Source organism: Phascolarctos cinereus, unplaced genomic scaffold (assembly GCF_003287225.1).
Source record: "Phascolarctos cinereus isolate Bilbo 61053 unplaced genomic scaffold, phaCin_HiC Scaffold_5;HRSCAF=322, whole genome shotgun sequence".
Lineage (NCBI taxonomy): Eukaryota > Metazoa > Chordata > Mammalia > Diprotodontia > Phascolarctidae > Phascolarctos > Phascolarctos cinereus.
The window spans coordinates 398,660,968-398,733,056 of NW_027555958.1; the positions used below are offsets into that span (position 1 = coordinate 398,660,968).

General features: G+C 35.1%; 1 pseudogene; it reads left to right on the forward strand.

The window, feature by feature from the left end:
- The first annotated feature begins 32,619 nt into the window (after positions 1 to 32,619).
- On the forward strand, positions 32,620 to 32,979 carry LOC110206745 (LYR motif-containing protein 1 pseudogene; annotated as a pseudogene).
- The last annotated feature ends 39,110 nt before the right edge of the window (positions 32,980 to 72,089 follow it).

Below are 72,089 nucleotides of genomic sequence, written 5' to 3' on the forward strand. Positions count from 1 at the left end.
GTAAGAGCTGTAACTAGCATGGGGTAATGAGAACTTTTCTCTAGGATGCTGAATCAAGAGAAAGTGGTTACAGTATTTGTATTGCTTTACCACAAGTAGAAACAACAATGTTTAGCACCTAGCTAGTGAGAATAATTCATTAAAACAGGAAACTATTAGATGATTGTCTGTGGTACACTCTCCCACTGCTCTATGCTGTCCCTTTACAGGCACTTCATCCTACTTCCATCACTCCCTCATTTCACACTGATATACCAGCATTTCTGTCTCCTCCACACTCAACTGAAAGTGTGCTTCACACTACTGGTCCTATGGATGCCTTGTGGTACTTTTCCAGGAACAAAAATTTCTGGTCACAGTTTTGCCTGTCATGCTGGGATCAACCTGCAGTGCAGGTGACCTTGGGGATGTGCATGCTTTGACCATGGAATCCTTCAACACTAATAGTTGCAAATACAAGGATCTAAGACATCTCTAAAGGCCTCATGATGGAAAATGCTATCCACATTCAAAGAAAGAATTATGGAGTTTGAATGCAGATAGAAGCACAGTATTTGCTAGGTTTTTTTTCTTCTATGGGTTTTGTTTCCTCTTTCTGGCAGTTCCTCTTATTGGTTCTAATTCCTACTTACAATATCAGTAATGTGAAAATATGCTTCATAGGAATGTATATGTATAGCCTATATCAGATTCCACTCTGTCTTGGGGAGGAAGGTGGAGAGGGAGGGGGAGAAAAATTTAAAACTCAAAAGCTTATGGAAGTCATTGTTGATAAATCAAAATAAACTAATTAAAAATATAAAAATTACCTCCAAAGAATTACACAGACATGCAGTCTGTAAAAATATTGAAAGTGCAATTCAGAAGATAAGATAACAAAATCATGTGATGAAGTAAAAAGTATCCTGGAAAAAAACCTAATAGCTGCAAAAAGAAAATGTGAAAGAAGATGATCTAGCTGTACCAGATCTCAAACCCTATTATAAAGCAGTAATTATCAAAATCTGCTACTGGATGAGAAATAGAGTTCTGGATCAATGGAATAGATTATGTACAATTTACATTGTGGTAAATCATCATAGTAATAATCTAGTATACGATAAACTCAAAGATTCAGCATTTGGAACAAAAAAACTCATTATTTGACAAAAACTGCTGGGAAAACTGGAAAACAGTATGGTAGAAACTAAGTATAGAGTATATAGGCCAACATCTCACACCACATACAAAGATAAGGTCAAAACGAGTACATGATTTACACATAAGCAAATTAAGAAAGCATGGAATACTTTATCTGTCACATTTAGGAATTTTACCTATCAAATAGAGGAAGAATTTAGGACCAAAGAAGATATAGAGAGCATTACAAAATATAAAATAGATCATTTTGCTTATATAAAATTAAAAAGGTTTTGCACAAACAGAACTAATGCAACCAAAACTATGCAGAAAGCAGACAACTGGGGAAACAATCTTTACAGCAAGTATATCTTATAAAGGCCTCATTTCTCAAATATATAGAGAACTAGGTCATATTTATAAATATACAAGACATTCCTCAATTGATAAATGGTCAAAGGATATGAACAGGCAGTTTTCAAAGAAATCAAAACTATGTATAATTCATATTTTTAAAAATGCTCTAAATCACTACTGATTAGGGAAATGCAAATTGAAACAATTCTGAGGTATCACCTCACACCTATCAGATTGGGTAATATATTTTAAAAAAAGGAAAATGATAAGTGTTGGAGAAAATGTGGGAAAACTGGGACACTAAAGTGCTGTTGGTGGAGTTGTGAAATAATACAAACATTCTGGAGAGCAACTTGGAACTACGCCCAAAGGCCTATACAATTGTGCATACCCTTTGATCCAACAATACCACTGGTAGGTCTATATCCCAAAGACATACAAAAAAAGGAAAAGGACCTTTTTGTGCAAAAGTATTTATAGCAGCTCTTTTTCTGTTTGCTAAATTAAAAGTCAATAGGATATCCATCAATTGGGGATTGGTTAAACAAGCTGTGGTATATGATTGTAGGGGAATATTATTGTGCTGTAAGAAATGGTAAACAGATTGATTTCAGAAAAACCTGGATAGACTTAATGAACTGATACATAGTGAAATGAACAGAACCAGGAGAATGCTGTACACAATAACTGCAATATTGCTCGATGAAGAATTTTAAATAACTTATTCTCAGCAATACAATGACCCAAAACAATCACAAAGAACTAATGATGAAGCATACTATCTGCCTCCAGATGAAAAAAAAAAGATACTGGTTGAATACAGACTGAAGTTTGCTATTTTTCACTTTCTTCTTTCACTTTTTTTTCTTTTATTTGAGTCTTCTTGTACCAAATGACTATTATTGAAATGTTTTACATAATTGCACTTATATATCCTATATCTGATTGCTTACTATGTTTAGGGAGAGGGGAAGGCAAAAGGGATAGAATTTGGAACTCAAAACCTTAAATAAAAATGTTTTTTTTTAAAAGCTTCTTCTGTACTTATTGACATAATCATATGATTTCTGTTAGCTTTTTTATTCATATAGTCAATTATGCTGACAGTTTTCCTAATATTGAACCACCCTGAATTTCTGCTATAAATCTCACTTGGTCATAGTGTATTATCCTTGTGATAAATGGCTGTAATTTCTTTGCTAATATTTTATTTAAAAATTTGTGCATCAACATTCATTAGGAAATTAATCTGAAATATTCTTTCTCTTTTTTAGCTTTTCTGGTTTAGGTATCAACACCATATTTGTATCATAAAAAGAATTTGGTAGGTCTCTTTTGTCTATTTTCCCAAATAGTTTATATAGTATTGGGATTAATTGTTCTTTAAATGTTTAGTAGAATTCACTTGTAAATCCATCAGTTCTGGGGATTTATTTTTAGGGAGTTCATTAACAGCTTGTTCAATTTTTTTTTCTAAAATGGGATTATTAAAATATTCTATTTTTTCTTCTGTTAATCTGTAAACTTTTATTTTTGGAAATAATTGTCCATTTCACCAAGAATGTCAAATTTAGTGGCATACAGTTTCCACTTAATTGGTGGTGAATTCACACTTTTCATTTTTGATACTAGTAATTTGGTTTTCTTCTTTCATTTTTTTAAATCAAATTAAAAAAGGTTTACCTATTTTTTTTTTCACAAAACCAGCTCTTAGTTTTATTTGTTAGTTCAATTGCTTTCTTTATCAATTTTATTATTCTTTCCTTTGATTTTCAGAACATCTAATTTGGTATTCAATTGGAGATTTTTAATTTGTTCTTTATCTAGCTTTTTTAGTTGCATGTCCAATTCATTGATGTCTTTTTCTATTTTATTCATGGAGGCATTTAAAGGTACAAAATTTCTTGTAAGAACTGCTTTGGTTGCATACAAGAAGTTTTGGTATGTTATCTCATTATTATTGTTCTTTGATGAAATTATTGATTGTTTCTATGATTTGTTGTTTGACCCACTCATTCTTTAGGCTTAGATTACTTAGTTTCCAATGAATTTTTAGCTTATCTTTTCATGACTATTACTGTAATTTTATTTTATCATGATCTGAAAAAGGATGCGTTTAATATTTCTGCCTCTCTACATTTGACTGTGAGGTTTTTATGTCTTAATACATGGTCAATTTTTTGCAGGTGCCATATACCACAGAGAAAATAGCATATTCCTTTCTATCACCATTCAATTTTCTCAAGAGGAGTATCATATCTAACTTTTGTAAAATTCTATTCATCTTAACTTCTTTTTATTTATTTTGTGGTTAGATTTACCTCTGAAATGGGGAGGTTGAAGTCTCCCACTAATATAATTTTGCTGTCTATTTCTTCCTGTGACTCATTTAACTTCTTTAAGAATATGGATGGTGTTCCACTTGGTGCATAGATGTTTAGTATTAATATTACTTCATTGCCTATGGTACCTTTTAGCAAGATGTAGTTTCCTTCCTTATCTCTTTTAATTAGATCAATTTTGTTTTGGCTGCCTGAGAAGTCAATTGCTACCCCTGCTATTACTTTTTTTTTGTCATCTGAAGAATAATATATGATCCAGCCTTTTACCTTTACTCTTTGCATAGCTCTCTGCTTCAAATTTATTTCCTATAAACAGCATATTATAGGATTATAGTGTCTTTTTTTGTTTGTGTGTTTGTTTTTGTTTTTAGGCGATTGGGGTTAAGCTACTTGCCCAGGGTCATACAGCTAGTGAGTGTCAAGTGTTTGGTCTGAGGCTGGATTTGAAGTCAGGTCCTCCTGATTTCAAGGCCGGTGCTCTATCCACTGAGCCACCTAGCTGTCCCTAGGATTATAGTTTTTAATCCACTCTGCTATCCACTTCCATTTTATAAGATAGTTCATCCTATTTGCATTCACATTTATAATTACTATGCATTTCCTTCCATCCTGTTTCCCCCACCATGTTTGTACTTTTCTCTCTCATTTCACCTGTGCCTCCTCACCAGTGTTTTCCTTCTGACTACCACCTCCTTTCTACCTGTTCCCTCCTTTTCTTTCCTCTTTTACCTTCTACTTCCTTTAGTGTAAGATAAATGTCTATTTATCATTTAGCCTCTTTTAAAATCTTTTAAAACCATCTTTTAACCAAATTTGATGAGAATAAGGTTCAAACCCCTTCCATTCTTTCCCTCTACTGTAATAGGTCTTTTAAGCCTCTTCGTGTGATGTAATTTACCCTATTCTGCCTTTCCCTTTCTTCTTTTCCTGGTATAATCCTTTCATTTCACACCTTAATTTTCTATATCATCACTTCAAAGTCAACTTACATCCATACCCTCTGTCTATTTATACTCCTTCCAACTGCCCTAATAGAGATACAGTTCTCAAGAGTTATAAGTATCATCTTCTCATGTAGGGATATAAACAGTTTAATCTTATGGAATAATATCTTTTTTTTTCCTTTCCTGTTTATCTTGTTATGCTTCTCTTGAGCCTTGCACTTGAAGATTGGATTTTCTTTTCAGCTCTGGTCTTTTCATCAGAAAAGTGTGAAAATGCTTCATTTCATTGAATATCCATCTTTTTTCCCTGAAAGATTTTGCTCAATTTTTCTGGGTAGTTGATTCTTGGTTGTTATTCAAGTTTCTTTGTCTTCTGGAATATTATATTCCCAGGCCTTCTGATTCTTTAATATAGAAGCTGCTAAGTCCTGTTTAATTCTTACTGTCTCTTCTTGATATTTTTTTTTTCCTGGGTGCTTTCAGTATTTTATAATTCTGGAATTTGGCTGGAACTTTCCTTGGAGTTTTCATTTTGGGATTTCTTTCAGGTTGTGATTGGTGGATTCTTTTGATGACTATTCTACCCTCTGGATCTAGCACATCAGGGCAATTTTCCTTGATCATTTCTTGAACAATGCTGTTCATGTTCTTTTTTTTGATCATGGCCTTTGAGAAGTCCAATAATTTTTAAATTATTTCTCCTGGATCTATTTTTCCAGTTCAGTCATTTTTTAATAAGCTATTTTACATTTTCTGCTATTTTTTTCATTTCAGTTTTGTTTGACAGATTCCTGATGTCTCAAAGAGTTATTAGTTTCCACTTTCCCAGTTCTAATTTTTGAGAAATTATTTTCTTCAATTAACTTTTGTACTTCCTTTTCCATTTGGCCAATTGTGCTTTTAAATGACTTGCTTTTCTTCATTGGATTTTTTTTTCCATTTGACCAACTAAATTTTCAGAGATTTTTTTCTTCAGTCAGTTTTTGTGTTTCCTTTTCCAAGCTGTTGACTCTTTTTTTCATAATGCTTCTGCCTAATTCCTCTTTTCTTAATGTTTCTTCTACCTTTCTTACTTGATTTTTAAAATACTTTTTGAGTTCTTCCAAAGGACTTTTTGTGGTTGAGGCCAATTCCTATTCCCCTTTGAGCTTTCATATGTAGGCTTGACATTGTTATCTTCTTCTGAGTTTCTGTTTGATTTTCCCTGTTGTCAGAGTAGCTTTCTATTGTTCAGGCTCTTTTCTTTCTCTTACTCATTTTCAGCCTATTTTGTGACTTTTAAAGTTGAACTCTCCTCCTGCAGTACAGTGGGCACTGTGCTAACCTTCCTATGCTAGAGGCCTGAGGCTTGGTCATTGTCTTTCCACAGTGGGGCTTCAGGGGATGGTGGCTTGCCCATTGTGCTGGGGGTTGTCTGGCCTAGTCGTATCTGTTGTGCCAGGTTTCCAGAGCTCACAATTTGCTTGCTGCAATGGGGCTGGAGGCCTCACAGCTTGCCTACTGTGCCTCTAGTCTGCTGAGCCAGGACTAAAGGGCCTTTTTTGCTGATCTGTGCTTCAGCTAAGAGCTCCCCCCTGGGTTGCCCTGACACTGTCTGTCCTGGGCTGTGCTCTCGTTTTACCCAAATGAGACAGACACTTCCTGAAGTCTTTCTAAGTTATCTTAAGTTGGACAATTGTTTCACTATATCTTTTTGTAGATTCTTTCACTCCAGAATCCCTTAAGAGGCTTAATTTAATTTTGTATCAGAATGAAACTGGGGAGAGCTCAGGCATGTTCTTGGATTCTTTCTGCTATTTTGGGTCTGCCCTCTCTTGTCATCTTTCAAAATCCAGCTTAGTTTGACATTTTTTTTTCATGACTGCTCCAATCCACATACTTCATAGAGCTGAGGAAACCCTGGGACCATGGCACAAAGTGTAAGTATTAAAGTGTGTAATGGAGTACTTTTTATTTATTTATTTTTCTTCTTGAGGATAAACTGAAATTCAATGGGAGTTAACAGTAGGATGTGGTAGAAAAACAAACAAATGCAATCACAGATTTCATTAAGAAACGTCTGGCTCCCAGGAATAAAGTGATATTTTTGCTTTTATCTGTTCTGGTGAGACTACATCTAGATTATTGTATTCAGTTCTAGGTTTCACAAATTAGGAAGGACTTTGATTAGCTGAGGAGTGTTCAGAGTTAAGTAACCAGAATATTTGATGATCTTGAGGCCATACTTTATAAAATATTTGTTGAAACAAAAAGAGAGTTTAACCAGGAGAAGATTAAAAGGGAACGTGATAAGCATATTCAAATATTTGGGAGAGTCATTAGTTTTTTTTTCCCTCACAGAGGGGAGAAACTAGAGAAATTGGTAGAAACTGTGGAGAGCCAGATTTGGATTTTATGTTAGGAAAAAAGAAAACACAATTTCCTAACAATCAGGACTATCCCAAAGTGAAATGAATTGTACTGGGCAATGATGGGTTCCCAGTCACTGCAGAAATTGAAACAGAGACTAAATGGGTACTTCATTGTGGTGGGGATCGGGTCTTATATTGGAGAATTCATTTCAGATATGGTTTAGAAGGGAAGACCACTGAGATTCCTTCTGACTTTGAAGTTCTGTTCTTCTGCACTCTATGATTCTTTTTATTTCTGAATTTCTTTCACACTGGATTTTTAGTATTCACTAAGTCTTTGGTTATAACCCGTTTTGTTCCCTAATTATTTTATTTATATCTTTTCTCTTTGCCATATTTCTTGAGGAAAAGCACTTTGTGTTATTCTTTTGTTAAATATATCATTAATCCAGTGCTGGGCCCATAGTAGCTCCTTAAAACACTTTTTCAATGATTAAATTCATGTGAAAGGACATTATAGTGTTTCAACAGATATAAAGAAAAGCATCAATGGCTCATAGACTAAAAGGAGTTCACAAAATTAAAAAAAAGAAACTACCTTTTCAGTTCACTTAAATGTCACAATTATTAAGCATCTACAATGTGTGAAGCATTGTATTAAATGCTCAAAATACAATTTCAAAAAGGAAATAGTACCATAAGAAACTTTACTTTCTTCTTAGTGAAACATTTACATTCTGCCTGAGGATCAAGTGTTCTTCTTAGTATTCAACATGGTTTTATTTCCTTGCTATGTGACTGCTTTATATTCTACAACAAAGTTTTGTTTACTTATAAGAAAGATTTTTAAAAATAATATTCAATTTTCTTCATGTATTTTCATCATTTAACATTATTGGCAATACTTCATCAGGTTTTAAGTGGATACCATTGTATAGAAGGCCTAGCTCTGAACTTAGCTGGAGAAAAACTTGTCTCAAAGACACTCTTAAGAAACTCACTAGGTTTGTGACTATCGGCAAGGAACTTAACCTCTCTGAGATTCAGTATATTCATCTGTGAAATGGAGATAATAGCACTTATGTCATAGGATTGTTGAAAGGATCAAATAAGTTAATAGATAGATGGTAAATAGGTAGATATATAGATACAGATATTTGCAAAACAGAAAATGACATATAAACATCAGCTTTTTATTATGAAAAAGCTTTATTCTATGCTGAATGAAAACTCATAGAAATAGGTAAGCTATTTATTAGGTATGCAATAATGTTCTCCACTCTCCAAGATAATGAGTCAACTCTAAAATTTATTTTTGTCAGTGTAGTTGATATAATACACTGCAACAATCTCTACCATCCATTACAGATTATTCACCAACTGGCCTAAAGTAGCAATTAGAAGTCGATTAGAAATGTCCAGGAACAATAATAGTTAAAGATCAATTAGGAACCCATGCTGCTAAGAAGATTAAATATTTGCTAAAATAACAACAGCCTTGCAGCTAATGGTTCAAACTTCATTACTTGAATACATTTTTGAACTGCTATTTTCTGCCTCACTTCACTGTAATTGCAAAATGTAATAGTGGCAGTAAATGCTTCAGACTAAAGTGCATAAAATACACAAAGCTTTTAGGTCATAATGACAATGGTTTAGATGTTGTAAACAGATTCCTGCTCCCTACTTCTCCTCCCTATGCCCAATACCTAGTATAAGTTTCTATAGGCATCTCTCACTGTAATAAAGACTTAAAATTATATTAATCAGACTAAACTTTATTAGATTTAATTGATAAAAAGGAAGCTTTATAGTGGAAAAGAAACACATTTATGTTTAACCAGAGTATATAAGCTGCTCTCATATTTTCCCCTTTGGAATTTTGTGACATTTAATGGAACATACTGGAGCCAATTAAACATTTACATAGAATGTGCAAACTCATATTCAGAAATGGAAGGAAAAGAAATACATAATCACTTGAAAATTCAGTTAATTGCTAATTGATGTAAATGAAATTCACATAAATTGAAAAGGTATGGAATAGGAATAAAAACAAACAAAACACTATTTAAATATCAGAAACGACATTACTCTGTTCTATGGTTTGGTTTGGTTTGTTTTTTCAGTAATGAATAATTTAATATGCAAAATTCTACGAAACTCCTGAAAGTACCTTACAAGATATGTGGTTCTTAAAATTATCATTGATGTTATTATATTTCCCTTTTTTATTGTAAATAATACTGCAATATTAGTAGTATATGTAATATGAAACATCATCTTGTATATTATCCTGAGCATAAGTAGAAAGAGCATGCAGTGAGGACCATTCAGCTATCATTTCCTTCTGGAATCATCAATTGTAGTCAGAGCTGCTGGACTTATTCAAAGGTAGAATAAACAATAACCTCTATAATGTCATTTAAGAATAAATAAACCCCCTCATAGATGACAACTGGGTAGGAAACAGTAGGCCTGTTGGAAAGTGAAAATAATTAATGAGATGATTCAGGTCTATCAGTGAGCATAAAGACTAATGAGTACTCAAAGGATAATTGGTTAATGGATAACTAAGCAAAGTTCACCACCTCTTGCTATTTCTGTCATAGATGGGAGGTAAAAGCAGAACTCTTAAAACAGGGAAACAGTGATGAATGGGAAATTTTGGGTAAAGACTAAAAGCAAAACATGGAGATGCTTCTCTGGAGAACAAAAGGAAGATGTGTCATTGCACTAATATGTAACAAATGTAAACCAACCCACATGGGTCATTCCTAGGACTATTCACAGATATATGTATCCCCTGCATGTTATAATTAACTATATGGTTTGAGGAGTATTCACTTCCAATCATTTTTGACTGAGGGTCTTGTGCTGTGTAATGATAAATAGTCTCTTAATTGGCTGCTGACCAAGAAGAGCTAATGACTAAGGGGTTATACAACAGAAAGCCCTCAAAGTTCTCTTTTTTTTTTCCCTAGTTGTCATCTGGTCCAAAACTCCAGGTAGGGAGAAATCTTGGCTGCCCTGTCACTCATCTCACATACATGTAGTTGGTAATTAGAGTATTTATATTTTATCCTAGAAATAATAGGCATCCTCTGGAATTTATTGGATAGTGCACTGGGTAGACTTGTACTTAAAAAAAAGAAATCCACATGGATATCTACATGGAGGATGGATTTCAAAACAGGAGAGACTTGATCAAGGGAGATCTATTAGTTAGCTTTTGCAATAGTCCAGACAAAGAAGTAATAAGTACCTGAATCTGGGTGGGAGTAAATGCAGCTATATGAGTGGAGTGAAGGGGGTGTATGTGAGAGATAATTGTAAAGCTAGAAATCACAATATTTTGCATTTGATTAGATATGTGGCTGAGTGAGAGTGAAGAGTCAAGGATGTTGTTTTTCAGTCATTTCAGTCCTGTCTGTCTCTTTGTGATCCTGTTTGGGGTTTTCTTGGCAAAGAAAGTGGAGTGGTTTGCCATTTCCTTCTCCAAGTCATTTTACAGATGAGGAAATGATACAAAGAACATTAAATGACTTGCCCAGGGTCACACTGTTAGTCAGTGTCTGAATCCAGATTTGAACTCAGGAAGATGAGTCCTCCTGACTTCAGGCCTGGCTCTTTCCACAGCATCATTTAGCTGTGCTGGTGTCAAAGATAACATATTAAAGTTAGATAATTTTATTTTGGAAATGTTGGGTTTCAGATGCCTCTGGAATGTCCAGATGAAAAAGTTCAACAGGAAGTTGGAAATGTAGGACTGTAGCTCAGGTGAGAGACTAAGCCTGGATGTAGTTTTGGCAGTCATTTAAATAGAGATCATAACTAATGCTATGGGAATTGTTCAAGTCACAAAGTAAGAGAATGTGGAGACCCAGAACAAAATCTTGCGAGACAACTGTAGTTAGTAGAATTGGGAAGACCGAAGTTCAAATCTGGCCTCAGACACTTATTACTATGTGACCCTGGGTAAATCATTTAACTTCTGTTGACCTTAATTTCTTTAAATGTAAAATCAGGATAATAATAGTATCTACATCCCAGGAATGTTGTGAGGATCTAATGAATTAAGAATTGTAAAGCATTTAGCACAGTCCACAGACTAGCACATGGCAATCATATAGGGCAGATAAATGAATAAATTACACAGGGGTTACCAGGTGATATCAAATACAACTTAAATGCAAATCTTCAAGAAAGATACAGCATTTACTTAATTTCACTGTAGAGCAAGTGTGGGCAAACTTTTAGGAGAAAAGTTCCGGTATTGGCCCCTTTCATTCTGAAACATACTATTTGAGAAAAATTCAACAGTGATCATAGAATCTTAAAGAGAAAGTGTTCATGAGGTCTTGGAAGAAATCTAATAGATGTCATGGAGCTGGAGATGGAGGGTATGTCTGAGTTCTAGCCTCATGTTTTCCTTCACTTCCGTAAAATAGACATTTATTCACTAGTACGAGAAGACTATATTGACTTCCCCTACCCCAAACCCATCTAGAATCCAGCAGTGCTTCTTCTATTTTCTATTGGATAAAATATAAACTTGTGTTTGTCTTCTGTAGCCCTTTGCAACCTGATCCCAACCTATCTTTCAATCACATCATCATATAAAACTTCCTTTCTTATGATGTATGATCTATCATTTGCTGTTGCTCACAGATAGTAAATACATTCTATTCTTTTGAACTGCCTGCCCTGCCTGCACTTCCAATCTCTGGAATTCTCTTCTCCCTCAACTCTGCCTCATAGAGTCCCTCACTTTTTTTTAAGACTAAAGTCGTGTTACCTCCTATATAAAGTTTTTTTTCTGATTCTACCAAATACTAGTGCCCTCCTTACCTAAACTATCCTGTGTTTATGCCATATTCAATATGCAGTTATAGATGTATATATTTTCTTACCCTATAGAATACAAGCTTCTTGAAGGCAGGGATAGTTGCATTTTTATCTTTGTACCCAGTGTGTCTAGCACAATGCTTAACAAAAAGAACACAATAAATGCTAAATGATAGATTGATAAATCAGTTCTTAGGACTTCACATGCAGGATAATTCAGAGCCCAAGATGTACTCTAGTGCTTTAATTTTTTGAGCAGCTTTCTGTGTCAAGCTATGGATTTTCTGCTTGCTCATCTCACCCACTGTCTTGGGTAATTCCAGAATTCTTCTGGACATTTATGGAAGTGTCACTATTTCTTGGATATCTTCACCTGCTAGAAACATCTCCCAACAAAATAGCAGCCCTTTAGGTTGATAGCCCTTGGTCCCTTTTTAGCTCCTTGGTATGCCAAACTCCTAGCAAGCCATAGTCAGACAGTTTAGATAGTGATACAATTAAACACTTTAAAATCTGAACTTTAAAGTGAACTTTCCTTTCAAGATTTTGGCTCATTGATTCAAGTCTCTTATTTTACTTCTTTCTAGAAAATTATTTTCCACACTGCCATACTCTGATCATCACTCCAAGTTCTTCAGAATTACTGTGTTTGAAGGCTTCTACTTAGCCAAAATGCAAATGACCTGTATATATGGGGGTTCTTTTCAATCTCCAGCATTATCCTGCATTATATATTAATCATCCTAAAGAAAGGGCCAGATGGAGCTGTAACCTTCACCTTACATGCACTTTTCCATATTCCTGACTTGATTGGGTAGTTCCAACAGGAAAAAAAAATTACTACTACTACTATTACTACTGCTACTGCTGCTGCTACTGCTGCTGCTGTGGCTACTACTACAAACTTCCTTATGGTAGGAACTAAAAAATTAAATTAATAATAAATCATTTCAAAATGACAGTTAAAGAAGTGCCCTTATTTTAAGTGGTTCTGAAAATACATGCACATAGGAATATACTGAGCATGTAATTTTATTGGTTTAGGAAACTCTTGGGTGAGGAAACATTGTCTACCATTTTAGTTCTGTGCCTTTTCCACAGATTACAGTCTTAAAGAATTGTTTAAAGCACTGAGATGTTAAGTTACATGTGAAGAGTCACACAGCCAATATTTGTCAGAGGTGAGAACTGCATAAGGCATTTGAGGCTATATCCATGATTTCATATTGCCTCCCATATGCTGTACCTTTTTTTTTTTTGCTTGGCAATGGGGTTAAGTGAATTGCCCAGGGTCACACAGCTAGTAATTGTCAAGTATCTGAGGCTGGATTTGAACTCAGGTCCTCCTGACTCCAGGGCTGGTGCTACCTAGCTGACCTTGTACATTTTTTTTTAAAGAAATTTCAATGTACCAATTCCTTCCTGGCAATAAAAATTTCTGTAAATTTTTGTAAATGTAACATAAAAGCAAAGGTCAATTTGATTAGCTTTTCAGTGACCATATTTTTAACCAACAAGAATTTATTAACCATCTAATATGTACCTAACTCTATAAATTAGTCTATGTAAGAAATTACAAAGATATACATTAAAGTTTTAAAATAATTTTATTGATATCTTTTTAAAAATTACCTACATTTTCTACTTCATTCCTCCTCTCACAGTTTCCAGAAAGCTATTCCAAATAATAATTTATTGAAAAATTTTAAACGAAAATAAAAGTTCTGCAAAGCTCACCAATTTATTGAAAGTTTGACATGATAAGGCTGCTAGATGGTGTAATTGATACAGTGATTGACTGGGAATCAGGAAAACCTGAGTATAAAACCAATCTCTTAAATGAACTCTATAGCTCTGGGCAAGTCACTTAACCTCATCTGCTTCAGTTTCCTCATCCACAGAATGGGTATAATTATGGCACTTAACTCTCAGGATTGTTGTAAGGAAAAAATGTGGTAGTAATCAAAAAGCTTTTTAAAATCCTAAAGTGATATATAAATACTAGCTATTATTATACTATCCTATGTTCCACAACCATCATAGTGGTCATAGTGATTTCAAAACAACAACAGTAACAGTAAAAGTATTTTCATTTCAAATCAAATCATCTGCTAAAATGAATAACATTCTTTCATTCATAATAAAATTATGATATCAAAATTACCTCACATTGAGGGAATTGCTGAAAAAGGAAAATTTTCTATGCCTGGGAAAACAACATTTTCACTAGAACTGTGATTTTTTTTCATTATTTACTTCAGATATGCATTTATTTAAATTATTATAAACATTGTTAAATATTAATATGATTAGACAAATTTTAAAATTATTTGGATGTAAGCAAATTAAATCCAACCCACAAAACATAATAACATTTCTATATCATTCTAAATTTCCATCAGAATTATTTGACCATTCCAACCCATTCATTTTTCCTCTTATTATAATAGTCATAATTAGAATGTATTCTGTTCTGGTTTGACTTTATTAAACTACTTATTTCTATGTTATTTTAGAAAGATCTAGTTTCTATATCTCATTTTGTTACTCATTTTTGTCAATCTTAAATTCTTTGTAGCAATGTGACAAATTGAGAAAGCTACTAGATTTGAAGTCAGACTCCTCAGGCTCAGTCACCAGCTCTGTGACCTGGAGAAAGTCACATAACCTCTTAGAGTCTCCACTGATTAACTATAAAGTGAGGGATTTGAACTATATGACCTGTAAGGGACCTTCCAGATACAAGTGTATGCATGATATTGCCTAGTAGAATGGGCAGATGAGAACAACTTGTTCCAACTGCCATGAATATGGCTGAAACAGGTACTGTGGAACACTTAAAGCTTGGTCAGACATTGAAGACACTAAGGTCACCAATGCATCCTGGGTCACCATCAGTCATCTTGACTTTTATCTTGCCACTGGACATTAATGACTCTGCAAGAGAGAAGGAAGCTGATGACTGTGTGACTCTGCCTCACTTAACTCCAATTCACTGTGAGTGAAAACATCACCCTGTGATGACATTGGTCTTCAAAACAAGGGACAAGTGAAGAAAAACAATCCTTTCATATTCTCTTAAATTGCCATAATTTGTTTAATGTTGACATATTGCTAAAAAAAATGATTGTTTTCAGAGTTTTTTTTAAATTGTTTTTTACTTTTACATTCTAAGTAATGCTACTATGAACAGCTTTGAAATGATAGCTGTAAATACACATATGTATATAATATATATTCTTGCATATATATTATATAGGTTTGTTCAACTTTTCAGGTTATATGATTCAATTCAAATTGATTTGAGTGAAATAGATTTTAAAGTTTTTTGATACTGATTTTTTTTCATTAGGCAACGGGGTTAAGTGACTTGCCCAGGGTCACACAGCTAGTAAGTGTCAAGTATCTGAGGCCAGATTTGAACTCAGGTCCTCCTGGCTCCAGGGCTGGTTCTTTATCCACTGTGCCACCTATCTGCCCTGATATTTATATTAAAGAAAAAAATTAGGTAGGATGAATTGTTTTCTTTAATGGGACATTTATTCTTTAAAACAGTCCAAAATAGTCCAAAGTCAATGAAAAGATATAGAAATCATAAAACTCACACAATTTAGCTTACAATATAAATATAAAAATAAATATTAATACATGTCAATGTCATATTAGAATTTTAGCATGATTTCCTTGATATCATTCATTCCACAATGTTATTAGGAATTTTTTAATCAGTATAGTAAGTGTACAGGATAAGCATGCATATATATCCCTGGCCAAACTAGATGAAGGCTGTTCCTTCTGAACACTTTGATCCTGCCTTTAGGCTTTGCTATACTTCTAATCATTATTTCTTCCTCCCATTTCAGCATATGTGGAAGTTAATAAATTTCTTCTTCATACACTTTGAACTCTTACAGATTAAAAGCTGTTGCTTATTGGGAGGAAGAACCAGAACATCAATTGGGGAGAAACACTCCAACAGCTATTTTTTTATTAGTTGCAAGTATAGATCAGCCTGGTATTAAAAAACATGGAATAACTTCACTTATTTTCCCCCCTAAACTTAAATAAATGAGACAAATATTACTCTGGAGTTTTCTTTGGTAGCAGAGGCTGTTATACAAAAGCATAACAACCATAACTATCTCTGTGTAGAAGATTATTTTCAACCATATTCCTTATGAAAAATGTCATACTTAAGAAAATACACATAGAAACTATGAATCCATTTTATATATTCATAACAAGCCTAGTACATTCTAATCAAATACATTTTCTTGCTTTTTAATTAAACTTCTTTAGGCTGAACAAATTCTATTCCACAGTCTGTAAAACCAACAATATTGTCTCATTGCCACAGCTTTTTTACATGAACAATGAAAAAACCTGCTAATTATCTCTTTCCTTCCTGATGTCATGTGGAGAAAAGTATAAAAAAAAAAATCAAAATTTACTTAAGACAAGGCTATGTGAGGCTGCAATTCTGAAATGAAAGATATAATTCCATTCTCTGTTATGAGTATTAAAAAAAGAAAAGAAAATACTTTTATACTAAATACCTCATTTCAAAACAGGAAATTGAATATAACAGAGATTCCAAATCCAAGCTTGTTGTATGCTAATTTTTGACTGTGTCAAATGCTTGTTGAAGTAGATAAATTTGTTTATAAGTATACAAAAAAGGGGAAGGTAGATGGCACAGTAAATAGAGTACCGGGCCTAGAATCAGAAAGACATCTTCCTGAATCCAAATCTGGCCTCAGAGACTTACTAGATGTGTGACCCTAAGTCATTTACCCATGTTGCCCTAAGTCACTTATCTATAAAATCAGCTGAAGAAGGAAATGGCAAATCATTCAAGTACCTTTGCCAAGAAAACTTCAAATAAGGTCATGAAGAATAAGGTAAAACTAAAAGGACTGAACAACAACAAAATACATAAAAGGGAAAGTTCATAAGTTCATCTCCAATACTTTTTTTCTTTTCATAGAAACAATGGATTTGGAGTTCCACGGGCAGAATTAAGATGGTGGAATAGAGAAAGGGCTCAAATGAGATCTCTTAACATTCCCCTCCAAACAACTTTAAAATGATGCCTCAAACAAAGTTCCAAATTGGCAGAGCCAACAAAAGGTCAGAGTAAGACATTATTCTGGCTCAAGAAAGCATTGGAGATCAGGAAGCTCTGTGACATGACAGAAGAGGCTAGCTTGGAGCCCAGGTGGATAAAATACCAGTGGTGGGATTAGGTGGAGGCAACAGAAGCAGCGGTAACTTCTGGAATTCTCAAGCCAAAGGCACTAAAGGTCAGAGAAACTATTCAGAGAGAGATTATAGGAGACCCCTTTTTTAGTGCTGGACAAAGGACCAGCCCCTGTTTGGCAACTGCATTCCCTATATCCATATCTCTGTCAAAATTAAGGGCAGGAAGGAACATTTTTGGTCAAGAGGAAAGAGGAACCCTGAGGTACAACAATTTGGCAAATCCATTGCTTATATATACATTTCTGAGTCATAGCTCAAGGGTGGGGAGGAACATTTAAGGTGAAGAGGGAGAGAAAGCCTTTTGGACAGTATCATTTTCAGATCCCAAGGTCCATATCAGGGACCCAGAGGAACAGCATTGTTTTTGGTCTCAAGGGATCAGGGGGCCTCCCTGGGTAAAGACAAGAATGAAGACCAGGATAGTAGTGATCACACATCTCCCTAGATCATACCACATTGGAAGTACTGAAAACTTCCAAACTCCAAAAACTAACTTTAAAAACAGCAATACAAAAGTAGTCTAAAGGTTGAGATAGTGCCTCTCCACCCCCCATCTCCAATCTGGAAACAGAGACCAAAATTAACATAACCAAAATTAATAAAATAACCAAAATCAAGAAATAGTGAAAACAGTTTCTGTTATTGTTTAGTTATTTGATAGTATCTGATTCTTTAGGACACCATGGAGTTGAGTACACCAGGCCCTTCTATACCTTATTATCTCCTGAACTCTCCTGAACTCCTGAACCATAATATTGGTTTCATGACACTATCTATCTATCTCGTCCTCTGTTTTCTATGTTTCCTTTTGCCTTCAAACTTTCCAAACATCAGGATATTTTCAAATGAATCCTATCCTCTCATTATGTGGACAAAGTGTTTGAGCAAAGATTGAAAAAGAATCTGACCATAAGGAGCTTATATGGTGACAAAGAAATTCAATTTAAAAAAAAAGTCAAAATGGCTACAAGCAAAACCTTGAAGAGAAATGTGAATTGGACATAAGTCCAATAATAATTCCTAGAATAGTTTAAAAAAGGATTTTCCAATCAAATTAGAATGCAGGTGAAAAATTAGATAACAAAATGAAAGCAAAGGAAGAAAATTATAAAAGTCAATTAATAGCTTGGTGGAAGAGGCACAAAAATACTGAAAACATAAAACAAACCACACACAAAAAAAGAATCAACCAAGTAGTAAAAGAAAGAGATAAAACAATTCAATAATGAAAATACATTCTTAAAAGACAGAAATGGACAAATTAAAAAATAAAAGAGGTACAAAATATCACTAAAGTAAATGGAAGCTAATGACTACATCAGAAATTAATAAGCAATAAAACAGTCAAAAGAATGGAAAAATACAAGAAAATGTGAAATATCTCCTCAGAGAGGAAAAATTGACCTGGAAAATAGATCAAGGAGAGATAATTTAAGAATTATTAGATTATCTGAATACCATGCTTAAGGAAAGAACATAGACATCATCTTTCAAGAAATTATCAAGTTAACTGCTCTGATATCTTAGAATCAGAGGAAGAACAGATATTGAAGGAATCCATTGATCACCATATGAAAGACAGCACAGAATAAAAACTCTCAGGTAGTATACCTGAATAACAGAGCTCCGAGAAATAGAGACAGAAAGAGAGAGAGAGAGAGAGAGAGAGAGAGAGAGAGAGGGAGAGAGAGAGAGAAGAAGAAGAAGAAGAAGAAAGAAGAAGAAGAAGAAGAAGAAGAAGAAGAAGAAGAAGAAGAAGAAGAAGAAGGGAGGAAGGAGGAGGATAAACAGAAGAAAATGGGATGAAGGGAAATGCAGACTTAGTAATCATAACTGTGAATGTGAATAAGATGAACTCTTCCATGAAATGGAAACGAATGACAGAAAGGATTAGAAACCCAAACCCAGAAATGTGTTGTTTATAAGAAACACACATGAAACAGAGCAATATACAGAGTTAAATTAAGCAGCTAGAGTAGAATCTATTCTGCATTGGCTTAAGAAAAAAAAATAGAAGCAATCATGATCTCAAACAAAGCAAAAGCAAACATAGAGCCAACTAAAAGAGATAGGCAGGGAAACCATGTTGCAAAAAAAAGAACCATAGACAATGAATAATATTAATGCCTTGTAAATGTCTTAACAACCAAATCCTTAAAGGAAAACTTAAATAAATTTCAGGTGGAAGTAGACATTAAAACCATAGTAGGGGTGGACCTCAACTTTCCCCTCTCAAAGCTAGATAAATTTACCCATAAAATAAATAATAACAAAGTCAAGGAAAAGAATCAAATCAGAGAAATGTTAAAAATGATAGACCTCTGGAGAAAACTGAATGGGAAGAGAAAGGATTGTATCTTTTCTCAGTTGTACAAGGAATCTTTGCAAAAATTGACCTAATGCTAAGGCATAAAAACCTTACAACCAAATGCAGAAAAGCAGAAATATTAAGTATACCCTTTTCAGACAATAATACAATGAAATTTAATTTAATGAAGAGCCAAGGAAGCATTAATTAAAACTTAATTGGAAAGTAAATAATCTAATCCTAAGAATGTGTCAAAGAAGCAATCATAGAAATAATCATCAATTTCATTAAAGAGAATGACAATGAGACAAAGTCCTAAAATTTGTGGCATGTTGCCAAAGCACACAAGTTAAAAGTTCCCAATTAAACACCTACATCAAAGTTCCAAAAATAAAAGGAAGGATTTATGAAATTAAAAGTAACAAAATCTTTGAATTAAAAAAAAATTAGAAGCTGCTTTTATGAAAAAAAACGTAAAAAAGAAAAAATGTTAATTATTTTAAAAAAGAGGAAAACCAAATGACTGATATTTAAAAAAGGTGAATGTCCCATCAATGCATATGAAATTAAAGCAATTAATAAAAAATATTTAGCACAATTATATGACAGTAAAATTGATAATATAAGTGAAATGAATAGATATTTAGAAAATAAATATCAGCTACTCAGTTTAACAGAAGAAGAAATTGAATATTCAAATTGCCTTCTTTTAGAAAAAGAAATTGAGCCAGTTACTCATATAGAGGCTTCATTTCTCAAATATACAGGGAGCTGAGCAAAATTTATAAAAATAATTGCCATTCCCCAGTTCATCTATTGTCAAATGACATGATTAGCCAGTTTTCAGAAAAATAAATCAAAACTATCAAGAGTCACATAAAAAAGACTTCAATCACTACTGATTAGAGAAATGTAAATTAAAACAACTGATATAGCACCTCACAGCCAACAGATTAGCTAACACGACAGAAAAGAAAAAGGACAATTTTTGGAGGGGATGTGTAAAAATTGGGACACTAGCACACTGTTGATAGAGTTGTGAACTAGTGCAACCTTTCAGGATGACAATTTGGAACTATGGTCAAAGGGTATAAAACTGTGCATAACCTGTGACTTAGCAATACCGCTGCTTAGTCTGTATCCCACACAGAACAAAGAGAAGGGGGAACCACCTGTATGTATAAACATATTGAAAGCGGTTCTTTTTTGTGGTGCCAAGAAATTGGAAGTTAAGGGGATGCCTACCAATTGTGGAATGGCTGAACAAGTAGTGGTGGAAAACTGTTGAGCTATAAGAAATGACAAGCAGCATAGTTTCAGAAAAACCTGGGAAGACTTCAATGACCTCATTTAACACGAGTTGAGTAAAACCAGGACAACGTTGTACACAGTAACAGCAATACTGTAAGGATGATTAACTGTGAAAGACTTAGCTACTGTGAATCCACGTAAATCATCAGCATAACTATATATCACACACAAAACCCTGCAAGAAGAGATAGCAAAAGATATTCCATTTAAAATTATTCTAGAGAGTATAAAATACTTGGGAGACACCTGCCAAAACAAACCCAGGAACAATATAAATAAAAATATAAGAAGAAACTTTTCATCTAAACAAAATCAGATTTAAATAATCGGAGAAATATTAATTGTTCAAGGGTTGACATGGCTAATATTATAAAAATGGAAATTTTATCTAAAGTAATTCATATGTTTAATGCTATCCCAATCAAATTATCAACAAATTTCTTACTGAATTAAAAAATAATTAAATTCACTTGGAAATACAAAAAGTCAAGAATGTCAAAGATATTTATAAAAATATAAAGGAAGGAGGTTTAGCAGCACCAGATCATAAAATATATCATAAGGCAGTAATTATGGCAGAAATAATGGTAGAAATTGGGCATAGACCAATATCTTACACTATTTTCCAAAATAAGGTAAAATGAATATATGACCTAGATATAAGATATTACAAGAAAAATCAAAGAACATGGAACATATTATTTATCAGACTTGTGTATTGGCAAACAATTTATGAATAAGCAAGAAATAGAGATAAGAGTGAAGTGTAAAATGGATAATTTTGCTTACACTAAATTTAAAAAGAAGTTGTTATACAAATAAAACAAATGTTGCCAAGATCAGAAGAAAAACAGAAAATTGGGGAAAACTTTTTGGCTTCTCAGATAAAAGTCTCCTATCTCAAATATATAAAGAACTTCATAAAATCCATAAGAATACAAGTCATTCCTCAATTGATAATTTTCAAAGGATATGAACAGGCAGTTTTTAGATAAAGAAAAACAAGCAGCTTATACTCATGAAAAAATGTTCTAAATCATTATTGATTAGAGAAACTGAAATTTAAACCACCTTGAGATGTCATTTTGTACCTATCAGATTGGCTAAAATGTTTGAAAAGGAAAGCAACAAATGTTGGATGGAATATGGAAAAATCAGGATACTAATTCGTTGTTGGCATAATTGTGAACTGATCCAACAATTTTGGAGAGTAATCTGGAATTAGGCCCGGAGAGTTATTAAATTTTCTACATCATTTGACTCAACAGTACCACTATTAGATCAATTTCCAAAGATGATTAGAGAAAAAGGAAAAGAACCTATATGTTTTAAAACATTTAAAATGGCTCCCTTTTTAGTGGCAAAGAACTGGAAATTGCAACGATGACTATCAATTGAGGATGGCAGAACAAACTGTGGTATATGATTGTGGTGGAATACTGTTGTGCCGTAGGAAATGATGAGTGCTATGATCTTGGAAAAACATGAATAGACTTGCATGAAATAATGAAAAGCAAAGTGAGGAGAAGCAAGAGAACATCATATACAGTAACCATGATAATGTTTTCAGTACAACTTTGAACAAATAAGTCATTTTGAGTATTATAAATACTTAAATTAACTACAAAGTACATATGAAGGAAGATCCAAAGAAAAATTGATAAATAAAAGAATGCACAGGATGATTATACACACACACACACACACACACACACACACACACACACACACACATTTATGTCTCATGGTAGTCATCTCTAGGATGGGGTGGAGGATGGAGAAAGAAAGAAAAAAATACACAATAACTTCATTACATATTTAAAATGAATAGCAAATTGTATACAACAGATTAGCAATTTCATGTGTAAACATTTTTTATTATACAAAGTTCTAGAAATGCTTGCTTCATGTCATAAATTAAAAATAAAATAAGTAAAAATGTTTTAAAAGGAAGACTGTTACTCTTATTGAGGTAATAATTAACAATTTCAAATGACCCATGAAGAAAAATGCTCTCTACCTCCAGATGGAAAAATTAATTCTGAAAGCAGATAGAAACATTTTGCTAGTTTCTTTATTTTTCTGTATTTTCTTTTGCAACATGACTAATATGGGAATATGTTTTGCACAACTTCAAATGTATAATTTATATCAAGTCACTTGGCTTCTCAAGGAGGGAGGTTGGACAGGAATGAAGGAGAGAATTTAGGACTCAATTTTTTAAAATGATTGTTCATTTTTTTTTGCATGTCATTTGGAGATATTTAATGAAACAAAAAAGCTATATTTAAAAGAAATTTGTTTTGACCTTATAGATTCTCTGAAAGTATTTCTGGGAGGCACAGGGGTATCCAGACCACACCTGAGAACCACTACTCTTGAGTATTCCAAGTGTAAGGTGCCACATAGAGTCAAGAGATAGATGACTGCATTTGAGAAACAGCAAATATGCCAGCGATGTTCGATTTTTGAGTACATGAAGAGGATTAAGCTGTAAGACTGGAAAATTTAAAAGAGGCCAAATTTTGACAGGTTTTAAATGTCAAATAGTATTTTATAGGAACTCATTAGAGTTTATTGAGTCAGTAGGATGAGTGTTACAGCAGAGGTACCTATTCCAATAAGATCTGGTTTGTTGAATTCCTTTCACATTGTGATATTCTGTGATTGTGTAATATAAATAATCACTCTTCATACTTCCTCTTTACATTGGTAATAAAGCTAGTGAGGAGGATGCAGAACTACTGTCTAAAAGGAGGGAGACAGAGACAGTGAGAGACAGAGAGTTCAAGACAGAGAAAGAGACACCTTGATAGAACCAGAAAGAGACCTAGACAGAAACAGAGAGAGAGAGAGAGAGAGAGAGAGAGAGAGAGAGAGAGAGAGAGAGAGAAGCTTTTTTTAAATCCCCAACAGCCCCAAAATTAACATTCATTCAATAATCAGTATTCATAATTAATTCATTTCACTATCTATATTTCCTTACATTAATAAATAGAAACTCATGGTTTGTCAAAAATATGTATTTTATGTGCTTTATGTTTAAAATATGCAACCTTGATTTGAGGTAACACCTTTTAGAGTTAATAATGGTGTCTTTGACTATTTTCAACTATTTCTAAGTTTACTTGAAAGAATCATTGATTTAGGGCAAGAAAGGATCTCAGTGGTCATCTAATCCAACACTCTCATTTTACAGATTAGGAGACTGAAGCCCAAGGGAGTAAAGTAACCGCTCCAAGATTGTTCCATTAGAAAGGTGCAGAGCAGTGATTCAAAACCACATTCACTGACTATGGCTTCATTGGTTTTCCAATGTAATGTTATGTCACAAAATAACAAAGTAGGATTGAGCATTTGCAAGTCCTCCAGAAAATTAGAGAATAAGTCATTTATAATGGCATCCATGTGAAGCCAGAACAGATCTCAGAAACTTTTTGTTACAATCCCCCTCGCCTCCCCCCCCCCACATTTTTCAGATGAGAAAACAACATCAAAAAGTGAAGTGACTTATTTGAGGTCACACAGGCACAAGTTACTATCCTGGGTATTTACTGAAAGATTCCCCCCCCAAGATGAAAGGTATCCTTCCCCCACCCTATTCATGTGGTACAGTGGAAAATATGCTGGATTGGGAATCAAAAGTTCCCAGATTTATATCCTCAGTCTCTCACTTATGTTTGAATTTAGGCAAGTCAATAGATCTCTTTGGGTGTCAGCTTTCTTGGTGTCTAAAGTCCTTTACAACTCTAAATCTTTGAACCTAAAATCCTAGATCTGTTTCTGTATGTGTCTCCTCTGTGAAAACTGGGCATTTAGGGCAGATATATTGAAGGTACAACAAAAGAATCTGTAGTTTTTCCTTGCCTTCACTTTCCTAGGAAACTATCATAAGAAGTTTGAGAGAGAAAGAGTGGGGGATGTGGATGCTTTATGGAAATAATATTGGAGATATATTTAAATTAATTATTGTAGACACTTTCTAACTCTAGTCACATTTGGTCTCCATTTCATTTATTAAGCCAGATAAATTACTTCCTTCCCTTCTACCCGCTTTGTTTTCCTTTAACTGCTTCAGGTGTTGGTGCTTTATGACCCTTGGTGAGCAGCTCAGATTCTGAGGCACTTCTGTGAACTAATGGAGGGAAAAGTGCTAAAGGGTACTGGCCCTCTTGGAGCCATAACGTGCTTGAAAGAAGGAAAACTTCCCTCTTGACTAGCAAGGTAGTAAGTAATCAATGAATGGCTGAGACAAGTTCATGGAAATTGAAACAAATTTCAACTATTCAGAGCTGAACTTGCAATTTAAAACCAATTTCAGCCAATACAGTAACACTGTTAGTGAGTAGTAGAATACGAAATTAAAGGTTATAGTTAACCATGAAAAGTGTACATACTTTACCAAGTGTATATTCACTTGATAGAGTCCCTGGGTCATGCACATCGACCCATAGTGGCTGCCTATCATACTAATATGCACCCCAGTTCTAGAAGCTCCTGTAAGAGGAAACTTGAAATCTGATGATGAAAGCTCTTGTTAAGATGATTTTTTTTCACTCCGACAATTTTCTTTCCTAAGAAATTTCAGGGGACATATGATAATCCGGAATGTAGAAGTGGAAGGGGACCAGCAAACTGATTAACTTGTAACACCTAGTGCTTAGCATAGTCCTTGGCACAAAGAAGACATTTAAATGCCTGTTGACTGAATTTATTTCCTGTGCTTTCATTCTTCAGAAACCTCATATTAAACTTTTTAGGACTACTGCATGTGAAGGACTTAAAACAGATAAATTGTAATATTAGAATCTATTCCATTTTGAGATGGCCCTTATTTTTTTAGGAAGTAGTTCATTATATTTTAATGAAATGTTCCTCATAACTTCTTTTGAAGATTCTATAAATCATTGGTCAAGTTTCCAAATAATCGCATTCTAGAAAGGTTAAACGACTTATAAATTGAACTAGCATCTGAACCCAGATACTCTGACTCTAAATTTAGTGTTCTTTACACTGCCAAATGCTTTTTAACATAACAAAAATGATTGATTATTGATTTCAGTGCCATTTCCTAATCAGCCATATATATATTAATCACAGCATAAACTTGTTAAAGCTAAGACCAATACCAAATTAGAATGGCTAAAAATAAGAAAATATAATGGGCAGTTGACACAGCTCCACCTTCTCTGAAGCAAGTTGTTGATACCTATGGGATATATAGGTAAAAGGGGCAATTGGAAACATAGGATTGGGGCTTAAGAGAAAAATAAGCCTGGATATGTAAATTCATATGCTATTTGCATAGAGAACGTAGTTTTGCTCATAGGAGTTAATGAGTTCATCAGCAGAGTTTATGAAAAGAAAAGGAGTGGGCCCAGGTCAGAGACCGAGTATATATGTGAGACAGCCAGATAGCACAGTTGTTAGAATGCCAAGCCTGAGATCAAATTCAATATCATATGCTTATTAGCTGTGTGACCCTTGGTAAATCACTTATTCTGTTTGCCTCAGTTTCCTCATCTGTAAAATGGGGATAATAATAGCACCTACATTCCAAGGTTGTCGAGAGGATAAAATGAGGTAATTGTTAAGCTCTTAGCATACTGCCAGGTATAGTAAGAACTTTATAAATGTTAGCTATGATTATTATATGCACCCAAAAAAGATAGGTCATGGAAGACAAACTTTCAAAGATAGTAGAGAAAGATTTCTCTGGTGGTTATATAGATAGCCAAAGATAGCCAAAGCAAACAACAAAAACATCTAGGCAGGGAAAACATATCCAAAAGGAGACAGCATAGAATCTTGCAGAGAAGACAAAAAAAGTGATGACCAAAAGCAATCTATTTAGCAATAAGGAGATATGTAACTTTGGTGAGAACAATTTCAGTCAAATTTAGGGATGGAAACCAGATTACAAATGACTGAGAAGTGAGTGATATAAAATAAAAAAGGTGAAACATCAAGTATAAACTCATTTTTCTAGCAATTTCTTTGTACCTACTTGGCTCAGCGATGAAGAAATACTGGTCATGTTTCAGGGAAGCATTAAATGAGCCAGTTGATGAAGAGGGGTTGAGAAGTGGTCAGAGACAGAGGATTATTGAAGGGGCAAACATTTAGAGAAGAAGGGAAGAGATATAATGAAGGGTAGATGAAGAGATTTTGGTAAAGGTAAGGAGAAAATCATCTCATCTTCCAAAGCCAGGACAAAAAGAGGAAAGATGGAGTTTACTGAGAGATTTCAGTAAGGAACTGAGAATGACTGGGAGACTGCCATGGATAACTCTAATTTTTCAGTGAAGAATGGAGGAAAGTACTCTCTAGTGTAGATGTCTTTGGAAAAGAGAAACTTTGGAATTTATGCTCTGGTGTATACAAAAGGGAGTTGATCAGGGAAGAACACAAGGACTGGTGTACTGCGGTGATGTCCCAGTTGAAGCTGGAAAGCAAATTTGTAGTTAACCCAGCCATTGTACTTATGTCACTACCTCCAGTTCCTTTCCTCAGCATGGGAGCAGGAGCAGTGAAGAATACTAAGAATATATGATATTGGAGGTCTGGAAATGTAAGAGGACAATGAGGCAAAAGGTTTAATGTTGAGGTCTGTGTAGATGAACTGGTTTGCTTAAGAGTCATGATTTTGAAGAATGGAAAATAAAGTCAGTTTAGTGTGAGGTCATGGATTGAGAAAGAGTGTAATGGCTCAAAGATATGGTGAGGAAAGAGAATGGATATAGGAGAGGTTAAGACTCTCCAAGAGTTGGAAAGACCATAGGTCAAATAGAAAAATTCTATTTTTATATGTTGTGAGGGTGAAATATTTGTGGAATACAGACCAGATTAAGTTTAAGTCAAAATATTTGAGGGAAAATCAACATAAAAATTGAATTCCCCCAACATAAGGTTAGCATTTGGGATACAGAAGACATTAAACAGCTACTATACTTCTTGACTAAGAAGGGAGAACAAACTGGGGACAATGAGATAGTCAACGGGATTTGGACAGTGTTGCATACCTGAACAGAGCAAACCTCAAAGGAGGAGCATATATTGCTGAGTGAAAATACTAAGGAGAGAGACTGGAATGACAGACAGGAACAAAAAACATCCCTAATTCTCTCACTGGCTTAGTATTTTGGGACATAGGAGAATGTATGTACTGTATTCTTGGGGATAATCAGGAATATGGTGTTTTCAGGTGAGAGTCAGATTTCTGTGCCTTTAAGGAGATGAAATGAACATGAGATAAAGAAGTCTAATATGAGGGGTTTCTTAGGGTTAGCTGTCTGTTCCTCAAGGCCAAGTGGAAAGGGCTATGGAATTTGGATGGAGATCTGAGAGGAATGGTGCTGACACTGATGGGTTGAAGGACTAGGGAGAGGTGGCCAGGAAAAGGAGGTTTGATATAGACCAAATCCTCCCTTCCACCCTTATTAACAGTATTATCTGACATAGGGCAAGTCACTTAAATTCTTTGTTCCTCACTTTCCTTGTTTGTAAAATGCATTTAATTATAGCACCTATCCCCCAGGGTTGTCAAATGAACTACCATATGTAAAGTATTTTACAAACCTTAAAGTGCTAAGTAAATGCTAGTTATTGTTATTATTAGTTCTTGTAAAGTGTTGTACAATCCTCAAAGTATTATAAATATCAGCTTTATTACTAGATGAAATTTATATTTCTATATAAGGTATTTCTTTAGAAAGTAATGGCCTTATGCCCCTATGCTCTTTACTTTTAAAGTACAGTGAATCTCAAAAAGTATTTTATTTTTTAATCATCTTTATAATTAAAAACTAGGTTTCAGGCTCATTTTATAAACTCTTTGAATAAATCAGTCCTCCTAGTGTCAATTTGATTAATTTTCTTTTTTTATCTTTCTCACTTCTTCAATGTGACTAAGGTACAGAGTCAATTTGAAATGTGACCTTATGAGATTTGCATACTAGAATAAAAAGTACTATACATTTTTTATTCATCCCAGAATCCCTTATGAAAATTAAATTATATTTTAATAAAATCATATATATTGCCTAAGTTCTCTTGAGTTAACACTCACCAATCTGTATTAGTCAGGTTAACAGTCTGCTTTGAATTTCTGAAGTTAATTTTAATGTGACTGAGAGTCCTTTGCATGCTGTACTGATAGGACATCATTCCTATTGTGTTATTCTGTTTGTTTGTTTAAAGCATGCCTATTTCTCTCTTTCCCTTTACCACTTATGCTGCCCCTCCACCACTTTTAGACTTTATAAGGTAACTAGGAAAGGGTAAGTTGTGCAACTTCAGGCAAATCACTTCACCTCTCTGGGCTTTGACTTCCTCTTAAAAATAAAGTGGTTTTAGACATTAATTAATGTCTAAAATGCCTTCTAGTTCTAATATACTGTAACTTTTCAATGAAAAAACTTCACATGAATATTCTATAGAACAAGTTCATTTGCAAATATCAAAACTCAGGTTTATAGAATTTATACCATATTCTATAACACCCAAAACATAAATATTAAAATCAACTTCATTTACATTGGCAATGTTTAGATGCTAATTGTCTGAAAAGGGGAAAAGAGCAAGTTAGCCTCTTCTTTTGAGAAAAAAAAAGTGGGAAAACTGCTACAAATAAATGATGCCTCCAGAACCTCCCCCTGTCCAGCAACTTATGACCAATAAGCAATTTGGCACAGTGGTTCATTATAGAAGCTGACACAGCAAAAATGATTAAGAATTGAAGTTTTTTTTAGCAAGTAAGAAGAAAAAGGGGAAATTTGCAATAATTGGCATAGATTATATGATGGATATATATATATATATATATATATATATATATATATATATATATATACATATAAATAATTGGCATAGATTATGTGATGGATATATATGTAACTGTATATATATGTATACACACATACATATACACATATATGTATGTACATACACATAAATATTTTTTTCTGTTATGAACAAATTCTATGCCCAATATTCAGCTGATTTTCCTTCTAGAACAAAAGGTAAAAGTAAGGGAGCTCTAGGAAAGCGCCTCCATTTCTGTCTTTATCAGAAATAAATGTTTCATTAAAACAAACAAACAAAACCAAAACAATGGTCTTTCATGTAAAAACAAAGGGCAAAATCCAAAGCTGCCAAAGTGAAGTCTGGCTATTTAGCAATGTTAGAAGTCAGAAGGATGTGACACTGAAGAAAAGATAAAAGTACTATTGAAGAACTGGAGCCTAAAAAACTATGAGGTTGTTCAGATCAAGGGTATCTCGGAAGGTTTTGAAAAAGAAAAGCAGATTTGTGCAGTGAAATGCTGGCTAAAGGACATTGTTAGAAAATAGGATTGACTTTCTGGATAGCAACTTGACAGTTAGAAATTATTGAGTTCTTGTCCATGTAATGTATCAAAGTAGGTTGGGTTAAAATACAATTTCCTAAAGTATTAAAAATATGATATTTTTTAAATCTTAAGGAAAAGAAAGGGAAAGGGGGAAAATAGACTATATGTAAACATGTATGCAGTGCTATAAATGATCATATAGATGCATATGCATATGTATACCATATAACATATAGTTTGATAATAATAATAGTAATAATAATAATAACAATAATAATATAGTGATTACCACGTGTCAATGTATATGCGTGTGCATTTATGTGTATGTGTATACACATATGTGTGTATGCATCTGTATCTGTATAAACTTATATGTGTATATATTATAGATACATATGAATGTGCATACATATAAGTATGAATGCATATGTATACATGTAGGTATAGGATAGTGAGATCCTCTCTCACTAAATACACATACATATACACATCAATAAGGAGTTTATATATAAAATGGATATATATGTATATACATATATATATATTCCATATCTATCTGTCTATGAAATTACAAATTCAATGAGGTCCTTGTCAGTTATACTTATCTGTCTATGAAGATTTAGAATAATGTATATGTTGTTATTTATAGTTCAGTCAGTGCACGTGAAGCTTCTTAGCAGTGGCCGAGCAAGGTGAGCTGGGCTTCTAGCTGCTTTGAGGGAAAAGGATGCAATTCAGCTTTAGGGGTAAGAGACAAGAAGCTTATTTCTTGCTTGGTCTTATCAGGTGGTCAGTGCTTCTTGCTGTAGCATTCAGACCTCAAGACTGGTGTCAACAATTGAGTACCTCTAAGAAGGTTTCTGGGTAGCTAGATGACTCAATTGATAGAGCCCAGGGTCTAGAGTCAGGGAAGACCTGAGTTCAAACCCAGCTTCAGACACTTACTAGCTGTGTGACCCTGGGCAAGTCACTTAGCCTGTGTTTGCCTTAATCCACTGGAGAAGGAAACAGCAAACCACTCCAATATCTTTGCTTTGAAAACACCATGGACAACATGATCTGGGGTCACAAAGAGTTAGCCATGACTGAACAAATGAACAACAACAACAGCAATAATGAGGTTCAGTCAGAAAACAGTGATTGTGTGAACGCATCCTTCAACAGCCTTGTGAATAGGAGTTGGAACAGGGGAAACGGATTCATATGGAGAGCTCTGCAAATTGGACAGGGTCCAGGAGAAGTGGCAGGAGTAAGTGTTTCCTGTGGAGATTGCTACTATGGCCATCCCTCAGCTTCCAAGCCAGGGGACCCAGGGTCCTTTTCTCTCAGGGGGAATCTTTAAGTCAAATTAAAATGATTCTCAAAGTAGTGTCCCTTTTGAAATCATTCATTTAATTAATGTATCAAGAGAAGAAGCATTTGTTAGTCACATACTATGTTCCAAATACTGTGTTCTCTCCTTCGGTTGTCCCTGGACTAGCAGGAGAAGAAGCAGAAGAGGGAGCCCAGCAGAACTACAGTGCCCAGGTGAGATACAATGGTGGAATCCAACTTCACTGCAAAGGATGCAACCTGAGCCCCTTCAATACTCAAAATGCTATTATACCTTTGCTTCCAGCCCCTCTGCCAAAAATCAGACTCTGATGAATGTTCTCAGAAGTCATTCCAACATATTCTCTAGTAAATGTCTAATCTGCCTATGACAGAAATTTAAAGTAGAATAGATGTGTGAGAGGAATACAAAGTGATGTGAGATCAAATGATGGAGAGTTTGATTCTGATGGAAGTTAAGAGGAAAGATTTCATGGAGAATGTGGTTTTCAGCTAAACCCTGAAGGATGACAAGATGTCAGATAGTTGAAACAAGGAAGATGTTTTGGTACTTGGTCCAAATTGCCCATCCTCAGGTGCCTGAATAACTGATGAGTATGATTGAAGAGTCACTGTCAGTGATACTTAGGAGTCTTCGGATAATGAGACATATACTGCAGAAAGATAGATGTTGTCATGATTTAAAAAAAAAAAATAAAAGGAGGAGAGAGAATAGCATCTGACAACCAACTTCTTGGAAAAATTCTAAAACTTTCTCACCTCCCCTCCCTGGGGTGGGGGCGGAGGGAGGGGAAATCGCCTAGGCGGAGCTGTGCCAAACCACAGAGTGGTTAGGTAGGGGGTGGCGGCAACAGGAGATGGGTAGTGGGAAAAAGAAAACAGAAGGGAGGTGAACAGATTGACCGTGTTTTTAGAGGACACGCCAAAATGTGGTTCGGTCTGGCCTGGCTTGCAGGGCCAGACCCCGGTCTGTCCCCATCGGGGACTCCCGCTACCCCCTCCTCTCCTCCTCACTGTGGGTGGGGGAGGGGGGCGGGCAGGCTCGATGGACACAGTGTGAGCGTAAGAGCAGTGATCAGTCTACTTCACAATGCTGATGATCCTGTTTAGGGAGGATTGGAGAGAGCACAGGAGAGACTCACAGATGACAACAGCAACACGACAAGAAGTTCTCAAGCTGTACGGTAGGATTTTCAGGCTTGCAAGGAGGTGGCATGCAGCATCCGGGGAGACAGAAGACACCATCAGAGTAAAGCAGTATATTATAAATGAAGCCAGAATGTTGTTCCAGAAAAACAAAAATCTGACGGTTTCAGAACTAATTAAACAATGTATAGATGAATACATAGCAAGAATTGAAATAAGATTGCATTATCAGATTCCATATCCAAGGCCAATTCACCTGCCTCCAGTGGCCCTCATTCCCCTACAGAGTCATGGATTTCAAACCCAGTAGAAGCTAAGAAAATTTTCTGAAACATTATATCTCAAGTCTCACAATGAAGTTTCTTAATCCAAGAAAGAAATAGGTTCTCTGTATGAACTATGAGCCAGGTAGATGATGAATCTTTTTTACTTAAGTCCAATCAAATAAAGGAAGACAAAGAATATTATATATATATATACACACACATATATACACATATACACATGTATGTATGTACATACACATACATGCGTACATATACATATATATATACACGTATATATATATATGTGTGTGTGTGTGCGTGTGTATATATGTAACTGGTATTTAAAGAAGTGGTTAATAAACATTAAGAAAAGGAAGCAAAGACCACAGAGTCAACATGGCTTCATCAAGAGAAGCTCATACTAGACCAAGCTTATTTTCTTCTTTCACAAAGTAGCCAAGCCAAGTAACGTTATTCTTTCTTTATTCTTGGAGAAAAAAGTGGAGAGAGGTTAATTTAGCTAATAGTGGTTAGGTTTAGATGTTGTTGAATGTCTGGGATTAAAGACTAGTTTTTGATAATCCAATGTCAAATTGGTAAAAGGTCCCCAGTGAAGGAATCAAGATACCTGTGCTTGATCCTCTGCTGTTTGACATTTTTATGAATGTACTTGATAAATGAATGATGACATCAAATTTGCAGATTACACAAAGCTTGGCAGAATACCTAAACCACAGAAAATGAAAGTCAAAAGCTGAAGAGATATTGACAGACTAGAATCTAATAAGATGAAATTTATTAGGGATACATGCAAAGTCTTACTTTTGGGTTAAAAAAATCACTTTTGTAGGGATAAGATGAGAGACATGTTTAAAGAGTAATTTATCTGAGAAAAAAAAGATATAGGGTTTTTGGTGAAGTATAAGATAGTATTAATTATTTATTATTTGTTTGTATAGCCACTAAAAAAAATGTGTTCTTAAATGACTTGAAGACAGGACAAAGAGCGATAATTTTACCAAACTCTTCCTTAGTCAAACTGCAATCAGTGTTGCACATCAAATTTTAGGAAGGGCATCAGTAAACTGAATTTCATCCTGAAATTGTCAACCAGAATGGTGAAGACCTTAAAATCTGTTCTGTGTAAAGATTGGCTTAAGGAACTGGGTATGTTTAGCCCAGAAAAGTGAGTATTTGTTGAAGACAAGATTTCTGCCTTTAAATATTTGCAGGTTTATTCTATAGAAGAGGCATGTTCTATTTGACCCCAAAAGAAAAAAAAAGCAATAGGTAGAATTTGCTTAAGAAAACTTAGGAAAGAATTCCTAACAACAAGAAATATTCAGAAGAGGAATAGGCTGCCTCAGAAAGTAGTCTCTTTCTACCGCTATAAATCTTCTAGCAGGGGCTGTGAGGGAGGTTCTGAGGACTCAGGAAATCGGCAAAAAGTGAGTTGAGAAAAAAAAATTCCCTTTCCTTTTTATTCTCTCCTTCTTGGGAATCTTCTACATAAATGCGAAACTTATAGTGTCCTATGAAAATCCAAGGACATCTAAGTGGTACAGTAGATAGAGCATCAGATCTAGAATCAGATCTAGCCTCAAACACTAGCTCTGTAACCTTATTTGCCTCAGTTTCCTCATCTGTAAAATGAGCTGGAGAAGGAAATGGCAAATCATTCTAGTATCTTTGCCAAGAAAACCCCAAATGGGTTCACAAAGAGTCAGGCAAGACATAAATTACTTAACAAAGACAAGGTAAAGTCACTCACTACTTCCCATCAGCCCAGAACTACAAGACATTCTATAGAGCTGACCTCATTTTCAGGGATAAAAAGCTGCATACTGAGACTTCTGTTAAAAGATGAACCTGTCAAAAAGTGAGAGAGAAGAATCCAGGGAAACAGTCATAGTGATATGGTTAGGCTCCAGCTACAAACCAGCAGATCTCAGTATCAGCTTTGCCTGATTTAGGCAGTGCTGTCAGAGCAGTGACTGTAAGATTTGAAGGTTAAACTGAGTCTGCCTATTGAAGGATGCAGAGCGCTGTGCCATGGACTCCTTGCTAATGATCTGGCTCTTTCACTTCATGGCAGGTGGCTTCTTGGGGACTCTCCACCTGAGGGAAAGTTGGAATCAAGTGAACTCATGAGTACTGGTCTTTGGCTTTCTTTTCTGGAAATCAACCAGTCAGGCTGAATCATAAGCAAACAAAGCCAGAGGATATTTTAGGGAATACATTTTGAAAATTTTTAATTGTAAGAATTTTTAAAGTTTTGTTTATATCATCTTCATAAGGGAATCAGAGTAGAAAAGGGACTAGAGTGCTGGCCTTGTGGTCAGAAAGACATGGGTTTTGATCTTGCTTCTGACATTAGTTACGTGACCCTGGGAAAATCATTTTAATTCTCAAGTGTTAGGCAACTTCCTAAGACTTAGCTATTTGGTCATAGATGACTGCAGTCTATGCTGGTGGTGCTCTCACACTGAAGAACTCATAGATTCTTGACATATTTACCCACCCCTCCCTTGGGGTAGATTCTAACAGCCTCATCCAAAATTGAGTCCTCCTGGAAAAAGAATTTTAAAAAAATGAAGGTTGTTTGTCCTTTATGTAATAGTGTTACCAGCATTGCCCTAGTAATTTATGTGAACTAGTTCTCAAAAGTTAATAAAAAGAGAAATCCATAAAAAAGAGAGTAGATTCAAAACAGTAACTGTTTCCATTTATTTTAGCTGCTAGCTGCCTATCATTGCCCTAAATGAGAAAGACTGTAAATTTTAGCCTGTCCTAAATATAGCTGTGGGAGTTTCCTCATTAATAAGAACTACTACCATGTACAGTCATCTTGAAGTTGTTTTACCACTGAACTTCAGTGATTCTGGAGGAAAGAAGGAGTGAGGCTGATGATGACTTTGTGCAGTTCTGCCTCAGTTAAATCCAATTCATGTGCAAGTCAAGACATTACTCTGGTGATACCATTGGTCCTCTTCAAGAACAGAGTAGAACAATGACAGCAAAAGTTTCTGCATGAGGTCCCTGCACAGAGAGAAGGACTATTAGACCAGGTACTATGAGTTAAATCTTTGTCACAATATTTCTTCTTAAATGTGTGCCTCGCTAATATTATGTCTAAGTTTAAGTCTGCTTTTCCCATAAATGCTATGCGTATTTGTGGGAGGGAGCGAACCAGGTTTTTTAGGAGAATGCTTTGTATTAATTGTCTCTACCATATTATGTGAAGACATAACTTTGGTAAAGAACTAATTGAGACTTTTATATGACTGTCAATGGGGACTACTGCATTTGGTTCTCAGGACTAAAGTGGGAGAAGCATGGCATCTGAGAGTTAGCTCTAAAATCCTGAGAATAGTAGTAGCTGCCCTCTGAGGACCCAAACTTCCAATTCAAAGGTTGGAAAATTCTTGTTCTTTTTCTTTTTCTTCATCTTCTTCTTCCTCCTCATCTTCCTCTTCATCCTCTTCCTCCTCCTCCTCCTCCTCCTCCTCTTCTTCTTCTTCTTCTTCTTCTTCTTCTTCTCTTTCTCCTCCTTCTCCTTCTTCCCTTTCTCCTACTTTCCTCACCAGTATGGTCCCTCTTTAGATATCCTTGGGGAACCATATCCTTACATGTGGGTGTTCTGTCCATAGGAATATATATTTTGGTCATTTATATTTTGTAAGATATTTAGAGATTGGTGAGTTACATTTCTTTTTTTATCTTTTATTTATTTAGTTTTTGTTTAATTATTATTTATTTAATTATTAGAGTTTTTTTAAGCTAGAATAATTTACTTTTTTTCCTGTGTAGTTTTCATTTATAATTTCTTAGAAATATAGCTCTGAATAAAACAGACTTCAAAAAAGCCCATTGTGTTTCAAGGGCAGTGATTTGACTCTGCCTTTAAACCCAAATCATTGGCTTTCAATGAATGGCCAATAATAGCTTCCAGCCCAAGCCTCTGTAGCTCATTGTTTAAGCTTTGGTGGCCTAGACTGAGTATAAGTAGCATTTGGGTTCTTTCTGGTACATATTGATACTTTTGTGATGGCAAATTAGACCATCTTTTGTATTAATTCTTGCACAGTTCTTAGTTATTGTATGGATATTGCCTCAGACAAACTGAAGCCTAGGAAAGACCTTAATTTAGAAAGGCCAAGGTCACCCACTGTGTCCTGGGCTCACCAGTCATCTTGATTTTTTCTCACCACTAGTCTTTGATGACTCTGGCTGAGACTTTGAGGCTGACAACTTTGTGAAGCTCTGCCTTACCTCCTCTTTAAGAATGAAAAAGGAACAACAACAAAAATAATAACTATACTAGTTGGGAAGCAAAGATTATCCAATTATTTCTTCCTTCCATGCAGGCAGACATGGAGAAGGCTAGTTACATCACTGAAAAGTGTGAGGTTATCCCTCAAAGGTAATGTATCAGTTTCCTATCTAGTGAGGCAGAAACTAAATCAGTGGGACTCCAGGTTTCATAGGACATATTTGGTTACATTAAACTGAAAAGATTTTGTATGAACAAAATAATGCAACAGCTATGTATCAAATAAGGATATCAAAATCTATACGGTATAAGAATATTTGATATCCAAGATATATAGGCAACTCAGAGAAATAGACCAAGAACCATTCCCCAATGGATAAATGTTCAAAGTGTATGAGCAAACAGTTTGCAAAGGAAGCAGGATTTAAAGTCAGGCCTTCTTGACTCTAAATCCTAGGATCTATCTACTACACCACTTAGCTGTCCATATATTGATGTACCTGGAAAATAATACATACAATCACTACAATTTGAACAAAAAAAACAAACAAAAAGCTCAGAATACCTGAAACTGAATTATGTGAGGTTACAATGCTGAAGCTTAGTCCCAAAGAAGAAAGATGAGAAAGTACTTCTGTTCTTTTCTTTGTAGAGAAGTGGGAACACTACATATCATGTTAGATTTTTTTTAATGGTTTGGCTAATTTTGCTGAAATTTTTTTCTCTACTTTTATTCTTATAAGGGATTTCTCTCTGGGTGGGGAAAAGAGAGGGATACATTATGAAACATAAGTAATGTAATTGGTAAAAAATGCATCAATAAAATTTAGTAAAATACATGGCCTTTGTTCTCCAGGGATTTATAATTTAATTTGCAGATGAAACTTATTGACACAAGTGAAATAATTAGGCAATGAGTAATTGGAGCTAAAAGGCAACATTATATAGTGAATAGAGAACAGGCTTTGGAATCCTGAAGACCTGGGTTTGAGATTTGTTTCTTCCACATAACACAATCCAGTAATGTGATTTTGAGTAAATTAATCACTTAACATTTCAGTGTCCCTGCCCCAGCATTTTCTAAGACAGTTAGAAAGTTATAGAAAAGTTGCTTTTAATATCAAAGAAGGGAGTTTCTTCAACTCCAATGATTCTGTGACCTCATTGATTCTGGAATTCTTTCTAATAATGCAGAACAACATCTGCCTGTGCTTGTCAACCTGCATGACAGGTCCATGTTCTTCCACAATTTTATTACCAAATGGACTGGAGACCTTCCTCCCCATTTCTCAATAGCATGAAGGAACCAGTAGAACACCATGGATGCCGATTTGACATCCTTTATTCTTGTTATGTGAACAGCCCACTTTCTCTTCCTTTCATTCAATTCCTTATTTCCATTCTTTGGATTTTTTTTCCCCATTGCTTATTTATTGTAGCCTGCTCATCATCACTTGAGACTTCTCCTTTGTCTTCTGTACAGTACTTATATTTAATTTTTTTTCAGAATTTGTTGTATTCTATATAACTTGCTGCTATACATCCAGAGGGGTAGTATGTTAGTTTTAAATTTTGCATTTATGGAGGGACTTGGGGTCACTAAAAGATCTTTGTGGTTTGGATAGGCACAAGAACAAGGAATGGGTCTGGAGCTGTCTTAATTGGTACAGAGATAGCAGCTATTGTGAGTAAACATTATTGGCAATCCTAAAGGCAATCCAGGCTCCTTTCCTCTACTTGTTCAATTTCAAGCTGAATTTATTGATTATCCGTACTATTTGTCCCAGATATATGTAGAGAATTTGGCTACTTACTCATCCTCTGCAACAGATGTTGTAAGCTTGTTTCCTTCATGGTGGTCTTTCTGCTTATTTTCATCATAATTATTGTAATAAGAGAGAGATAATCAAGTACTCCATAAAATGGTGTTTCTTGTTGCAAAGGACGAGTCCAATTCTGTCAAATTCTTAATTTTATTAACCTAGGGGAAACCTGTAATCAGCCTTGCATTTATCTACAGCCTTCTTTCATATTCTAGCTTCATTTATACTGAGATGATCAGCACATTTCAGTTCCTCTAGTAATATGTTGACCATGTTTATTGGACAATGATTTCACTTTGAGTAGGAATAGCTAAAATGATTGTTTATAGAATATCAAAAATAGTTTGATTCATCATCTTCTCTGTCCTTTTTTTCATTTACTCAAACAGTGATACTGCAGAGGTGCAGAATGATTCACAGAATTGTGGACCGTTCTGCATTTTTCTTTGTTTCATTGGTTGTCATTATTATAGAATTCATCACCTAGTAGTCAGACTACTGGATATGAGCCTTTTTATACTTAACTAGACACTTCCTCAGAAAGCAGAAACAGTCTGTCATCAAACTATATCCTAAGCCTTTCTTTCATGGTAGAAGCTGGCAGAACTTCTTTTGCTCCATTTGCATAACTTTCAAACATTTAAGATCACCTACACCCAATGTTGATGATAATGATAATAACTAGCATTTATATTTGTGGCAGCTAGGTGGCACATTGGATAAAATGCTGAGCCTGGGTTCTGTAAGACAGGAGTTCAAATCCAGCCTCAGACACTTACTAGCTATGTGAATCTGGGCAAATCACTTAATCCTGTTTGCTTCAGTTTCCTCATCTATAAAATGAGCTACACAAGGAAGTGTTAAACCACTCCAATATCTCCAATATATTTTTTTTTCAGCCAAAAACAAGGTTTATTGAAGATTCACCATATTAGCTAGACTCTTAAGGAATCTGAGCCTCTGTGGGCTATTGGCTAGATTGTAAAAATCTGCACAGTGGCTAGATTTATAAGAATCACAGCAGTGGCTAGATTATAAGAATCTGAGCAATGGCTAGATTATAAGAATCCCAGCAGTGGCTGGATTATAAGAATCTGAGCATCTTAATGGAGACAAGGTGGACCTTATATACAGAAAGACTGTGGGAGAGACCTAGAAGTGGTCAGTAAGCTGGAGTAAACAGAACTCCTGGGCCTCTAGGCCAAGGGAGAATGTAGCCTAGCTAGGATTAAGGGTGGGAAATGGCTGCAGGTCATACACAGGGAGGTAAGACAAAGAAAGGCCAGGCTGGGTTAACAGAATTGGGAAATTGGGTATAGCCACAATGAAAGGCCATTTGATGGGATTATAGCCTCAGGCAAATGCCAGAGATTTGGCCATGTGGGAAAGTCCAGGGTTTTTCCTTTCTGGGATCTAGATCCCAACCTCCTCATTCCCCCCTCAAACAAATGGGACTCAAATTCTTTTGGAGTAAGGGGCGAAGGTCTCAGCTTCTGAAACTGCTTCCTGCTGGCAAGGGGCATAGAGCTGTCCTTGCCTTGAGGGTGTCCCAAAGAGGAAGTTGATTGAACAGAGCACAGGTTGCATCCAGGGAATGATGGGGGGGGGGTGACATTGGCTGGTACCTGCTGTTTGCTGCCAACTGTAGGTGAATGGCCTGTAGTCTGGAAGACGCATATCTGACAGAAAAGACTACAGGGCCCAGGTATAAAACAGGGATAATTCAGTTTTCCAACCATGCAGCATTCAATCCACCTCATAGCCAGACTTAAGAATAGCCAGATGGGTAACATTCCCTTTCAAAGGAACATTATGGAGAAACTGAGCCAGGAGGATCCCACCTCAAACTGTGGTTAAAATTGCCCTCTCAGCTTTTCCCAATGCTGACTTCCCACCAGTATCACCTTCTCTGAGTAGCTTGTGGCATTTCTTTCAGATGTTGGATTATTGATTATCAATGGATTATGACCCATCAGACAATTTATAATATAATCCTATGAGCTTTTACCTCAAACAGCAAGTTTTACTAATCACAGCTAAGGAGAAACTTTACCAGGATTTACATCTCAAACTTAAATTTGTCCTGTTGTAAAAAGCCAATCATTAGAGAGTTCTATACACTTGGAAATTCTCAGCAAGCTATACATAACCCAAACAAACCTTTTGGCTAGTTTATACATCAAAACAATAACCAATAGCAGCTAAATTATTGTAGCAGTAACCAAATTATGAAAAGTTGCTTGCCATAATTGATACAAAAATTTCACCAATTTGAAACTTGAAACAAACCCATTACCAGTCAGGTGACTTCAGTTTTGTTAAATGCACTTCCAAATTACTTTCCCCAGAGAATCAACATCTCATCATTAACAGTTAAAACTACAAATTTAAAAGTGCATGCTTAGCCAAGTTTGGAGGCTAGCTTCATTACCTTGAGCAGGATGTGCTGAACCTGGGTGATGCTTCCAGGCAAAGGTTGCCTTAGATCCCAAGGCCATTACCAGGGGGGCCCACACTGTAGCTTCTGCCCCTCCCCACTCCTTCCTTTCCCAGGTGGGGGAGGGCAAAATCAAAGGTGAGGGTTAAAGGGTGAAACTCTCTTCTTCTATGAGAGGGGTTAACAGATACCCTGTTGACTCAAGGGAAAGAAGTGAAAAGGTTGTACAGTTGTTTCAAAACTCCTTAATGATCAATGACAAAACCTCCAGAATCTGCCAAGATGTTTTTAGCTGTTCTAACTTTCCCCTGTAACCTCCATGAAGGAGAATTCAGGGTTTTAGAGGGAAGGGAGTAAGTAAGCCTCAGGGAACCAAAAAGCAACTGCAGTTTTCCCCCAATTCTCTACTGCCAAGAGAACTAACAGGTGGGCATACACTTCCAGATAGGGCATCTGTCCTTGTCCTCCATGATGTGAAAGGTGTATCCAGGTCCATGGCCTTGAACTAACCCAGTGGACCAAGAGCCTGAGAGAGTCAGGCCAAGTGCAAGATGAACTTGTAACTGTCTGCCTGAAAAGCATCTCCAAGCCTTGGTGCTTGGAAAGCAACCCCGGCTGCAGAGCAAGAAAGGGAGGGAGAGACAGCTTACATACCTTCCAGTCTTGGCTGGAGAAGAACTTGGGTTTAGGCAGTTTCCCTGTATGGGCCACCAAAATGATACGGTTTAGGGGTTCAGGGGTGCTGGGACCCAAAAATCACAACAAATGGGTCCTGCCTGAAAGAATTCGACCTCAGCCTTATGTCAGCCAAAGACAAGGTTTATTAGAACATCCATCATATTAGGCAGACTCTTAAGGAGTCTGAACATTAATAAGGTATTGTCTAGATTTTAAGAATCTGAGCAGTGGCAAGATTTTAAGAATCCCAGCAGTGTCTAGATTATAAGAATCTGAGCTAGAACTCTATTTCTTAGCCAGTAACAAATGGTATTGATGACTGCCACCTTATAATATAGTTTTAGATCTGATATAGCTAGGATACCTTCCTTTGCATTTTTCCCCCATTAATTATTTTGATATTCTCAAAATTTTTTTTCTTCCAGATGAATTTTATTGTATTTTTTCTAGCTCTATAAAATAACTTTTGGTAGTTTGGTATGGCACTAAATAAGAAAATTAATTTAGGTAGAATTGTCATTTTTATTATATTAGCTCAGCCTACCTATGAGCTATTCATCTTTTTCTGTTTGTTTAGAACTGATTTGAATCACGTGAAAAGGGTTTTGTAATTGTGTTGATATAATTCCTGGGTTTTTCTTGGTAGTTAATGATCCTGAATATTTTATATTGTCTACAGTTTTTTTGTTTAAATGGAATTTCTCTATCTCTTGCTGCTGGGCTTCTTTGGTCATCTAAGGAAATGCAAATGGTTCATGTGGGTTTATTTTACATGCTGTGACATTGCTGAAGTTGTTAATTATTTCAAGTAGTTTTTTAGTTGATTCTCTAGGATTCTCTAAGTATGCCATCATATCATCTGCAAAGAGTGATAGTTTTGTTTCCTCACTGCCTACTCTTTTTCCTTTTTCTCCTCGTATTGCTAAAACTAACATTTCTAGTACAATATTGAATAACAGTGGTGATAATAGGCATCCTTGTTTCACCCCTGATTTTATTGGGGAAATTTCCAGCTTATCTATATTACATATGATGTTTGTTGATAGTTTTAGATAGATACTATTTGTCATTCTAGATACTCCCCTCTATTCCTATGCTTCTAGTATTTTTAATAGGAAGGTGTGCTGTATTATGTCAAAAGCTTTTTCTGTATTTATCAAGACAACTGTATGATTTCTGTTAGTTTTGTTACTGACATGATCAATTGTGCAGATAGTTCCCCTAATATCGAACCAGCCCTGCACTCCCGGTATAAATCTCACCTGGTCATAGTGTATTATCCTTGTAAAAAAGTGCTGCAATATCTTTGCAAATATTTTATTTTTAAAAATTTGTATCAATGTTCATTAGGGAAATTGGTCTATACTTTTCTTTCTCTGTTTTGGTTCCTCCTGGTTTAGGTATCGGCACCATATTTGAATCATAAAAAGAATTTGGTAGGACTCTCCTATTTTTCCAACTAGTTTATATAGTATAGGAATTAATTGTTCTTTAAATATTTGGTAGAATTCACTTGTAAATCCATCTGGCCCCGGATATTTTTTCTTAGGTAGTTCACTGAAATCTTGTTCAATTTATTTTTCTAAAATTGAGTTATTTATATATTTTATTTCCTTTTCTGTTAATCTAGGCAATTTATATATATTTTAAAGTATTCATACATTTCACTTAGATTGTCAGATTTACTGGCATATTGTTGGGCAAAATAACTCCTTATCATTGCTTTAATTTACTCTTCATAGTGGTGAATTAACTCTTTTTTTCATTTTTCATACCGGTAATTTGGTTTCCTTTTTTTTTTCTTAAATGAAATTAACCAAAGGTTTATCTATTTTATTGTTTTTTCATAGAAGCAGCTCTTGGGTTTTGTTTTTTTATTAGTTCAATAATTTCTTGATTTCCATTTTATTAATCTCACCTTTGATTTTCAGAATTTCTAATCTGATATTTAGTTGGGATTTTTAATTTGTTCTTTTTCTAGCATTTTTAGTTGCATGTCAGTTCATTGATCTCATCTTCACTTTCTTCATGTAAGCATTTAGAGATATACAATTTCCCCCAACATCTGCTCTGGCTGCATCCCATAAATTTTGGTATGTTGTCTAATTATTGTTCTCTTGGATGAAGTTATTGATTGTTTCTATGATTTGTTGTTTGACTTACTCATTTTGTAGGATTAGGTTATTTATTTTCAATTAATTTTTTGTCTATCTTTCCATGACCATTTATTGCATATAATTTTTCATTTCATCATGATCTGAAAAGGATATATTTAATATTTCTGCTTTTCTGTATTTGATTATGAACTTTTTATGCCCTAATACGTGGTCAATTTTTGTGTAGGTGCCTTGTACCACTGAGAAAAAATATTTTCAGGGCAGCTAGGTGATGCAGTGGATAGAGCACCAGCCCTAGAGTCAGGAGGACCTGAGTTCAAATTAGGCCTCAGACACGTAAACACTTACTAACTGTGTAACGCTGGGCAAGTCACTTAACTCCAATTGCCTTACCCCCCCAAAAAAATACACACACACACACACACACACACACACACACACACATTCCTTTCTATCTCCATTCAGTTTTCTCTAGAAATCAATCATATCTAATTTTTCTAAAATTCTATTCATCTCCTTAACTTCTGTTTTGATTACTTTTGTGATTAGATTTACCGAGTTCTGAGAGGGAAATGTTGAGGTTCCCCATTAGTATAGTTTTACTGTCTATTTCTTTCTGTAACTCACTCAACTTCCTTAAGAATTTGGATGGCATACTACTTGGTGCATATATGTTTAGTGTTGATATTACTTCATTGTCTATGGTGCCTTTAAGCAAGATACAGTTTCCTTCCTCATTTCTTTTAATTAGATCTAATTTTGCTTTTGCTTTGTCTGAGATTAGGATTGGGTTTTTGTTTGTTTGTTTTTTTGTTTACTTCAGCTGAATCAAATATATTCTGCTCTAGCCTTTTACCTTTACTCTGTGTTTATCTCTCTGCTTCAGATGCATTTCTTGTAAACCAGATATTGTAGTATTCTGGTTTTTAATCCACTGTACTATTTGCATCCATTTTATGGGAGAGTTCATCCCATTCATGTTCAAAATTATGATTACTGTATATTTCCATCCATCCTATCTGTCCCCCTGTTAATACTTTTCTCTTTTCTTTCATCCTGTCCTTCCTCACCATTGTTTTCCTTCTGACCACTGCCTCTCTCAGTCTACCCTGCCTTCTATCTGATCCCCTCCCTTTTTCCCTCTTTCCCTTCTTACTTCAGCACTCCCTTCTTCCCTTCCTATCCTTCTCCTTTTTCTTTTCCTTTCCTCTTCTACTTCCCCACAAGACAAAATAAAGTTCTTTACCCAAATGAGTGTGTATGTTATTCCCTCTATGAGCTAAATCTGATGAAAACAAGGTTCAAACAATGCTTACATCCTCCATTCTTTTCCTCTATTGTAATAGTTCTTTTGTGCCTCTTTATGTAATGTAATTTACCCTATTCTGTCTCCCCCTTTCCTATTATCCCAGTAAAATCCTTTTATTTTCACCCCTTATTTTTCTTTTTGATATCATCACATGAAAGTCAAATTTTACGTATATGATGTATCTATGTATACCCCTTTCAACTGCCCTGATCGAGATATATTTCTCAAGTTGTAACGATCATCTTCCCATGTAAGGGTGTAAACTTTTTAACTTTATTGAATAACTTTTTTTTTCTTTTCTGTTTATCTTTGTATGTTTCTTTGAGTATTGTATTTGAAGATCAAGTTTTCTGTTCATCTCTGGTCTTTTCATCAGGAAAGTTTGAAATCTCCTATTTCACTGAATTTCCAACTTTCCTCTGAAATACTATGCTCAAATTTGTTGCATAGTTGATCCTTGATTGTAATCCAAGCTCCTTTGACTTCTGGAATATCATAATCCAAGCCCTCTGATTTATTTAATATAGTAGCTTCTAAATCCTCTGTGATCCTTCTGGAATTTGGCTACAATATTCCTTAGAGTTTTTTTTTTAATCTTTTCCAGGAGATGATCAGTGGATTCTTTCAATGACTATTTTATCCTCTAGTTCTAAGATATCAGGGCACTTTTCCTCCATAATTTCTTGAAAGATATTGTATAGGCTCTTTTTTTTTTTTTGATCATGGCTTTCAGATGGTCCAATAACTTTTAGATTATCTCTCCTGGATGTATTTTCCAGGTCGGTTGTTTTATCAACGAGTTATTTTAATTTATCTTTTTTTTTAATTCTTTTTTATTTTGTTGGATTGATTCTTGATGTCTCATAGAGTCATTAGCTTCCACTTACTGAATTCTAAATTTTAGTGAATTATTTTCTTCAATGAACTTTTGTACCTCTTTTTGCATTTGGCCAATTCTACTTTTCTAGGAGTTGCCCCCCATCCTAGTAATACTTTTTTTTCCATTTGGCCAATAAGGAATTATTTTCTTTAATCAATTTTTGTCTTTCCTTTTCCAAGATGTTGACTCTCTTGTATGCCTTGTATTTCTTTTTCCCAATTTTTCTTTTACTTCTCTTATTTGATTTTTTAAATCCTTTTGAAGCTCATCCAAGAAGTCTTTTTGGTCTTAAGACCAGTTTATATTCCCCTTTGAGATTTCACATGTAGTTATTTTGACTTTGCTCTCTTCTGAGTTCTTCTTTTAATCTTCCCTGTTACCATTGTAGCTTTCTATGGTCAGGGCTCTTTTTTGTTTCTTGCTCATTTATTGGGCTATTTCATGGCCAGAAACACTGAGCCTCAGTGGCTGATCTGTGCTGTGGCTAAGAGCCTGCTGCTGACTTGCCTGTGTCTGTGTTGGGCTGCATTGCCCTTCTACTTAAGTGAGATGGACCTTTCCTGAAGTCTCTCCAAGTTATCTTAAGTTGGAAAATTGTTTCACTCCCTGTTTTTGTATGTTCTATTGCTCCATAATGCATTTAGAAACTTGATTTAGTGTTGTATCCGAGGGAAACTGGGGAAATTTTGGGCTTTTCTCCTCCATTTTCAAGACTAATCTCTAATATACTAACAGGTTTCCCCAAGCACCAACCAGACTCTGGCAGGGTGTCCAACTTCACTGATGAATTATACTGTGGAATACACTTTGCAGTTTTCTTGGTATTGGTGGAGTCTCTGCCAGTTATCCCTACTTTCCCCTTCCTATACTCTACCATTCTAAAGCAACAAGCAATAGAACTTACCACTGAACACACATTCTTTGTGCAGTGAAGGTAGAGATACAGGAAAGAATTAATTTTGCTCTGCCCTGTGGCTGTGCAACAGTATTCCTCCTGAAAACTAAGCAAAACAGGGAACCAAGGCAGTATAATAACATGCATTTAAACCTTCACCAGGCATGGAGGAAAAAAGACTGGAATCTAGCTGAACCCATATCTGTTCTTTCTCTCCGCTCTCCTCACTAGAATTCACTAGGGAAGATACTGAGGCTGATGACAAATGAATTTCCCAGCATGGGAAGAGACTAAGATGACTTTGAGGTCTAACAGTCAGGAAATTGTTATCAAAGGGGAGATAGTCAGAAAGTGAGCATTAGGAAAATATTTAAAAAGGAGTGAAATTACCAGAGAAAAAAACTCAGTTAAAAACATTAGGTACATGTAAATAAATCAACAGGGAAGAAATTAGTATCAGAATATGACCTCCAGATCATCTAAATGAGTCTGAATTTTTCAGAATGTACCCTAAAGGAACTGCCCACACACAGTCAGAGTTAATTTCTTTGGCCTGCTTAGGTTCTGAAATGGAAAAACATTGAATTTCCTGGCTTCCTTTAAGTCCTGGGACATTATTTGGGCAACAAGTGGGAAAGAGATGGACACTAGAAGTTCTTCAGTTGTGCCTGACTCTTCATGATCCCATTTGGGGTTTTCTTGGCAAAGACACTGGAGCGGTATCTTTTTCCTTCTCCAGCTGATTTTTCAGATGAGGAAATTGAAGCAAATAGGTTTAAGTGACTTGCTCAAGGTCAAACAGCTAATAAGTGTCTGAGGCTGGATTTGAATTCAGGAAGATGAGGCTTCTTGACTATAGGCTCAGCACTCTATCTATTGTGCCATCTAGCTGCCCCATTGTGTAATATATATATATATATATATATATATATTATATTATATATATATATATATATATATATATATATATATATAATATATAGGTATATATAATATATATATATATAACATATATATACATATATACATATAGGTATATATGTATGTATGTATATATGTACACACATACATATATGTATGTATATACATGCATGTATGTACATATGTACACACATACATACATATATATTATATATACACACACACACATATGTATATTCACATACATATCCATGTACATACGTATGTATAGGACAGGGGCAGGTCTGGACCTGTGCCCCATGTCCTTTATACTTTCCTCAAACACTAAATTATTATTATTATATTATTATTATTATTATTATTATTATTATTATCATTATTATTACTAAATAGAGAAGTTCTCTTTTCACCCTTTTCTCCTTGGCCAACTGTAACACAGGGGAAGAAAGGGACAGCAGCAGAGAACAAAGAGATAAATGCATGAAGACATAGCCTCTTCAACTGAGAAAGTCTTCAAAGAAAATTGAGTGCTTTAAGAAAAATCTTGAAGGTCATCTTGCAGGTCTGCTAATTTTTTAAAATTATTGTTTTTTGTCAATGAAGTCCCTCAAAATTGTGTTTACTCTGTTAAGTTCCTCTTTCTTAGGTCTCTGACAAAGGGACTTCTTATAATGAATATAACAAAGTACCTATTTTCTCACCTGGCTAGGCCAGGAAATATACTGATTTAAAACAGGTTGAGACATCTGAAACATTTGGGCTAATGGTTTGAGCCCAAAGCAGGATTGCTCTTGTTTCCCCATGATTCAGGCTAATCACAGGCTAATTCAGAGCTGCCACCCAAAGGGGTCACCCCACCAGTTTCTAAAACAATTTTTGCTCTGGACTTCTGGGAGGCAAGATGGCAGAGTAAAAAGGTAGTCACTCTCACCCTTGCCTAACAACCTCTGAAAACCCAGAAAATATCACCTCAGAAAAAAAAAAAAACCTGGAACAGCTGAACTATAAGAAAGAAAGGGAATAGCAGTGCAGCAGTTCAGCAAACAGATCTCCCAGTGCCTCAGCAAAAATAAGGGAAGCAGCACTACAAAAGGCCCCAGGCAGATAAGCACCCTGCAGCATTCATCTGAAAAGAGCCGAAGAAAACAAGTTAGAGTCTTTATAAAGTCCCAGCCTTGCTGATTCCAACCCAACACCAGGTAAGCTGTCACAACCTTACAGACCCCAGCTGTCAATCAGGAGATCCTGAAGCGCAAGTGGTAGAGCAGGCAAACACCAACAATTAGACCTCAGAGTGCTTCAGTGAGGGCAGGGGAACAGGTGGAAACAAGCTCAGAAAACCATCAGATGCCTGGGAACTCTACTACAAAGGAATCTCCCCATGCACTAGCAGAAATGAGGGAGGCATCAGTGCAAGGGGTGCCAGGCAGAGAAACACCCTGCAGATCCCATCTAAAAGGAGCTGAAGAAAGCTAAAGGAAAGGAAAAGCAGGCAACCTAGAATTGCCTGAAAGTTACAGCCTTGCTGATTCCAGCCCAACAGAGGTAAGCTCCCAAATCCTACAGCCTCCAATTGCCAACATAAGAGGTCGCAGCACACAAAGCCAGTGACCAAGACCATGCTCCCAACACAAGAAGCTTTGTCAGTGCCCTCTGTTCCCCAGCAGGAGAGCTCAATCTCTTTAAAGGCCAGGGAATAAAGAAACCATGAGTAGAAAGAAACATACCATAGATTCATATTATGAGAAGAGTGAAGATCAAGTCAGAAATTCTGAAGAGGACAACATTGTCAACAAACCCACATCTACAACATCAAAAGGGAATATGAACTGGTCTGAAGCCCAAAAAGCCTTCTTAGAAGAGCTCAAGAAGGATTTTAAAAGTCTAATGAGAGAGGTAGAAGAGTCCTTAAAAAATACAATTGGCCAATTGGAAAAAAAGTACACTGAAGAAAACAAATCCCTTAAAAATACAATTGGCCAATTGAAGAAGGAAGTACAAAAACTAAAGAAGACAATCTGTTAAAAACTAGAATTGGACAAATGGAAACTAATGACTCTATGAGAGAGCAAGAATCAGTCAAACAGAAACAAAAAAATGAAAAAATAGATGAAAACATAAAATACCTCATCAGTAAAACAACGACCTGGAAAATGATCCAGGAGAGACAATTTAAAAATCATTGGACTACCTGAAAATCATGATGAAAAAAAGAGCCTGGACAGTATCTTTCAGGAAATCATGAAGGAAAACTGCCCTGAAGTCCTAGAACCAGAAGGTAAAATAACGAGAGAAAGAATACATTGCTCACCACCTGAAAGAGATCCCAAATTGACGCTAAGGAATATAATAGCAAAATTCCAAAATTACCAGATGAAAGAGAAGGTGCTGCAAGCAGCCAGAAAGAAACAATTTAAATATCATGGAACCACAGTCAGGATTACACAGGACCTTGCAGCTTCTACATTAAAAGACTCAGGGCGTGAACATGATATTCCATAAGGCAAAGGAGCTTGGATTGCAGCCAAGGATCAACTACCCTGCAAAAATGAGCATGATTTTTCAATGGAGGAGATGGATATTCAATGAAATAGGAGATTTCCAAACCTTCCTGATAAAAAGACCAGAGCTCAACAAAAAATTTGATTTTCAAGTACAAGATTCAAGAAAGACATAAAAAGGTAAATGGGACAGAAAGATACAAAATAATGTTAATAAGGGCAGACTGTTTACATCCCTACAAGGGAAGATGACACTTGCAACTCTTGAGAACTGTATTGTTATTACACCATGTTAAAGGAGTATACATAAAGGGGGTGGATATTAGTTGACTTTGATGTAATGATAAAAAAAAATCTAATCAAGTGGGTTAAATGGATCCAAGTAAGTGGATTAGTCTGATCTTAGAAAATGTACTGAGAAAGGAGGAGGCAGACAAGGGTAAATTATATTACAGGAAAAGACAGAAAATCCTATTACAGCAGAGGGAAAGAAGGGGGTGAGCATTGTTTGAACCTTACTCTCATCAGATTTGGCTCAAGAAGGGAATAACATAATCAGTTAGGTATAGAAATCTAACTTGCCCTATAGGCAGCAGGAGGGAAAAGGGAAAAGAAAAGGGAGGGGGGATAGAAGGGAAGGAAGAAGCAGTAAGGGCAAAGGAAGAAAAAGGAAAGGGATAATAGAAGGGAGGAGAGAATGAAGGAGGCACTGGTCAAAAGCAAAACACTGGTGAGGAGGGGAAAGGAGAAAGGAGAAAGAAAAGCATAAACGGGGGAAAGGGACGGAGAAAATGATACAGATAGTAATCATAACTGAAAGTTGAATCACTATTTTTTTCTCTTCTGTTGAGTTTTGTTTCCTTTTTTCTGATGGTTCCTCCTACTGATGTTAATTTTTACTTACAACTTCACTAATGTGAAAATATGTTTAATAGGAATATAAATGTATAGCCTATATCAGATTGTGTGCTATCTTGCAGAGGGTGGTGGGGTGGAAGGGGAAGACAAATTTTAAACTCAAAAGCATGTGCAAGTGATGGTTGATAAATCAAAATAAATTAATGAAAAAAAAAGAAAATTCTTAGATTTGAGGAGTTATCCACAAGTTTCTTCTTAGGTGCAAAGATATTTGAAAAGGTGTAGTAGGAGTTATTTTGAGATTTCTCTTTGGTGTCCCATATTTGTCCTTTCATTTAAATCTGACACTATATGAACACATACACCCTCACAATCAACAATGGCCAGCAACCTAATGAGAGGAAGAGAGTCTGATTATTTTGTCAGAAGGGAAGTCAAGGGACTTAGGGTAAGGGTAAATCTTAAGACCCAATCCCCAGTATAAGTATTGGCTTGAGAATGAGGTAGCTCTCCTATTGAGAAACGAAGTTCATACCTTGAGCCCTTACTTTCTACTACCTGTGAGACAAGTCTTGGGAGACAGGGACATCTGATGGGAAGGTAGATTGAATCTTGTTCAATAGATTATACAATCTAAGAGGCATCCTGGCACTGAGAAATTTATAAAAATTGAAAATCAAAATATAACCAGAGTTAAGCATTATATCAACATTTTTAAAATTACCAAAGGTTTTTCCTGCTTGGAGTTTGGCTTCTGGTGAAAAGACTAGAGGGAAAATTGTTCTTACCTCCCTTCAGAGTGGAAAGAAAACTGGTCTTGGTAGAAAACTCATTGAGCTTTCTCAGTTATGAACTGAACCATTTTTTTCTGAGGATTCCCAGTTATCCTACATATGACAATAAATCATTAGGGAATTTGTCAGGTTAGGTTTCTGGAGAGCCCGAGGAGAATCTCAACCACCTGATACAGCCTGTGATCAGAGGTCAAATAGCTTGAGTAGCCCACCTGAAAAAATAATAGCCTGCTGAAGGAGACTGCCTGTGGATAGCCTTTTAGATTATTGGGGTAGAGATTAATTTTGGTGACTTTTGAGCCCTGTCTAGAGTATGCAAATAATCAACAGCATTCTGTGGAAATTTAGGACAAATAAGTAATATCTTTCAAAGAAGAAAAAAGGGTACAGAAAGGGGGACCAAATGGAGGAAGGATTCCAGGGAGAACATTTGCCATGCAGCTAGAAGAATTGTTATCAAGGTACAGAAACATTCCTCGTTCAAAAGCAACTAAGATGAGGTGACCAGATATTTTTACAATTGTCAAAGAAATCTCTTTATTCTAAGTCATCAGGGTTGAGATAACCATTATGAGATAGATAGGCAGCTATAGATGTCTCCTACCCAAGGACAACAAATAGTTTTTTTTTTAAATTAAATTAAATTTTTTTAGGCAACTGGGGTTAAGTGACTTGCCCAGGGTCACACAACTAGTATGTGTCAAGTGTTTGCTCAGAGGCCAATTTGAACTCAGGTCCTCCCAGGGCTGGTGCTCTATCCACTGCACCACTTAGCTGCCCCTTTGTTTGTTTGTCTGTTTATTTTTTTACAAATTGAATGAGCTCCATCTGCTTTACAGCATCTTGAATTATTTATTATAAGTTATATCTCCTTCACTAATGAGGTCTTAGCCCCAGTTGTTTCTGTATTACAGGACTACAAGTACTACTGGGGCTCTTTCAATTTTGATACTCTTTGACAATGCACTGATAACTCCACCCTAGTTACAAGTCTGTTTGACAGTACAGATCTTGAGTCTCTTTTCAAAGAAATCCAGACTTGTTTGAAGTCGCCTACCTACCTTTACGATATTCTCACATGCAACCCTATTCTATGAAACCGTCCAGAAAAGAGGTTAGAAAACTGAGACATTTCTTATAAGTAAATCAAATAAATAACCATAAGACATTATAATACTATTAACAATGCTTTCTCCATGGAAGTAAAAGACCTTTAAAAGATTTTGCTTGCCCAAGCAATGGAAATAACAACTTGACAAATACCATTGACCTAAATCTTCCCACCTCATTTTGTTCTATAAATAAATGTTATCCTTGAAACTTTTGAGATTGTTTTCTGAATCTATGTTTTCTCTCAACTTTTTTGACTTCACACCCCTCTCAGGAAAATAAAAATGACCATACACTTTCAACATATGTATATTTACTTATTTATAAATTATAAACATTTAATATTTTAATGATCATCACATTTTTTGAAATTTACACAAAACAGAAATTTAAAGATGAGATGAAATAAAATATCTCATTTATTAAAATGAACTAGTAATGTTTTCACAAAAATGTTATTATTAATAAAGATATTTCTATTGAGATCAATGTGACAAAACAGGTTTCATTATTTTCACAAATCTGAGTTTAATGTTTGGGGACACATATATTCAAGGATCTTCTTCCCAGTTTTAATTGTGGTTATACCTGAAAAGGATGCTTCTCAAAGATATGGCATTCCAAGTGAAAGAAGGGCATAGAGGCTGTACTTACTAAATCATGATATTCACTTTTTTAGCTATATCTACCAATCAAGTAAAGACTTTTGTTGTAATTCAGATAGTAATTTTTCATCTTCACTGATATTAATCAGCCATTTTCTGCATACTAATCAGAAGTTGTTGTATTTGTCTGCTCAATAAACTCTACTCAGTTTTAGGGGAGGGAGATGTTAGCTGAATAGCCACTGCTCTAGAGAGCCGATTACAACTGCTGAATGGTACCTACAACAACCACACAGTATTATGAGGACAGAGTGTGGGGAATGCAGAGGGGGGTGACATGGAATTTTGCCTATGACACTGCTGTGGTTGATTAGTTTAAATAACCATCCTGAATGGTGAATGTCAGGCAGCCTTGAAGGAGAGGGTATAATGAAGAAATTATAATGGATGAAAGGGGTGGTACAGTTTGGTTGGAGACAAGCCTATGATTGGCTGTTGTGGGAGGGTGGGATATAACCCATTGTTATATCCTTTATTTTGTTGATCACACATTCCTTGGGGTCAAGTAATGGCATCCCTTTGGTGACACTACCCTAGATTATTTTGCAATCCTACATCACTGGGAAAGATTATAAAAAGGAAAGTGGAAGGGAGAAAAGGAAGATTTTCATTGATTAAAAAAATAAAATTTAATTTAAAAAGACTATATAAGTCCCTAAGCATGGCAACATAATCACTTAGCTACTCCTTGAGAGCAAGATTGGATTTAGTATTTTTATGGTTGTGTTCTCAGGGCCTAGGATAATGTCTGAAAGTTAGTAGGTACTTAATACATCTTTGTTGATTGATTGGTTAATTATATTTGGTCCAGACATGATGGTATTAAATGTCCTTTATTGAAAAGTTAACTGAACTAAAATTCTATCAGGCAATGAGCAAAGAGACCTAATTAGACCTCAGTCTCTCAAGGAGATAATAGACCATACTGTTAGGAACACATTAGTAGACTAGAGATTGTTCATGGAAAGCTTACAGTCTGGATGATCCACTACTGAATCTTTTAAATCATTCAGACTTTTTCCTTCTATTTCTCCACATCTTATACCTCTTTAGAAATTCTGATGTGAGCCAACACTCCTCAGCATTTAATTTCTTTCTCATGCTTCCTGTATGACTCCTTTCAAGTCTGTGACCCATGTGCATCCTATCTTATCCTGTCCCTTCCCCTGTGGGATGCATCCTTCTCTGGTTAATGCCTAGTGATGAAAGGCATTTTTCCATCACTTTCCCATCCTTTTTTGCCCAGTCATTTTTATTCTACCCTCTCTGACTCACCTTCTAGGTTCTCTTATCAAGACTTTCAAAACTCATTGGCAGAGTAAGGACAGATAGTTTTCCCCAGTTACTATTTAAACAGTTCCTTAAATACCAGGTTTACAGGACTGAAGATCCAAAACAATACCCATTGGGTGACTCTCCTTGGAGAAGAAGTAGAAAGAGGCCAATGCTAAGATGAGGCACAATGGAATCTAACTTTACTATAAAAGATGCCTACTCAAACCACTTTAATCCACAAACTTAACTGCAAACTATCAATGACGTATTTAACAAGAATGACAGCAATGAGACAATATGTTAAAATTTGTGTGATGTAGCCAGAACAGTATTTAGGGAAAAATTTATATCTCTAAAATTGTGCATCAGTTAAAGAGAGAAAAGCAGATCAATAAATTAGGCATGCAATTAAAAAAAAAACTAGAGAAAGATTAAATTAAAAATCCTCAAATTATTTATTTTGTGCCACACCAATCTAATTACTAAAACAATTTTAAAAAGCTAGAAAAAATAATAACAAAATTCCTCAGGAGCAACAAAAAGTCAAGAATATCAGAGGAATCAATCAATTAAAAAATGTGAAAGGAGGTAGTCAAGCAATACCAGATTTCAAACTCTGTTACATAGCAGTAATTATGAAACAATCTGATACTGACTACAAAATTGACTAGCGGATCAGTGGAATAGATTGGTTACAAAATGCATAGTAGTAAATAAACATGTTAATATAATGTTTGATAAAACCAAATGTATAAGCTCACAATTTGGCAAAAAATTGCTAGGAAAACTGGAAAGCTGTTTGGAAGAAACTAGGCATAGACCAATAACGCATGCCACATATTGAGATAATGTCAAAATGGGTACATGATTTAGACATAAAGATTGAGATCATAAGCAAATTAGGAGGATGTGGACAATTTTACATCATATCTAAAATTAATGGAAGAAGAATTTATGATGAAACCACAGATAGGAACAAGAGAAGTAAAATGGATAATTTTGATTATATATAATTAATTGTTTTTCAAAAACAAAACCATTGCAACCAAGATTAGAAGGAAAGAAAGAAATGGCTGAGGATTTGCAACAAGTTTATATGATAGAGTCCTCATTTATCAAATATATGGGCAAGTGAATTAAGTTTATGAAAAACTGAGTCATTTCCAATTGATAAATGGTCAAAGGATCGGAATAAGTGGTTTTCAGAAGAAGTCAAAGCTGTCTATAGTCATGAAAAAATAACAAAATACTATTGATAAGAGAAATACCAATTAAAACAATTCTGACAAACAGGGCAGCTAGGTGGCATAGTAAATAGAGTACAGGGTCTGGAGTCAGGAAGACTCATCTTCTTGAGATCAAATCTAACCTCAGACATTCACTAGCTATAAGAACCTCGGCAAGTCACTTAAACTTGTTTGCTTCAGTTTCCTTATAAGTAAAATTAGCTGGAGAAGGAAATATCAAATAACTCTAGCATCTTTGCCAAGAAAATCCCAAATAGGAGCACTAAAAATTGGACACAACTGAATATGAATGAACAACTATGTATTGCCTCCCACATATTAGATTGGCTAACATGACAGAAAAGAAAATGAAAAATATTAAAGAATATAAACAATTGGGCCTTTAATCACTGTTGGTGGAGTTGCGTCATGGTCCAACAATTTGGGAGAATAAAACTCTGTATACTCTTTGACCATACAATACTATTAGGAGGTCTGTATTCCAAAGAGAGCAAAAAAACAAAAGTGGGGTGGGGGAAAGGACTTATTTGTGCCAAAAAAGTTATAGAGCTTTTTTTGTGGTGGCAAAGAATTAGAAATTGAGGGAACACCTATGCAATTGGTGAATGGCTGAACAAGTTGTGGTATATGATTGTGATGGAATACTATTTTGCTATAGCAGATGATGAGCAGGATGGTTTCAGAAAAACCTTGGGAGACTTATATCATATGATTCAGCGTGAGGTGAACACAACCAGGAGAACATCATACCAAAGTAACAAAAGTAACAGTAATTTTGTACAATGATCAACTGTGAGTGACTTAGCTATTCTGATCAATGCAATGACCCAAGACAATTCTGAATGACTTATAGGAAAATGCTATCCACCTCCAGAGCAAGAACTGATGGAGTCTGAGGGCAGAATGAAGCAAATTGAAGAATTTCTTATTTTTTTCTTGATTTTTTTTTTTGCAAAATTGCTAATATGAAAATGTTTTGCACGATTTCACACATCTAACTGATGTCACTTTTCTTACCTTCTCAATGCATGGGATAGAAATGATGGAGAAGAAGAGAATTCAGAATTCATTTTTTAAATGAATGTTAAAAATGAAGAAATAATAAGTTTGTTTTAAAAAGATTTGTTATTCATAGATGATGGTCCTTTCTAGATTCCCCTATTTGAAAATGATTTTGTCCTGACTGAATTAAGTTCTGAAACTTTGAAGAGCCTTTTGCATGAAATCTTCATCACTCAAAAGAGCTTAGCTCCACCATCCACACAGGGGGAAAAATAAATGAAAAGAGCGTGCTGTTGGCACTATAATATGCAATTAAGTGGACAGCTTAAAGAATACAAAAATATACACACTTACTGGTGTACATGCATGCAAGCATAAAACACACACACACATATATGTATATATACACATATACATACATGCATACATTCATACATACATAGGGAGAAAGAGACAGAGATAATTACCACTTAAGCAATTCAAAGGAGAATAACATTTTAAAAACATTTTAAAAATAAAACTTGCAACGGTACAATCTCATATGTGTATACCAAAAACACAAGCCTGAATAACAAGTGACAAAAGAATATATATCAATTTAATATATCTTACTTGTGTATATGCACATATACACACAATATGTTGGCTTACAACTAAGAAGAAGGAAACATTTCTTATAATTCACCAAAGCTTATCATTCTAACAAAAGTCTTATGAATATAATATTCTTCCAGTGATTATGGAGAATGGTAAGTAATGGAATAGACATTAGAAAGGGACAATGATTTTGACCTAAATTGAACAAGGAAAATTGAGCAGACTAGATTGCTTATGAGAAATTGCAAAATTCTTTTAATCAGCCCAAATATCATTAAAAAAATTCCAACTTGTTAATGCTTGTGTCCTTTCAGCAGTAGCATATGACTATGGAACACTATAGTTTCTAAAGAATTAATGCTGTCATTCTCTCAAAGAGTAATGGAGAAACTCAAAGAAGTGTGAGCAGGCTGCAACATATTGCAAACAAGTAATAATGAAGAAGAATTTGTAGAAATGATACCATAAAAGAAATCTATGAGAGAAAAAGATATTATACTATTCATATGACAACAGCAAGCAACAGGATAACCTATGAGGGGCTTAGATTTTCCATTGGTATGTTTATGCTGTCATAAAAACAAACAAATAAGGAAAGCTTCCAATACATGAGGTGAAACCTCTCTGGCAAATTTTAAAAAGGTCATTGACAAGAGTGACGCAGAATAGACATACATGGATGGTTTATGATCTGCAGTGCTGAAGAAATAGCCACATCAATTACATCACAGATCCATTTAAATAATTGTGTATTCCTCTCTTCAAATGAAATGCTAGATATGGAAACATATTAAAGGCTGTAAAATATTTCATAAATAAAGTGTTTCGCAGAGAGCCTCCTGATTGCCTTTTAATGGGGCGACTGTCGTAGAGTTGGACTTGTGCCTTCTGGTGCCATGAGAATGGACATGCACTCAGGCTCAATACTGAAGGTCTTGAACTTTGAGATAATGAATCTAAGCTTCATTTGAGATTCAAAAGTTAGCTCTAAGAATATACATGTGCCTGTACTAAATTAGCCAGGGCTCACATGCTCAGTTCCATGGAGATTCTCCAATTCAGCATAAAAGGGCTCCTCTGAACAAATCTGGTACATAAGATATTATCATTGTCAAACTTCATTTGATATAGTGTGTTATATTTCTCCTGAGTATCTGCCCCAACAGTGCTTCTGATTCTACCCTCCCCACACACAAACAAAAATTATCTGTAGCTCTTCTGGTTGAACTAGCCATGTAGTGGAGTAAAAAGAATGCTTGCTGTATAATTGTAAGATAGGGATTTCAATCTTGACTCTGTCATTTATATTTGAAATGATATTGGCCACTCACAGCCTCTCTGAGTCTTAGTGCTTTAAATACTAAAATGAGAGGTCTGCACTAGATGATATCAAATGCTCCTTTGACCTCCAAAACTTTGAATCTGTGAACATTTTGTCACCAATACTGAATTAATTATCATAAGAACCTCCTATTACTGGTCATGGATGCTAACAAAAGAAATTCTCAACCCATCAGGCATTAAAAAAATAAAACAGAGCCTTTAAACCTAATGCATTTAGGCCCTAAAGTTGAATCTATAAAGTAGTTAAATTTAACAGACTGGGAATCATTAGTGTACTGGAGTTTATACAGCAATCATCATTCTGAGCACATAGAACCCAAGCAGATGATTTCAGAACAAAAGCTTCTCCATGGTTCTTAAATCTGATTCCAATTTAAATTCATTTTTAATCATCTATCCCTCTTTGTTTCATGTACAGATTACTGGTTTTGGAGATGCACCAAGGTGCAGAAATCCACAAATTTGGGAGACAAAAAATGTTAAGCAGTCTTAATTGCAAAACTCAGAATCACATGCCATAATAAAAGGTGATCAAAATGAAGCTTATGACAGTATTCTAGGAAGTTATGCATTTTTCATGTCTCCTTTAAAATCACGGCACTTTTTTCACTTTCCATCACAATGTGTTGAAAAGGTACCAGGCTACAATATATTATACAAGCATCTGGAAAGGAATAGTTTATGGATTGATGTATCCCAGAATCAGGTGCTGAAACTAGAAGCAAATAAAATTGTAAGATAAATCTTTTCTCTGGGTTTACAAGTTCAAAATCACTATAAGCTTTTCTACATCTTGGCTAATGTTTAAATACCTGTATGATGACATATTGAGGTTAGGGTTCCCAATGAAGCAATGTTGTCTGTCTGATGGCAGTTGTATTGATTTCATCAGCAGATAGCAGCAATGTGACAACTGATGAATTGTAGAAAACACAGTTCGTTAACTTTGCATGCTTATGTCTTGGCAGTAGACTTTTAAATTGCCTTACATTTTAACAATCTATTCAATATTTCCTCAGGAAAGCAGCCTGATTTCACTTATATATTTCAGACTTAAGAAATCAATAATATTAACTACTCATAGAGCAGTATTAAATAAATTAGACAAAATCTAATTTGATGTTCTCGTTCTTTTTACCAGGGTATCCTTGTATAGATATCTTACTATTTAAATGTGATACTATTTAAAAGTGATAACTTAGCAGATCATCTTTAACAAATTAAATTGAAAAGCACCAGAATCCATACTTCAATTTGCTTAGGGTTAACAATCAGAATAACAAATGTGGTAACATGGTTTAGTGGGGGAAAAAAATCACTGTTTACGGTGTCTGAGGACCTGAGACCAAATCTTGGCTCCACCTACTTACTAATTGTGTGAGATGTGATAAGGCATTTGATATCTGAGACTCGGTTTATTCATCTATAAATGAGGAGGTTGGATTAGATGACCTCTACGATTTCTTTCTGACCTAAATCCATGATCTCTTCTGGAGAATAAGTGTGAATGATACTGTACAATGACTGAATGGAACTAGTGATTTCTGGATAGAGTGAAGAGAGAGTGCAAGAAGAAATGGAATTTGAATGTTCCAAGTACTGAATCGTAGCAATGATTTAATCATCTTTCATTTTAAAGAGAGGATTGGGGGTGGTAAATAGATGAAGAGCTATAATAGAATATACTGGAAAGAAAAACAAGCCTGACTATAATAACCATGATTAGGATGAGGGTTAATGACGATAAAGTTGAGGAAAGTACAAAAATGAATCTGAAGCAAACTCCAACAATTTTTTGTTTATAAGACACATATTTACAATAAAAAAGAAAAACAACTCAGGGGAATAATAACTTGGTTACCCCCAAGCCCACATTGGAGTAAGGAACTACTGAGTAAGAAAATTCCTTCTACCAAAGAATACAAATATCACTTTCTCTACAACTTTTATTTTAAGAGTTGCCTCACTCACCAAATCTTAAAAAAAAAAAAAACTTGTTTAGGGTCACATGGTATATATTAGATGCAGGGTCCTTGATACTACTAAGGTTATTTGTCCGTTTACTATACCACACTACCTTATATAAAGATTCTTATAGACTTAAATCAGAGTAACATCTATTATGCATTTGGTGAAAAAAAAAAAAGATGCTAGAGATAATCATCATTGTTTATAGAAAATATTAAATACACACACATATATGATTAAGATATATAAGAAAAGAAACTACCTTATGGCTAAAGTAACCATATGTAATAAAACATTATCAATTATATATGCACATCGACATACACACATGTACTGAGTGACATGATATCTAAGCACTTAAAATGGCTGGTTATTGTCTTTCAATCTCAATTAGGACCAAAATAACATCACTATATTGGAGTCATGGTACAGTGTGCCCAACTGTGGCTGATAAGACCAATATGAACTCGAAAGCTCTACCACAGGTTGGGCACAAATAATCCACCTGAACATTTCGTGTTTCTTTTTAGCTACTGCAATTCTACTTTGCTCACAGAGCATAGCACTTTCTTTGATGCAGGCATATAACACTGGGCTGTCCTATCCCAGTGCCTGCCATGTTCCACAATTGATTGCAAAATGCCTTAGAGATACCTTGAGAGTGTCTCTATATTGCTTCTTCTGACATCCATGTGAGCACTTGCCTTGTGTGAGTTCTCCATAAAATAGTTCTTTAGGCAAACATGCTTGGAGTTGAACAACATGGTCAACCCATCAGAGTTGTGCTCTCTTCAATAGAGTTGCATGCTTGTCAGTTTCTGAAATGGAAATTGGAAATTCCCCTTTAAATTAATAAGATCACTCAAATAAATAGGTTCAGTTCAAATCTCGGTCATGACTGCTCCATAACTCCTGAGTGTTCTTGGCCTAGCATTCCAGGAACTAGCCATTCCTAGGTCACGTTGACATGGAGGGTTGGCTCCTCTCCTTGTGAGACGTGATGTTATTAAAAAACAAAATACCAAGCCTCAGGCGGATGGGAGCGTGGCTAAGGTCAGATGTGTATTGAACAAACCATGAATAGCGCATGCATTAAAAAGGGCTTCTTGGCCCCAAGCCTTCTTTGTTTAGAACAATATAAAACACTGCGTCCTGTAAGCCCACTGAGCCTCACCCGCGGGAAGGACGCTTCGCCCGGGAAAATCTTTACACAATTCAAGTTTGTACTGGCTGCAACGGGGCTCCCAGCCGTTGATTGACTTTGGAGGTTCCCTTGAATTGGTGATGTATTCTCTTCCATTACCGACTCTCTTGATCGGTGCTATATTATTGATTGTTCTTATTGTTATATGCTTTCTATGCAAATTCAAACTATCTGTGCTTTGCTTCTTCTAAATAAATTATCTATTTCTTATTATTTTTTGGTGCATTGGAGAGTGTCATTTATAGGAGCGAATCCAAACCTCACTAAATCATATTAATACAGTTTCACAGAAAGGGCTGTTTGTCCTTCAGGTGTATTGGATTTCTTGTTGTCCATAAGTGTGCACACATTCCGTGTACTAAAGATGACCTTGTGGTTGGGGGGGTTGTGTGCAAGATTGTGACTACAGCTCCTAGTGTATCCACCCATTGCTTCATCACTTGTCTTTTGCCACAGGACTTTGAGGTAGGTAAAATGGCTGCTTTCTTTTGATTTACATATAATTTGGATTTAAGCAAGGCAGAGTTGTACAAAGTCATTTTTCTCACTCTCTTCCAATGTCATTGGAGTCCAATTGCAGGCCAAAGTCAAAATGACTCAGGATGCAGTGGTTGACCTTTAGGGCTCCACAATGCCTGCTTCAGTTGCCTTCATGGATACCGGAACAAATTGTTTTGTCTGCCAGTTTTACAAGGGGAAATCTTCACATGCTTGGGGTAGACATGTCACTAAATCACCAAGGGGTTTGAGACTTTTTGGTTGCCCTCAACCTGGTTTAGCCGAACTGCTGAAATGCTTTACAAAGGTATGGCCAATACACATGCTACAGCTTCTTGGAGCTGCAGGTGAAAGTTAGGTGAATCGGATGGACATCAAAGGTGGAAAGCAGCCCTCATACCAAAGGTACTAGTCTTCCTTGAACACACTCTACACCCTAGCAGTTAAAGTAAAAGCTAACTGGAAAACAATGATGGCTGGAAAATTCTATGTGTTCTCTTTCAAATCTAGTCAAATTTCACTTGAAATGAAAGACGCTGAAGACCTGAAGAGAATATTAGAAAATATTTAGAAAATAATTAATATTATTATTATATGATTATTACTAATAAACAATTATGTTATTATTACTAATAAAAACTAGAAAAAATAGAAATTATATACCTTTGGTCATATTCAATGAGCTATTATAAAGCATGTACCTAATTTTTACAACTAAATATTATCTTTACAAAATTTTAGTGTATGAAAACTCATAAACAGAGAAAGTCAGAAATACCTCAGAAATACTAAATACATCATTTGTACTCATGATAATATAAAATATAATAATTAAGAGAAATTTAAAGAAAAGACTCAGATATGGTTGGATACCAAACATCTTAATCTGAAAGAATGAATTTGCAAAAGATGTAATAGTAATAATAATGGCCATAAATAGCTATTATTTATATCATGCCTACTGTGTATTAAATGCTTTACATATATTTTCTTATTTGATTATCACAACAACATTGGGAGATAAGTGCTGTTATTATTCCCTTTTAACCACTGGGGAAACTGAGGAAAATAGAAGCTGTCTTACTCAAGATCAAAGAGCTAGAATCTGGGGCCAATTTTAACTCAAGTGTTCCTAATTCTGGATCTAGTGCTCTATCTGTTTTACCACCTAGCTGCCAGCAGTAGAATCAAGATTAAAATTCAGGCCTTTTGCCCATACATCCAATAACTTAGTAACTTATTTTCAGTAATGATAGTTGTTGCACCACTACAGTTTGATTCCATCATCTCAGTAAAGAATGTACTCTGTGACAAAGTGGCAGTAGTATCTAGGAAGACATAATCAGAAAGAAAAACTCAAACTGGCCATATATAGAGAGAAGGAATCCATGATGGAACTGATACAATTTTAAAGGTTCACAGGGTTTGATTTTCAAGCTTCCACAAAGAGGGAAGATTGATCTCTAATTTTTTTTCCCAGCTTTGAATTTATTTTTTAAAAGCTCACAGGGAACAAACAGGTAAATGACAACCCATCAAGTGATGTTTATCCCATATGACTTTTTATTTTTATAATGTGTTTATGAGTACAATGTTCTTCTCTTATGAAATCGTAAACTTATGAGTATAAAGCCCTTCACATAAAAATTTATGTTATATTTAATGGCCTAATACTCATGGAAGGGGCAGTACCCCAGAAAAGGAGGCAGAAAAGAATAGGTATGTGGTTGTAGGATGGGAGGGCAAGAGAGGAAAGCTGTCATAGGACTTGACTTGATTCATCTGAAAGAGAATTTTCAGAGTGAAGGAGAGAATGAGAGAAAGACAGACAGACAGGGCTACTATGTTGACCTAGTGGTGAGAAAAGTGTAAAAGATGGCTTGAAGCAAAAGCTAGACAGACAGACAGACAGATAGAGAGAGAGAGAGAGAGAGAGAGAGAGAGAGAGAGAGAGAGAGAGAGAGAGGGATATGTCTACTATCTATCTCTATCTCTATATCTATCTGTCTAGATAGACAGATAGTATCTATGTCTAGCAGACACATCTAGCTCTATATTTTTCTATGTATCTGTCCTAAGATCTTGGCAATTGGTTTCCAAAACTTCCTGGCAAATAGGAGGAGAAGAAATGGAAGTACTGTCTGATTTTATATTCTTGGGCTCAAAGATCACCACAGATGGCAACTGTAGCCATAAATTAAAAGACACTTGTTCCTTGGAAAGAAAGCTATGGCAAATACATACAGTATACTAAAAAGCAGAGATATCAAATTGCTGACAAAGGTCTGTATAGTCAAAACTGTGGTTTTTCCAGTAGCAATGTATAGCTCTGAGGATTGGACTATAAGGAAAGATGAGCAATGCAGAATCAATGCTTTTGAATTGTGGCGCTAGAGAAGACATTTGAGAGATCCTAGAATAGCAAGGAGATCAAATCAGTCAATACTTAAAGAAATTATTTCAAGCTATTTATTCACCAGAAGGTCAAATACTGAAGCTTAAATACTTTGGCCACATGATGAGAACACATGACTCATTGGAAAAGAGACTAATTTTGTAAAAAATTGAAAGGAAAAGGAAAAGGAATGAGATGGATAGACAATATCATAGAAACAATAAATGTGAACTTAGACAGACTTTGAGAGATAGTGGAGGGTGGAAGCATCTGGTGTGCTGTCATCCTTAGAGTTACAAAGAGTCAGATACAACTGAACAACTGAACAACTACTGGTAAATGGCTTCTCATTCCTAGGATTTACCACTTAGTTTACTCATTGTGCTACATCAGTGATAAACTAGCTTTATCAAGAAGATATTATAAGTAAATAAATTTTAAAAAGAAAACATTATATGGAGAATGAACCAAGATAATGAAGCTAGAAGAGACAAGCATAATCCATCTCTTCCAATACAACCCCTGCATAAAGGTCTAAAAAAAAAAATTAGGCTGAACTTTGATCAGGAAATCTGAAAAAAAATCATTTTGATTCATTTTACCAGTAAAGGTCAACCAACATAGAGAATAATATCCTTAATGAATTTGGACGAAAAACATTAAAATATTAGTGAGAAAAATATAGCAAGATTTTACAAAGACTATACATTATGACTAGGCTAGATTTATACTGGGAATACAGGCTTGGTTCAATATTAGGAAAATTATAGACATGATTCACCATATCAGTAAGAAAAATTATAAAAATCATGATTATGTCAATTGATGCAGAAATTGCTTGTGACAAAATTCAATAGTTATTCCTCTGAATAACTCTAGAAAGCATATGAATAGAGTTTTCTATAATAAAGATAATATCTCTCCAAAAGATAGAGTCAACATCATTTCTAATGTATATAAACTAAAGATCTTTCAAATAATATTTGGGATAAAGCAAGGACACCCACTATCAACATTACCATGAAATATAATGCTATAAATGCTGGTGATATCAATAGTACTAGGAAAAAATAAATTGAATGAACAAATGTAGACAAAGAAGAAACAAAATAACCATTTTTTGCAAAAGTTATGATGGTAATTCTCAAAGAGTTGATGACCAAAAAAAAAACTAATTCAAAAATTAATATCTTCAACATAGTTTCAAGATGTAAAATAAACCCATATAAATTATCAGCATGTCTCTGTATTGCCAACAAAATTCAGTAGAAATAGATAAAAAAGAAATTCCATCAAAAATAATGCCAACATGTAAAGTAATTGGAAGTCTAGTTGCCAAGACACACAGAAATCATGTAAAATACAATTACAAATACTTTTTTTTACAAAAATAAAGAAAAAATATAAATAATTGGAGAAACATTGATTGCTTATGAGTAGGCTAAGTTAACATTATAAAAATATTACAATATTATCTATAGTAATTGATTTATTCAGGACCACCCCAAACTACTGAATTGTTGCTTTATAGAGCTAGCAAAAAAAAAATATGATATATCTGAAGGAACAAAAGATCAGTAATATTAAGGGGACTGAAGAAAAAAATGTGAAGGAAGGGATCCTTATAGTACCAGATCTAAAACTATACTACAAACCTTTAATCATCAAAATAATTTAATACTGAGTAGGAAATACAGTGTTTGACCACTGGAACTAATTAGCTACATAATATAGGAGCAAGAGAACTCAGTAGTCTAGTGTTTCATAAACCCTAAAATCATTTCCTTTGGATCAATAACTCACCTTTAGATAAAAAGTATTGAGAAAAATAGAAAATAGTCAAATAGAAACTAAACAAAAAGAAACACCTCACATGACACACTATCAAGTTAAAGTTTAAATGGGTATATGACTTAGACATTAAATGTGAAATCATAAATACTTTAGAGGAGAAAGAAAGAAATTAGCTGTTAGATATTTGGATGAGGAAGGGTTCAGGACCCAAAAAACAGATAAAATATCACTGAAGCTAAAATGGGTAATTTTGATTATGTTAAAAAACAAAGCTTTGTACAAACAAAAACTATGAAGCTAAAGTTAATAGAAAAAACATGAATCTTTGTTCCAGTTTGCATCAGAATTCTTCTCCAAGGTCTTCATAGTCTTTGGACTTTGTCTTTTCTTCGTGGTTCTATTTATGTTCCATGGCATCCATACTTGTTTCCTATCCTATCTCCTGTAGGATAGGGAGAGTGTTTCTGCAAAGGCAAGGCAAAGCAAAGCTTATACAGCACCCACTACATGACAAGCACTGTGCTAAGTGCTTTACGAACATTTTATCATTTAATCTTCACACAAACCTTAAAGAAAGGTGCTATTATCATCCCCATTTTTTAGTTGAAGAAACTGAGGCAAATTGAGGTTGAATGACTTACCCAGTGTCCTATAGCTCGTAAGGAGAAAGGGAGGGGTATAACCACTTATATGGAATGTATTATATTCTAGGAATTATGATATGTGCTTTTACAAATATTATCTAATTTGTTCCTCATAACAACCCTGTGCTGTTAGTATTCTCATTTTATAGTTGAGGAAATAGGGGAGAAACAGAGGTTAAATGACTTACTCAGAGTCACACAGCTAGTATTAGAGGATAAATATGAACAAAATATTTACAAGCAAAATATAATAGAAGTTCTAGATTAGAGAAGAATAACTTTTGAGGCTATTTAGTCAATTTAAAAAGAAATTGCCAGTGAGAAAATTGAGGTTGAAAAGTTAAGTAACATGTACAAGTTTTCATAGGTATTAAGTGCAAGATGTGATTTGAACCTGTATTCTCTGACTTCAAAAAGCAGTATTATTTGTAACCAATTAAAATTCTTCACAATCCAGTGGCTATGATTCCATTTTACATGTAGATTTTGTATGCATCAAATAAATATTTTAAAATTTTCTTTATTAGTTTAATGAAGCCAAATTCTTGAAAACGCATACCTCTCCTTAGAAAATCAATCAGATTATTTTCCTATCACGTATAACAAGGTTGATTCTATCTCTACTGTCTCACAGTAGAGATTGACAATTGACAGTTCCAGTCTCCCACTAGTTCATTTGTAATTGAAACCTACTGAATACCATAACATAGATAGGAAAGGAGGGAAATGGAAAGCTTGTTGCAATTCTGACAAAAATCTCATTTTGAAGACATAGGGAATTGAATCAAATCTATAAGAATAAGAGTCACTCTCCAAACTGGAACTGTCAAGAGCCTATGGTCTAGGATGGGAGTGAAAATGAAGGAGAAAAGGCAAGGATTCACCTGAGCTCTCCCCCAGATCCCTCCAAATAACTTTAATACACCAAAACAAATTCTGTAGTGGCATATCCCACAAAAGGACAGAGTGAAACAATTTCCTGGCCAGGACAACTTAACAGGTCAGCAAGGAAGGACTCTTTCACCTGGGTGAGAAGGGAGTGCAGTCTAGGGCAAACCAAACCCCAGGAAACCAGGAGCAGGCTTTGGGAGTTGATTGAATCAGTCACAGAAGTGGTGGTTTCCAGAAATCTCATGCCATAGAAGGTAAGGGGGTAGGTAACAAGTCAGAAGGAGATGATAGGAGTTCCTTGCTGGCACCACAGGCAGGAATCTGTTGCATTGCCCATACTTTAATTGGGTCTCATTCCTGGGTCTCAGTCCCAGGGTGAGAACAAGCATTAGCCCACCAGAGTGTGAGGATGTAAGGGAACTGGGTCCCTGGTCACATTTCCAAAAGGGAAGAGTGCTTATGGTCAATAAAAGAGCAGAGCACAGGACAAGAGAGTAGTAAACACATCTCTCCCTAGACTGGACCACTTTGGAAGAACTGAAAACTTACAGGTTCCCAGAATTATCTCTGAAAAGAGCTGCACACACACACACACACATACACACACACACACACACACACAAAAATAGAAGCTTGGGGTAGTGCCTCCTCCACTCTGGAAGCACAGCCCCAGTTTAGGATAGAGTTAAAGGTCAAGAATGGGCTAGAAAAATGAACAAACAGCAGAAAATAATCCTGACTATCATAAGTTACTATAAGTTGGTAAAGTAATATTAAGGGATATCTAATACCACACAGGAGAATACTCTCCTAAATGTTGGGTGGAATATATGTATGTTACTGTAATATTTTTGAAGTATATATTTTATAAATAAAGCTAATCTGATGTTAAATGGGTAAGTGTAATTGAGGTGATAAATTATATATATATATACATACATATATATGTATATATATATGCATATATATGCATATGTATAATAGTTATACTATTGTAAGTTATTATAAGTTACAGGGAAGATGAAAACACAAATTCAGAAGACAACAAAGTCAAAACTGCTGCAACCAAGAAAATTGTGAATTGTTCTCTGGTCATGGAAGAGCTAAAAAAAGATTTTAAAAATCAAGTAAGAAAGGTAAACTAAAAAATTGAGAAAAGATAGTGATGCAAAAAACTCATGCAAGAAGAGTCAATAGCTCAGTAAAGGAGTCATGAAAAATAATGAAAATCACACCTTAAAAAAATAGACTAGGCCAAAAGGCAAAAGAGGGACAAAAATACGATGAAGAGAAGAATGCTTTGAAAAGCAGATTTGTTCAAATGGACAAGGAGGTACAAAAGTTCACTGAAAAAAAAATTCCTTAAAAATCAGAATTGGAAAAGTGGAAGCTAATGACTCCATCACACACACAACACACACACACCATCCAAAAAACAAAAACAAAACAAAACTAATAATAATAAAACAAAATCAAAGAATGAAAAAATAGAAGAAAATGTGATATGTCTCATTGGAAAAATGGATCCTGGTGAAGAAATATAAGAATTATTGGACTACCTGAAAGCCATGATAAAAAAAAAATGACCTAGACATCATCTTTCAAGAAACTATCAAGGAGAACTGCCATGATATTCTAGTATCAAAGGGTAAAATAGAAATTTGAAAAAAAAAATCCACCAATCAACTCCTGAAAGAGACTGCAAAATGAAAACTCCCCGAAATATTATAGCCAAATTCCAAAAGTGTCAGGTTAAGGAGAAAATATTACAAGTAGCCAGATAGAAACAATTTAGATATTGTGGAGCCACAGTCAGGATAACACAAGATTTAGAAGTTTCTACATTAAAGGATAAGCAGGCTTGGAATATGATATTCGAGAGGGCGAAAGAGCTAGGATTACAACCAAGGATCACCTACCCAGTAAAACTAAGTATAATCATTGAGGGGGGGAAATGGATATTCAATAAATGGAGGACTTTCAAGCATTCCTGATTTTGGGGAAAACAAAACAGAGCTGAATAAAAAATTTGACTTCCAAATACTAGACTCAAGAGAAGCATAAAAAGCTAAACAGGAAAGAGAAATCATACGGGATTTAATAAGGTTAAATTGCTTATATTCCTACAGGGAAGGAGAATACTTGTAACTCTTAAGAAATTTATTATTATTAGGAGATTTAGAAGGAGTACACATAGCCAGAAAGCATGGTTGTAAGTTGACTATGATGGGATTTATCTAAAATAAATAAATAAAAGTAAGAGGTGAGAAAGAGGAATGCATTAGGAGAAGAGGAAATGGAGAAGTAGAATGGCATAAGCTATCTGACATAACAGAGGAGGGAAAGAGCTTTTACAGTAAAGGGGAAGGTGGTGGAAGTAACAGGGAATGCTTGAACTTTATTCTCATTTGAATTGATTCATAGAGGAAATCACATACATACTCAATTACATACATACTATCTTACCTTACAGGAAAAGAGGAAAGGAAGGAGATAAAAGAAGAGGGTTAAGGGTGATAGAAAAGAAGGACAGATTGGGGAGGTAAAAGTCAGAAACAAAATACTTTTGAGAATGCATAGTGTGAAAGGAGAGATAAACAGGAGGAGAATAGGATAGAAGGAGATACATTAAAATCATAAATGTGAAAAAAAATTTCACAGCAAGTTTCTCTGATGAACATCTCATTTCTCAAATATATAGAGAACTGAATCAAATTTATAAAAAATAAGATGGGACTTCCTCTTCTGGGAGCCAAGATGGCGGAATAAAAAGTAGCCACTCTCACCCTCTCCTATCAACCTATGAAAACCCAGAAAATATCACCCCAGAAAAAAAAAAACATACCTGTAACAGCTGAACAAGAATAAAGAAAGGGAACAGCAGTGCAGCAGCCCAACAAATGTATCTCCCAGCACCTCAGCAAAAATAATACAAGCAGCACTACAAAGGTCCCCAGGCAGATAAGCACCCTACAGCATTCATCTGAAAGGAGCTGAAGAAAGCAACCTAGAGTCTTCCTAAAGTCCCAGCCTT